Below are 72,089 nucleotides of genomic sequence, written 5' to 3' on the forward strand. Positions count from 1 at the left end.
TTACAAAATCATATCATTTGCCTTAATTATTTCATAATAAAATACACATTGTTTTCTGTATAAAAGTAAAAAATTCTTTCTTTAATAGTTGGCCCACAATGACCTATTTATTTTTCTTGTTTTTCTCTCACTGCTAGAATATAATTTCCATGACTACATGGAATGTTAATTGTTTTGTATCATTACTGCTTATCAAATATCTAGAAATATGTATTGAACCCTAGTTCATATTCAATAAGCATGAGTTAAATAAACACATTGATATAGCAAAAGTTTTCTTTCTGGTTCTTTCTTGTCTATAGAAACCCCCTCACGTTTGCACCCACTTGAACTAACTCCTTCCCTTTCTGAATGCTTTCAGAGATTATATCACAAAACCTTTATAATTTCATGTTAAATTTAAAATACATAAAAGTAATTATTTACTGCTATTAGACAGGTTTTCTTGATAATGTATTAAACTGGTCTGTGAAGGACCTTGCCTTTCCCAACATTTGGCACATACCTGTGCAGATGGTGAATAGTCAGTTTTTAAATTGTAAGATTTTCATGGAGGACATCGGTGAAGATGGTGGTGATTCCTTAGGAAATTTTTAAAAAATTGCTTAAAATGTTCATTTAGAAAACTTTGAAAAAGTAGTGGGTAGAATCATATTAGGTACACATGAATTGGATTAAAAAAACTGTCTTATTTTGGTAATTAATCAAATGAATAATTCATACATGTATAATTGGAAATTGATTTTACTAATATGTATTCTAATTAGTTACACTGAGGAATAAAATCACCTTTAAATGATTTCCTACTATTCATAGACAAAAGAAATACCATAAGTATATTTTGACATACATCCCCAACTTTGTGTATAAAAATACAATAATATATTTTTCATCTATGGAAATGATTTGGTCATAAGAAAAGGCTTCGTGGCTTGAACTTCTGAAAGGAGATGAAAGAACTTGGTATATATGAATCTACTATTTATTTTGTTCATTTGACATTTGTAGTTTGTAGTTTTTCATGCAAAAAATAAATAAATAAATAAATCCAACAGGCTGCATTGTTTTTCAGACTGATTCCTCTGTGAATTAGAATTGTGCTATATAAAAGCACAACATAATACCTATAATTACCATACTTACACTGAATCTTTTCTAGATAAATTAATTTAGATTTTTTTTTTTTGTATGTTTTGTTTTGTTTTGTTTTTGAGATGGAGTCTTGCTCTGTCGCCCAGGACAAGAATGCAATGACGTGATCTTGACTCACTGCAACCTCTGCCTCCTGAGTTCAAGCGATTCTCCTGCTTCAGCCTCCCATGTAGCTGGGACTACAGGTATGCACTACCACGCCTGGCTAATTTTTGTATTTTTAATGGAGATGGGGTTTCACCATGTTGGCCAGGCTGGTCTCGAACCCCTGACCTCAGGTGATCCGCTCCCACTTGGCCTCCAGCAGTGATAGTGATATATTTAAACATAGTAATATGATATTATCATTATCAGACATATTTTGTTAAGTTATTTTACCATAAGTAATACTTTGTGAATCACTTATTAGATATAAAACAGTAAGTAAGTCGGATGACAAAAATAGTGTTAAGCTATCTTATCTGTCAGATATATATTATTGACTATATTTCAATGGGACTATAATAGATGTAAAGCTAAGGGTAACTGAGCTATGTGGGGTTTATGTTTCTATGGGAAATAATGGACAAACCAAAGCACATCAATCTTAGTATCATTGAATAAGTCTTCACTAAAGGGAATAGTGATGAGGCAACAGAGAAGAAAAAAGTCATTGCAAATTCAAATATTAGCCTCTATGTATTAAAAAAGAAGAAGAAAGGCAAAGAAAATGCAAACCTAAAAAATGGCAGAAGTGTTTTAACTTGGAGTTTAAAATCAACCTAAACAATCCAGTATAATATGATATAACCTATGGAAGAGTTAGGAGATAGAGAAAGTGAGGTGGTTCAAGTTGGGGCAGGTGGCATGGGGTTGCTACAGGCATGGAATATTATTTTAGCCTTAGGCATTTTGAATTGACAGCTGGGTAAGGAGAGAAAATCTAAGGTCATTTTGTTATCTTATGAAAGTTATGAGAATCAGCCAGTAAAAGTTTCTATTGACTTGGGTGTCAAGAAACTCTCACTGGCTAATACTTTTATAAAAAGGTTATTGGTATTGTAAAATATAGGCTGTATCTCAATATATGATCACATGCAAAGTTGTTGTCACGAAAGTGAACAATAAGTATATTAAATAAACACTTTTTAACTATATAAACAAATCAAGTAGCTCTACGTCTAGCAGGGAAATGTCATAAATTAACATTATTATGAATATTTGCAAGATTATCTGGTAACTATCTTTGAAGTAAATTGAGGACAAATGAATAATTATGTGATAATTTCCTCAGCACACTTGTTTAAATTATTGATAAATATATCAACGCTCCCTCCCAATCTTCTGCAAAATTTTCACAATAATTTATACACGGGAAATACTATAAAAGTAATTTATGTCAAAAGTATTTAAATATTAATAAATGAAATTTAAAGCAAAATAATTTTGTGAGAATTGTCTTTTTTTAAACCAATGTCAGTTTGTAAAATGCTAATTTTTCTAATAATAACTTTAACAAAAGAAGCTAAACTAAATTTCTACTGGATTTTAGAATAGGTAAGAAATGTAATAGAAAATACAATTATAAAGATTGAACTGAAATTATCTTGTATATTATTAAAACATTCCCAAACTTCTACTTGGGAAATAATCTCCAAATTTAAACTTAAATTTTTAGTCGAGATGATAAGTTTACATGTGGAAATCTCACTCTGTGCCAAAGCGATGACAGAATACATGTACACAGACACGCACACACATGTGCACACACAGAAATGTAATGTTAATAAATAATAGGGAATGATGAAATAAATACAGCCAGGTCTGAATAAAAAACTGTTGTATACGGGAATAGTAAATCTGTGTATGCGTGTGTGTGTGTGTCTGTGTGTCTGTGTCTGTGTGTCTGTGTGTGTGTATAGAAATAGATATAGGTGGATCACTATGTATACATTCAGACATAATTATTTAAAAAATCCTCAAAACTGGGATATACTTTAGGTAAGCCATAGAAGATAAATAAAGGTATATAACAAAAAAGTTCAGAGATATAGAAGTTCAATTATGGAATTCCATCTCCCATCTATCAAGAAAATAGTGAAGGGCAGAATTTATAGGGAATTCCTAATATCCTGGATAGCATGGATTTTTTTTTTCTTTACAAATTGATAAGAAATAAATGATTTTTTTATCTTCCCCAGATGGAGAGCCCACCAAATAACACAGTTATAGTATAGTGAAATTACACAACATCAAGATGAAAATAAAAATTTTAAAAGCTAATAGAAAAAATATTACACAGCAACAACCTTAGAATAATTGAAGACTATTAAACAGCAAGAATAAGATTCAGCTAACAAAATACAGCTAAATATAGATATTTAAGAAAATGTAAAATGTTGAGTATTGCCACCCGTACGGAATATCATAGTTGGCTCTGAGCAGGGAAGAAAATTAGACCTCACAAGAGTAAAAGCAGGACACGTCAGGTTTATCTGTAGTCCTTTTTGTTATTTATTGTGGTAAGAAAATTTAAAATCTACTCTCTTAAACTTTTACTTGCACAATATGCTTTTGTGTGTACTATGGGCACAAAACTGTACAAAAAATCTCTAGAAATTATTCATCTTGGACCACTAAAACTTTATAGCTATTGGATAGCAAACCCTCCATTTCTAACTCTTCCATCCCTTCTAACCACTACTCTACCATTTCTTCCCATGAGTTTGACTATTTTAATGACCTCATATAAGTGAAATTATATAGTATTTGTCTTTCTGTAAGTGGCTGTTTTTCACTTGACATAGTGTGCACAAGATGCATCCGTATTGCTGTACATAACAAAATTTCCTTCTTTTTTTTTTTTTTTTTTTTTTTTTTTGAGATGGAGTCTCGCTCTGTCACCCAGGCTGGAGTGCTGTGGCCGGATCTCAGCTCACTGAAAGCTCCGCCTCCCAGGTTCACGCCATTCTCCTGCCTCAGCCTCCTGAGTAGCTGGGACTACAGGCGCCGCCACCTCGCCCGGCTAGTTTTTTGTAGTTTTTAGTAGAGACGGGGTTTCACCATGTTAGCCAGGATGGTCTCGATCTCCTGACCTCGTGATCCGCCCGTCTCGGCCTCCCAAAGTGCTGGGATTACAGGGTTGAGCCACCGCGCCCGGCCGGTTTTCCTTCATTTTTTTAATAGAGCAATTTTAGGATCACAGTACATTTCAACGAAAAGAACAGATATTTTTCATATATTCCTTGTTCCCACACATGGATATCCTTCCCCATTATCAACATCCCCCACCAGAGTGGTACAACCGTTACAAGTGATGAGCCTACACAGACACACCACAATCAAGCATAGTCCATAGTTTACATTAGGGTTTACTCTTGATACTACACATTCTATGGGTTTGGAAAAATGTATAATGCCATGGATCCATCAGTATAGTATCATACAGAATAGTGTCACGGCCCTAAATATACTCTGTACTCAACCTTTTCATTCCTCTCACCTTCATAACCATTATCAACCACTGATCTTTTCATTGTCTGCATAGTTATACCTTTTTCAGAATACCATACAGTTGGAATCATAGCATATGTAGTCTTTTCAGATTGGCTTGTGTCACTTAAGAGTACACATTTAAGGTTCTTCCATGACTTTTCATGGCTTGCTAGCCCTTTTCTTTTGAGTGAAGAATACTCTTCCATTGTTTGATTGTACTACAGTTTATCCACTCACCTATTATATAACAGCCCCATTGCTTTCAAACATTGGCAATTATAAAGAAAACCGCTCTAAACATTTATGTGCAGGTTTTGTGTGGACATAAGCTTTCAATTCCTTTGAGTAACCACCAAGAAGCTTAACTACCACATTGTATGTAAGATAAGAATACGTTTAGTTCTTTAAGAAACTGCCAAATTGTCTTCCAAAGTGATTGCACTATTTTCCATTCCCATCAGCAATAAATATTTTGCAGGAAGTCAGGGACCCCGAATGGAGGGACTGGCTGGAGCCTTGGCAGAGGAACATGAATTGTGAAGATTTCATGAACATTTATCCATTCCCAAATAATACTTTTATAATTCCTTACACCTGTGTTACTTTATTTTTTATTTTTATTTTTATTTTTTTTTGTTGAGACGGAGTCTCACTCTGTCGCCCAGGCTGGAGTGCAGTGGCCGGATCTCAGCTCACTGCAAGCTCCGCCTCCCGGGTTTATGCCATTCTCCCGCCTCAGCCTCCCGAGTAGCTGGGACTACAGGCACCCGCCATCTCGCCCGGCTAATTTTTTGTATTTTTTTAGTAGAGACGGGGTTTCACCGTGTTAGCCAGGATGGTCTCGATCTCCTGACCTCGTGATCCGCCCGTCTCGGCCTCCCAAAGTGCTAGGATTACAGGCTTGAGCCACCGCGCCCGGCCATTACTTTAATCTCTTAATCCTGTTATCTCCATAAGCTGAGAATGTATGTCACCTCAGGACCACCGTGATAATTGTTTTAACTATACAAATTGATGACAAAACATGTGTGTTTGAACAATATGAAATCAATGCACCTTGAAAAAGAACAGAATAATAGTTATTTTTAGAGAACAAGGGAAGACAACTGTAAGGTTGGACTGCCTGTGGAGTCGGGCAAAAACAGCCATATATTTCTTCTTGCAGAGAGCCTATAAACGGACTTGCAAGTAGGAGAGATATCACAAAATTCTTTTCCTGGCAAAGAATATTAATATTAATACTCTGGGAAAGGAATACATTCCTAGGGGGAGGTCTATAAATGGCCACTCTGGGAGTGTCTGTCTTATGCAGTTGAGATAAAGACTGAGATATGCCCTGGTCTCCTGCAGTACCCTGAGGCTTACTAGGGTGGAGAAAACACTCAGTCCTGGTAAATGTGCAGTCAGACCAGTTCTCTGCTCTTGATCCCTGTTTTCTGTTGTTTAAGATGTTTATCAAGACAATATGTGCACCACTGAACATAGACCCTTATCAGTAGTTCTGTTTTTGCCCTTTGCCTTGTGATCTTTGTTGGACCCTTATAAGTAGTTCTTCTTTTTGCCCCTTGAAGCATGTGATCTACTCCCTGTTCTTACACCCCTTCACCTTCTGAAACCCTTAATAAAAAATTTGCTGGTTTAAGACTCAGGTGGTCATCACAGTCCTACAGATATGTGATGTCACCCTCAGCAGCCCAGCTGTAAAATTCCTCTCTTTGTACTCTTTCCCTTTATTTCTGAGCTGGCCGACAGTTACAGAAAATAGAAGGAACCTATGTTGAAATATTGGGGGTGGGTTCCCCCGATATAAATAAGTTTGTGTTAATCCACATCCTTGCAGGATTTGGTGTTGTCAGTGTTCTGGATTTTGGCTATTTTAATAGGCGTGTAGAGGTTCCTCATTTTTAAGACTAAATAATATTTATTTGTACATATATTCTACATTTTTTCTTTTCATCTGTTGATGTACACTTTGGTTGCTCCCATATCTTTACTCTTGCAAATAATGCTACAGTGACTATGAGAATGCAGGTATCTCTGAGATCCTGATTTCAGCATTTCTGAATAAATACCCAAAAGTGGAATTCCTGTATCACACGGTAGCTTTATTTTTCATCTTTTTGAGAAATCACCATACCATTTCCATAACAGCTGCACCATTTTACATTCCCACCAACAGTGTAAAAAGATTTCTTAGTTTTCACATGCTCACTAGTGCCTGTTTTTTCTCTTCAAATATCCATTCTAACAGATGTAAGGTGATATTGTGGTATTTATTTGCATTTCTCTGCTAATTAATGATGTTAAGCATCTTTTTAATATACCCATTATCAATATGTTTGTCTTCTTTGGGAAAATGTCTATTGAAGTCCTTTGCTTTCCCACCCCATTTTTTCCTAATGAGTTGTAGAAGTGTCTTATATATCTTGGATATTAACCCTTTATCAGATATATGACATCTAAGTGTTTTACTTTCTGATTCTTTAGGTTGTCTTATTACTTATTGATTGTTGCCTTTACTGTGTAAAAGCATTTTAGTTTGATGTAGTCCTATTTGTCTACTTCACTATTATTTTCTATGTTTTTGATGTCATATCTAATACATCATTGCAAAGACCAATGTCATGAAGATTTTTCTATTCTTCTGGGAACTTAACAGTTTCAGGTTTTACATTTAAGCCTTTAATCTACTTTGGGGATCATTTTTGCATATTATATGGGATAAGAATCCAAATTTATTCATTTCCACGCTGATATACAGTTTATCCAACACCATTTATTGAGGAGACTATCTTTATTAGGTGTTCTTGTCATACTGTCAAAAATTAGTTGACTGTATATGTATGAGTTTATTTTTCAGCTCCATATTCTATATCATTGGTCAGTATGTTTATTTTCATGCTAGTGTCATATTGTTTTAATTACTGTAGCTTTGTAATGTATTTTGAAATGAGAAAGTGATATTCCTCCAGCTTTGTTGTTCTCTCTCAAGGCCAGTTTGGATATTGGTGGTCTTTTGTAGCTTCATATGAATTTCAAAATTATTATTTCTAATTCTGTAAAAAATGCCACAGAATTTTTGAATGGGATTTCACTGAATCTGTAGATTACTTTAAGTAGTACAATTATTTGAACAATATTAAACTTTCTAGCTCAGGAGCATAAAATATATTTTAATATATTTGTGTCTTCTTTAATTTCTTCCATTAAAATTTTGTAATTTTCAGTATACAAATGAAGGGTGGACTTGCCAGAATATATAGAGAGCAATAGCTAAAGTTAGAGAAAAGGGTCACTAGAAAGGAGCTGATGCCTTACAACAGAGCCACGAACAATCTGTATAATTGTAGGGAAGGATGTGGGAAATAAATGTCCTTGTCATTTCCTTTATTCAATATCATACAGGTACCTACAATTGGCTGAATCAAATCAGATGATGGAGGGAAAGAGGGTAAGAGGGTTAGTTTGGTATAGACCATAAGACAGACTTCTGACTCAAATAACAGAGAAACAGGAGCAGTCAATAAACCTATGGTGGCTAATTGAGAAGAACCAGCACACTATAGTTCAGCAGTGGAGAAGGAGAATAGTGAACATAGAAATGCTTAGTCCAACAATAAAAATTTATAGGTGAGAGATCATTGATTAATGTGTTCAGAGTCTTCGATGTGTTAAACAGTGGTACAATAATCAAAATTCATAAAAACATAATTGAAAAAAATATTAAAATTAAATATTTCCATGAGAGCCTAAAATATTGTACGCTGTAGGCACTGTGGCAATTGTGTGTGATGAATACGTTAACCTTAGTGGGCAGACTAAATTTCCCATGTAGTACAAAATCCTGAGTTTTCTAATATAAGGCCAGTTTAGTAATATGCACATAGATGCCTCAAAATAGCAAACAAAGAGCTACACAACAAAATGAAATTCACAGAGAAACAAAATTTTACATAACATAAGCTCTCAAACAAAATTAGAGCAATTACAATTTATCAAACAAAAATTACTTTTTTCAACAGAAAATGTGAATTAAGGAGATTACTTATTAACACATAGAGATGTAATGAGAAATTCCAAGAGGACCATGAAAATAGTAGTTATGAATGTGTAAAAATATAAAGAATAGCAACCATGACATGAATAAAAGAATGTATTAAATAATATGCTAAATACATTATAGACAATTCCCAGTCAGTCACACTTTAGTGTACCGCCTTCCTTTTGAGTACAGGTGGAATCTGTGCCTTGCTTCTAATCACTAAAATATGAAAAAATTGTGGAATGTCACTACCATACATGTTTGTTATGTAAGACTGTAATCACTGGAAGAACAGATTCTTCTGCTGGCACTGGAGAAGTAATTTACATGTTGTTAAAGGTCTGTGGGAAGACCACATGGCAGAGAAATGCGGGCAGCCTCTAGAACCTTGGGGCAGCCTCAAGCTAACCATCAGTAAGAATGAGAGGACCTCAGTTATGCAGTCACAAGGAGATGAATTTTGACAACTAGCTAAATTAACTTAGAAGTGTATTCTTTCCCAGTCAATTCCCCAGATTAAAATGTAGTCTGGTAATTATGCTTCTACTCTCAATTATTAGGCATTCATTACATGCCTGTGTCAAGGTTTTTCTTGTACCCTATAAATATATACATATACTATGTACTCCCCAAAATTAGAAATTAAAATAATGACAATGAAATATATATATATATAATAATAATTATTATTATTATTTTTTGAGATGGAGTTTCTCTCTTGTTGCCCAGGCTGGAGTGCAATGGCATGATATTGGTTCACCACAATTTCCGCCTCCCAGGTTCAAGCGATTCTCCTACCTCAGCCTCCCAAGTAGCTGGGATTACAGGCATGCACCACCACACCCAACTAATTTTGTCATTTTAGTAGAGACAGGGTTTCTCCATGTTGGTCAGGCTGGTCTCGAACTCCCGACCTCAGGTGATCTGCCTGCCTCAGTCCCCCAGTGTGCTGGGATTACAGGTGTGAGTCACTGCTCCTGGCCTAAAATATATATATTTTTAATACAGCCTGACCCACACTTTGACTGTAGTATTGTAATATGTCAAGCAGAGTCTAAGTAGGCCTTGCAGGATTCCTGGTACACAGCAACTGTGAGAAAATGAATATGTATTGTTTTAAGCTGGTAAGCTCTGATGATTTATTACAAAGCAGTAGAAAACTAATACAAATAAGAAATTAAAGGTATGAAATAAAACTGATTAGGGGAATGAAAATACTCAGATACTTAAATAAAAGTTCACTCACACACGATCGTACATAGATTAAATATTAGACACATTTCAATCGAAAATAGAATTAGTAAATTGGGGATAAATATAAATAAAGTATCTAGAGATGTAAGTGAAAAACTTTTTAGAGTTCAGAAATAGCATGACTAGAATGAGTAGCTCCATCCTATATTTAATTTTTTTTTTTAGGAAATGAATAAAATTTAACAAGAAAAAAAGGTAACATTTGAAGACTATTTGGGGATGAAGGAATATTGTGGCTGAATATCCTCTCATATCAATTAATATTTTGAGTTTTGGGGCCGGAAGTATTATCAAGTTAAGAGCAGAGCTAAGAAATTTTAGAAAATAATTGCGATTTTACCATTGCTTATTGAAGTTGCAGAACATCACATATAAAGACAAAATCTGAAAATCAATCAAAAAGAAATGACAGATCTCTTTCAAAAGTACAGGAGTCAAATTAATAGAGATGTTTTATGAACAGAAATGAATATGTAAAGTTTGAAGTAATTGCTCTAAAGTGAAGCAGAAAATAACAATAAATTGGAATTAAGTTATTCTCTACTTCTCAAAAGAAAGGGTACACAGTAGTCCCCCAGTATTCACAGTTTCAGCTACCCACAATAAACTGCATCCTAAAATATTAAATGGAAAATTCCAGAAATCTACATTTCTTTAACTGCATGCCATAGTAGGTAGCATAATGAAATATTTTGCTGTCCTATTTCGTCTTGCCAGGAATGTGAATTATCCCTTTGTCAAGTGTATCCACTGTATACGTTGGCCTCCCCATTAGTCACTGAGTTGCTGTCTCAGTTAAATCAACTGTCACGGTATTGCAATATATTCAGGTAGCCCTTATTTTATTTAATAATGGCCCCAAAATACAGTAGTAGTGATATCGGCATGTTGTTATAGTTATTCTATTTTATTATAAGTCATTGTTAATTTCTTCTGTGTCTAAATTTATAAACTAAATTTTATCATGGGTATGTATGTGTGTATACATGTCTATAAAGGAAAACAACATAGGAAATACAGGGTTTGTCACTATATGCAGTTTCAGGCATCCACTGAGGTATTGGAATGTACATCCAGATATAAAGTGAAAAAATTGTGCTATCAACATTTTGGGAAAATGATGCAGAAATGTACTACTTACAGATCTTATGTGAAAGAACTACTAAATTCTATCATTCATTAAAAAGAAAAATTAATTCCATAGAAAAATAATCCAAAATGAAACAAAAAAGTGGAAAAAACTATGGTGATCAAAGAAATTTATAGAATAAATCTAAAGGCATGTATAATAATTTATTGTAAACAATAATAATAAAAATAATACTAAAAATTTGATGTTCAAAGCAAACTGGAATTAAAAGTGCAGATAAAAACACAGAAAAAAGGAAATTCAAAGGAAAATTTAATGACTAATATTCTTTCTCATTCTACAAGAGGTCATAGTTCCTAATAAATTTTGGACTTAGAAAAAAATTTTATACTAAAATTTTGTGTGCCAGTGAAAAAATAAAATTTATAATTTATGAACCATTAAATTTAGAAAGCCTATATGAAAAGGACTTTATCAATCCTATGAAAATCAAGAGGTTGTAGAAAAGTCAAAGAACAAGCATGGTGAATAAAAAGCACAATTTAATATGACAATAATTGCAAAGTACGTTCATAATCACTAATGTTAATCTCATCTGTCGAAAGTGAGAGAGCTTTGTTTGAAACTATGAACTATTTCAAATAATTAAACTAAGGACAAGTTTGCAGAATAAGTGGGAATGAAATGATGGGGGGGCTATACACCTCAAAAAGAGTAACCCCCCTTCTCTAAAATATATTATGCCTCAGTATTTATATTAAAAATGAACCTAAGGCCTACTTATTATGTGAGAACATTCTTACTAATAAAAGTAAATGTATATAAGTAAGATTTTAACAAGTTATACATATATTATTGAAACATAAATTATGTTGAAAAAATACGGATAAGCAAACCCCACATATTTATAAGAAATTCACAACTGCAATAAGACATTATAACATACTTTTCTTAAAAACTGATATTCAAGCAGTCAAAAAATTATTTAATTTATAAAGATTGGCATAATATAATTTAAAGGCTATCATATGCATATAGACCACATTAGTAGATTTAGAAACATAGTGTGCAATAGTACTCTTTATTTTTTTATAGAGTCTTGCTCTGTCGCCCAGGCTTAGAGTGCAGTGCCATGATCTCAGCCACTGCAGCCTCTGCCTCCTAGGTTCAAGCAATTCTCCTGCCTCAGGCTCCCAAGTAGCTGGGATTACAGGTATCTGCCACCATGCTCAGCTAATTTTTATATTTTTAGTAGAGACAAGGTTTCATCATGTTGGCCAGGCCGGTCTTGAACTCCTGACCTCAACTGATCCACCTGCCTCAGCCTCCTAAAGTGCTGAGATTACAAGCAGGAGCCACCGCACCCTGCCTGCAGTAGTACTCTTGAAGCCCAACTTTATTTTCTGATGAGGATGTACCATCTAGAAAGCACTTCTTGCATTTACAGGGTTGACAAGTAAATATATGTTTTACAAATATATTTAGAGCAACAACACTGTTTTAACATTAGCCAATATCAAGCTATCATATACTGTATCTATAATTTAGAAAGAAAAGAATGAGCTTAGTTAAGATAAATCTGAATTTGACTGAATATTTATTACCTAATACCATTCTCAAGATATTCTTAATTAAAATAATTTATTTCTTTATCAACTGCTTTTAAAGGCAAAAATAGTAGTGTTTTAGTCGGCTATAATCCTGCTATTGATTAAGCTTTTAAAGGCAAAAATAGTAGTGTTTTAGTGGGCTATAATCCTGCTATTGATTAAACTCAACTTTTCAATGACTATTTAGAATTTTAGCAAAATGTTAATTTGTAAATAAAGCCCATGTGATAGATTTTGAGGCACAAGTTAAATTTTCTAGTGGGACCACAAAAATACCAACATCTTTATGTTCCATTTGAACAGTCAATACTAGAGACAGAAGAGATCTTTGTGGGTGATACAAATCTCAATAACTAACTGCTTATATATATTTTTAGCAATGTCGAAACAAACAAACAAAAAACTGGTTAGGACTTCCATCACACACAGTGAAATTTATAGATATGCCTCTAAGGTGCAACACTTGAATTCCTACTATTTGATTGATCCAGAAAGCATCTATTTTGAAGCAAACATCCCAGCACCTAGGAAAGACGTGACATCACATAATATCATTGACTAACATATTTCCAATAAACTAGTCACACAATATAGATAGGTACATTTCAAGCAAAGTGGGTATATTCATTTTAATGTGAGAGAGGGGGTAATGAAATTTTCATGTTATATGGATGCAAGCCATAAAAAGATTTGGAAACAATCCATGGTAAGGAGGCTTCTTAATTAAATATTTGACTAAAGCCAAGAAATGACTCATTATTCACTGAAGTAAAAATATTGTTGAAATGAACGTAATAAAAAGAAAGAATGAGAAATCAGTATGCATTATTCTTGAATGTTAACTTCTGTTGGGTGATTAATTTATTTTCTTATTAATAACTGTTACTTAATCTTGCAGTAAGTTATTCTTTACTTCAAATTCTGACTGAAGAAATACAAGCTCACATACTACTGCCAGTGATTATACAGATAGAAATTTAGAAAACAGGTTCTAATCCAGTTAGACTTGAATTAAAAGCCTGAATTGTTTTCATGGATACTTGATGCCTCCTTGAAGAAATAGATATTGAATACAACATAACATACAATCTAGTTCTTATATTTGAAAATAGACTAAGAAGAATTTATTTTCAGGTCTTATGACCTGTGTTAGCTTGGTAAGAAATTGCTGTTTTTCTCATAGGTGGGAACTGAACAATGAGATCACATGGACTCGGAAGGGAAACATTACACACCGGGGCCTATCAAGGGGAGGGGGGAAAGGGGAGGGATTGCATTGGGAGTTATTCCTGATGTAAATGACGAGTTGATGGGTGGTGATGAGTTGATGGGTGCAGCACACCAACATGGCACAAGTATACATATGTAACAAACCTGCACATTATGCACATGTACCCTAGAACTTAAAGTATAATAATAATAATAATAATAATAATAAAAGAAATTGAGTTTTTTTTTTTTTCAAATCCTTCTTGGAAAAAATGTTTTCTAACTGAAGGAATAAGAAAAGAGATAATTAAGATTAAAATTTTTTTCAAAAATTAATTGAAGATGTTTATTTTGTTTTTTATTATTAATTTGCTAAGTATTCTATTTTAAAGGAGAAAAAAGAAAAAATATACAGGTAAGAATACCTTACAGAAACTGTCAATTAGAGCTAAATGATTGATAGATTAGTTGAGTACATTGATTACTATAAATTCAATTTCCTATAGTTATCAGTGAGGGCTAGACTGATCCTTTGTGAGACTCCTAATTTCTAAATGTTCAGTTATTCTTAATTGTACTATTTAATAGGTAGAGAATATTTAACAGGTAGAGAACTTTTTAACAGGTAGAGAATATTTGTTAAAGTGTTGAGTATAGTAGTACGTGTGTGTGTTTCTATATATACAGTTCTTAACATTTCAACAGAAACTGTGTGATGCCCCTACTCAGCAAGAATAACTCACATGTGGAATATGTCTATTTTCTTTGTGTTTGTCCAACTATTCAGTTGATTTGGTGGCACTAATAAGTTAATATGGAAAGGCCCTGGCGTCTCAGTTGCTCCCCTGAGGAAGGAGACTCTTCTAACTTTAAAGGACAATGCATTTGTCTAGAATTATTCTTATTTGTTATTTAAATGCTCCCTGGAACAATTTATATATATATATATATATATATATTTGATAAAATATCAGATTAAAAATAACTAGGAGTAATTTTTTACTTCAGCTTGAATAATTGTGGAAAGACAGTGCGGCAGTAGAAGTTTAAATGATTCATCTAAATTACTATCCTTTAGAGAACTGCAGCAAGGAATTTAAATTACAAAACAGATAACAATCTAAATATTGTCAGCTAAGCAGAAGCCTCACTCCATTCAGTTGATCACCTACTGAGAATTGTCTTGTTATGTGTCTCTTGCTAGTTTTCCAATGACAAACTTCAGATTTTAAACTATATTAGTCATTGTTTATATAATTGCATTACTCTATAGGACTGTTAGAATAATTAAAAGGACAAATGAAGTATGCGCTGTGAAGCAAAAACAAGGTAGTTGAGTTTGTAAAAGGAAAATTCATGATAATGTAGAAATTAGGTATGTATGCAGGTGGAAAAAGCACAGTATTACATATGGTAAATACTGCAAATTTTAAAAAATTAAAACAATCGATTTATATATACAGTGCATTCTTAGTGCAGTAAGGAAACTGTTAAGAAAAGAAAGTAAACCATTGCCACTTCCTCTGGTTCCACATCCTATCATTATCATTATCTTTATTACTCCCTAATTTTTTTCTGTTGCATCCATTCAGATTTACTGAGATTATTTGCAATCTTGGCTCAGGTTCATAGCCTACTTGATTAGAAAATTATTAACAAACTGCCAGAAAACCATAGAGTTCCCAAATAACAAATCAAATGTCTTTATCTTGTACCATGTAATCTAATTTACTTTAATGCCTTTTAATGTCTTCATTTTGTTCCATGTAATTTAATTTACTTTAATGTCTTTTCTCCACTTATACTCCACCTCCTCATTCTCCTTTTCCTCCTCCTTCTACACCTCCCTTTTCTTTCTGGTTTGTTTGTGTATGATGTAATAGAATTAATCAACATCGAATAGAAGGGAATACAAATGTGTAGTTAATGCTGTTTCAACAGAGTTATAGAAAGAAAATAGGCATTGGTAAACAAACATACAGTCAATACTTTTCTTGGACACAGTCTATAATTTACATATAAACGAAGCTGCTAAACAAACGTACCACCAAACACAGTCATTATCAGAAGTGGTACCCAATTACCTACACTTTATAATCTTTATGACATCTGTAGTGTGAGCTTCAACTTCTATCCTGGCCAAGGACTATTATTTAAGTCTCAGACTTGTCTACTTTCCTAAGGTAATTTTTCTCTTGGTTCATGGCAATAAACGAATGCCTACATATTCTGTCACCAAGCCGTAGAATAAATGTAGTTCCTAGGAAAGGAGACCCTAGACAGAGGGCAAGCACTGGAATCAATAGAAGTCAGGTGACAGGTGCTGGATACTAAAGGAAGGTAAATCGTGGTTGTAGATCCCCCCTACGTTTGGAGGGGAGAAAACATCTTAAACATCAAACCTAGAAAAGGGTATACAATTGCTACTAACAATATCAATAATTTTCAAGGCTAAAAGGTATACATTTGCTATTAACAATATCAATATTGGCCGGGCGCGGTGGCTCAAGCCTGTAATCCCAGCACTTTGGGAGGCCGAGACGGGCAGATCACGAGGTCAGGAGATCAAGACCATCCTGCCTAACACGGTGAAACCCCGTCTCTACTAAAAATACAAAAACTAGCCGGGCAAGGTGGCGGGCGCCTGTAGTCCCAGCTACTAGGGAGGCTGAGGCAGAAGAATGGCGTAAACCCAGGAGGCGGAGCTTGCAGTGAGCTGAGATCCGGCCACTGCACTCCAGTCCAGGCGACAGAGCGAGACTCTGCCTCAAAAAAAACAAAAACAAAAACAAACAAACAAACAAACAAAAAAACAATATCAATATTTTTTCTTTTTTTCTGTTCTTTTTTTTTTTTTTTTTTTTTTTGAGACGAAGTCTTGCACTATCGTGCAATGGGGCAATCTCAGCTCACTGCAACTTCCTCTCCCCAGGTTCATGTGATTCTCTTGCCTCAGCCTCCTGAGTAGCTGGGATTACAGGCACACGCCACTACACCCCGCTAATTTTTTGTATATTTAGTAGAGTCCGGGTTTCACTGTGTTGGACAGACTAGTATAGAACTCCTTACCTTGTGATCCGCCTGCCTCGGCCTCCCAAAGTGCTGGGATTACAGGCGTGAGGCACTGTGCCCGGATGAATTTTCCTTTTTATAAGACTTAATACGTGTAGTGGTCAATAGCAAAAGTATTCAGCTGATTTACCTTTTCTACTTGAAGCAATCATGCTTATTCAGTTATAAACCAAATTTTACAGCATCCTTGCTTTTCTTTTACTTTTTTAAGGTTACATTTTATGGAAAAAAAATATTTTTCCACACTTTGTCTTCATAACCTTGTTTCATTGCATTCATTCTTAAAGCTAACCACTTTTATGAATTTGGATGTGTATGGCCCTTTAAAGTACTTTAATACATATATTTCTATATAATGTACAATATTTTAATTATTTAATTAAATTTTCAAAAATGGCATATTAGAAAAACTTGTTGGTTATGAAATACTATTCATTTTGAGAACTATCTAGAAAGAATTTAGATTCAGTTCTTATATTTTAACCACTAGAGAATAGTCTTCTAAATGAATATCCAAAATGTATTTATTCCCATAATAATGGATACTTAAATTATTATCAAATGTATAAAATTACCACAAAAAGCTATGACAAATATTCCTGTAAATGTACTTAATTTAACCCACTAATGTCTCCAACAACTATTTGTCATTGGAATTAGTGTGCATGGGTTTTCACAGTGTAAATTAGAACTCCAATGTGAATTCACCAACAACTACTCTCTCAAGCAAAGTTCAAAAGTTTTTATTTTTGGAAGGTTTTCAGAAAATAACTATAGATCTTCTACATTTTCCTTTGCCTATTTTTTTTATTGTGCTATTGATTTTTCCTTAGATATTTTATTGATTATTTTTGTAATTGTGGATGTTAATCCTTTGGCTAATATGTGAAAATATTGCTTGAGATGTTAAATATTTTTGTTTTCTGAATTTAATTTTGAACAATGTTGCTGTATTTTTACATTATTTGTTGTATCCTAAAATAATTTTTTGATATTTGGATTCCTATTTTATTCCATTTTAATAGTTTTTATTACTTTTATAAGGTTAATAGTGCTATTATTTTATAGCTTCTGATTTAAACATTGAGCTTATTTTAAATATTATTGATTATTTTCCATAAATGGATTTAAAATTTTAATTTAAAATTTCTTTTAAGTTTCACTTATATTGTAATACAAGTTTATATGTAGTGCTTCCTTTGTCAATCATTGCTAAGTGCTTCAAACAAGTTAGTATGATTTTCTATTAATCAATGAGTTATTTAGGCTTTGTTTAATAGTTAGTTTTCAATTATATTGCATTTTTAGTCAGGCTCATATATCTTAAAGATAATGTATCTTATTTTATGGCCTATTTTATGGCTTGATTTTATCGATGTTGAATTTGTAGTATGTTGCAAGTGAAAGTTTCTAAAATATAGTTTAGATAAATTTTATTCATTGCATTGCTTAAAGTCCTATGAATTCTTAAAAATACTGTGTCAGTTTTATCTTTCAGTTTCTAATTGAGAACTTTAAAAATCTGTTACTGCCTACTGCAGTTCTTTTAGTTTGTGGGATGTGGCTTACATATTCCGAGTCGTTGTTTAAGTGAATAGAAGTTTGTAACAGTTATACTTTTTTTATTGGCTGTATTATTTTGTAGTACTCCTATGCAGCCCCATTAATTATTTGCCACTTAAGTGGCAATTACCTTTTGATTATTTTGACATGATTTTTTAAATATAGACTTTTTTATAAGTAGAGCAGAGTCATAAGATTTTTCACGTTAATTATGTTTCAGAAGATATTTGTATTCAAAAAGTACTTACAAAATTATGTCTTTAGGAGAACAATATAATATCGTTCTCCCTCAATTCCACCTCTCTCTCCTCTAATCTTATTTATTTGCAACACTAGAAGTTTTGTGATTTAGTTATCAATGTAGACAAATCACTTTTAATCATAATACTGTCTATGAAGGCAAAGGGCGCTCCTACAGCCTTGGGGAAACTCTGCCCTTGTGGCTTTGCAGGCTACAGCTCCCTTCTGACTGCTTTCACGGACAAGTGTTGAGTGTCTGTGGCTTTTCCAGGCACACAGTGCAAGCTGTTGGTGGAGCTACCATTCCTAGTTCTGGAGGACAGTGGCCGTCCTCTCACTAGGCAATGCCTTAGTGTAGGCTCTGTGGAGGGGCTCCGATCCCACATTTCTCTTTCACACTGTCGTGGCAGAGGTTGTCCAGGAGTACTCCACCCCTGCTTCAAACTTCCTGGACATCTAGGCATTACCTTACATCCTCTAAAATCTAGGCGGAGGTTTCTAAACTTTGGTTCTTGACTTCTGTGCACCCACAGGCTCAACACCACACCATGGAAATCAAGGCTTAGGGCTTACACCCTCTGAAGTGATAGTCTGAGCTATACCTTGGCCCCTTTTTGCCACAGGTGGAGTGAAACAGCTGGGACACAGAAAACCATATCCCTAGGCTGCACAGAGCAAGGAAGTTTTGGGCCCGGCCCACAAAACCATAATTCCCCCGTAGGCCTCTGGTACTGCGATGGGAGGAACTGTTGTGAACATACCTGACATGCCCAGGAGACATGTTCCCCATTGTCTTGGCTAGTTTCTTGTTACTTATGCAAATTTCTGCCTGTGGCCTCCACAATTTCTGGTGAGAAATTGGCTCTGGTTAAGGATCTTTTGTGCATGATGAGTCACTTCCTTCTCATTGTTTTCAAGATTCTTTGTCTTTGGCTTCTAACATTGTGAATATAGTGTATCTTGGGATGGATCTTTGAGTTTATCCTTCCTATAGTTTATTGAGTTTATTGGGTATGTAGATACATGTTATCAAAATTGGAAGATTTTAACCATTTTCTCTTTGTCCTTCTATTTCTGACTTTTTTCTGTGTGGGTAGGGGGATTCCCACATTGCATGTATTGGTATGCTTAATGTGTCTGGTAGTTTCCTTAGGCTCTCTTTATTTATTCATTTTATCTTTTTTTTTTTTTTTTCTTTTTGAGACAGAGTCTCGCTCTGTAGCCCAGGCTGGAATCAGAGGCATGATCTCGGCTCACTGCAACCTCTGCCGCCCGGGTTCAAGCAATTCTCCTGTCTCAGCCTCCCGAGTAGCTGGGATTACAGGCATGAACCACCACGCCTGGCTAATTTTTGTAGTTTTAGTAGAGACAGGGTTACTCCATGTTGGTCAGGCTGGTCTCAAACTCCTGACCTTGTGATCTACCCGCCTAAGCCTCCCAAAGTGCTGGGATTTACAGGCATGAGCCACCACGTCTAGCCCATTTTTCTTTTTTCTTTCTCCTTTCTCCTCCTCATACTAGGTAATTTTAACTATTCTGTCAGGAAGCTCACTGATTCTTCTGCCTGTTCAAACCTGCTGTCAAATTCATTTGATTTTTTTTTTTAAGCTATTATGTGTTTTAGCATCAGAATTACATTACAATAAATACATTTTCTACTTTCTATCTCTTTGTTGATATTCTCTACTTGTTCTTACATCATTCTCCTGATTTTCTTTAGTTCTTTGTCCACGATTTATTTTAGTTTTTTGAGCACTTTAAAGACAGTTGAAATCTTTGTCTATGAAGACCCATGTCTAGTCTTTCTCCTGGTATTTGTACATTTATTTTCTTTCCCCTACAAATAAGCTTTACTTTATTGTTTCTTTGTATGCTTTGTAAGTGTTTTGTTTATTAAGTGACCTTCTAAACATGGTAATGTAATTCTGAAAAGAATTGCTATTGTTATTTGTTGAAGACTCCAGTGGTCCATTAATTTACGGACTTTTCTACACTATTTTATTTCAAGAACTACATTTCTTGTCATATTTTGTCACTGAGGTCACTGTACCATTATCTCCATGGTCAGCCAGTGATCTGACAGAGATTTAACTTTAATGCCTGTATCCATTAAAAAAAAAAAAAAAAAGAAAAATGTTTGTTCTGTGTCTTTAAATTCCTTAGACTGATGCCTCTGAGGAAGCTGATTCAGTTCATAGAGGTGTAAACAACAGTGCTGGCTTCTCAGTGATCAAAAACAGAGAATAAAATAAGAAACTCTTATTTTTGGAAGGACAAAATGCCTGTTGTGCACCCTGGCATCAAGCAGCCATGTGATGAACATGGGGCACCATCTTCATGATTGACTGGCCCGTGGGGATGTCAGCAACTACACAAAAAGCCAAAGTTCACTCAAATTTACTAGCCTCTTTCTTCATCAGGTAGACCCCTAAATGGTACAATGTTTGCCTAGGCTCAAGATTTCTTAAATAGTTGATCCAACAGTTCTTGGCAGCTCAATCGTTGTTTTGTGGAGGGACTGATTCCTGGAGCTTCCTCTTCTACTATCTTTCATGATGTCATCTCATGCTCTTTTTCCTTTGTTAACAAAAAACTTATTTTAAATATTCAATGTCATTCTCATTTATTTATCTGTTTTATTAGCTCTTTTTAATTGTATGAAGTTTGAAAGAAAAAAGACATTTTGCTATTTGTTCAATATTCAATTATTTTATAGAAGCACTTGCTATCTTAATTGCAAAATGCTCTATTTTACTTTTATTTACCACTGTTTTGAGTGTCTCTCAAAAACCTGTGAAAAAAACAGTTAATTATGCATTATCATGACCAGAAAAACCTCTAGGTCTTAGCTGTAAAAAAAAAAAATAAAAAAAGAACAAATTTTATTTTTAAAACTACTCCTGGTCAGAAGTCTTAAATGGATTATACTTCTTGATGATTCAAACAAGCTCTCTAGCTATTCTTGTATTTCTATTCCTAATTTCAAAACCTTCTCCTAACCAACATGGAGAGATTTACATATATAAAATTTCTACTGATGGGCATTGGCCTCTGTTTTGTTCTTCAAATCTTTTATTTTCAATCATTCGGGTTATATAAATATTGTGTATGTCTACATCTATGCTCTTCATATCATATAAACTGAACACAGAAAACATTTTAGATCTTAAGAAGTCAACGTTTTTTACATTATTTTAAAGCAGTGAAAACTTTTCTACTCCATAAAATTTATCTATATATATTCATATTTGAATAGTGTCTGTGTGTGTGTGTGTGTGTGTGTGTGTGTGTGTAAATGCAAGGATGTCTGATTGCAAAAGCACCTCACCAGTTTACTCCCTCTTACCCCACTTAGCCTCTTCAGGCAATATATAAGAAACCACTATGTGCCTTTATGACAAGGCTAAACAAAATTCAAATAACTTATATGACTTAATATCTACATGAACAGTTTAGAAACCTAGAAAACGAACATACAAAAAGTGGTATGGGACTTATTCACTATCTCAAATGCATTAACGAATGAATGATGAATATATTCTCTGAATGTTGACCATTCTGGTTTTGTTGGCTGTTGTCTTTATTATACTTTTACTTTGGACTGATTAACTAAAGTCTACTTTGGGGCACAATGGTAAGTTAGCTGAAATGATGGGAGCAGTATATATATGAACAGACATATGCTAAATAATGACGCTTTAATGATGGATAATATAAACCATGGTGGTCCCATAATTATACTACTATATATTATTGTACATTATAATGGTTAGATAGACAAATACCATTGAGTTACAATTACCTACAGTATTTGGTGCAGTAGCATACTATACATATTAGTAGCCTAAGAGGAACAGTCTATACTATATAGCCTAGTTGCGTAGTAGGCTATACCATCTAGGTGTGTGGATGTAATCTCCAGGATGTTCATACAATGACAAAATTTTGTAAAGCTACATTTCTCAGAATGTATTCTCTTCCATAAGTGATGCATGACTGTGTGTGTATGTGTATGTATGTGTGCGTGTATGTACAGCTAATCAAAATGTTAGCTTCAGTGAAAGTTTTATAGAATAAAAATAAGAGAACCAAAGCTAATGTAAGGGAGGAAAACCTATGCTTAAATATCTCATCTAATTGAAATACAGCAGAGTCTCACAAATGAAAAAAAAAACTAGAAAATCATCAGAAACCCAGAGCCCGGGCTATTTTTTTTTTCTTATGTATTTCATTTTCCCTGTCTGCTTTATTTCTCCCATTATCTATATTTTTTTTCTTGCACAAAAGAAAAACATAAATGGGTCAGATGTAGTGTCTGGTAACTACCCCACTAGGTTTTATCCTCTGCTCCTGCAATGTGTCCCAACCCAATTCCAGATCCCCTCCCACTACTCCCCCCAAAAAAACTCTGATTGAACTTATTCGGATGATGTAACTTCCCCTAGCCAAACAAGTATACCCAGGGAATTTGCTAAATAAGATAGCTAGTTGAAAATTCCTAATTCAACGTTTGTTGAAACATAATGCATCTTTGTTATTATCTTTATTGCCACCATGATGTGCACACTTATGGTAAAGGACAACCACTCTAACTTTCATGTTTATTACAATGTACATGTGCAATCTCAGTATTTTAAATGCTCTGTTATAGGAAAATACAAAAGGTATTAGTCCAATACTCCAAAAATCAAGCATGAAAATGTGTTCAGAGGAAAATAATTTCAATAATGATAATACATAGATCATTTCAGTTCATCAAATGCATGTCAATTAGAGATAGGATAATATGTAATAAATAATATCCATATTCCCTGCAAAATTACATATAGGATTTCAGTCTTGCCTTTATTTTTATTTTCTTATTTCTTGGATTTGGGATTCTGGCTCATTATAATCTTTTGAAGAGCTTCAGCAGAAGTGTTCATATGTGACCCCAAATGAGATCTGCATATGTTATGTGTCATAGGCAACATGCTGTTTAAAAGTTTAGAAATTTCTCATTATTGGAGATGCTCAAATGGTTGAGCCTGAAAAGGAGAGCCAATGCTGCTGCTCAACAAAGCATTGAGGCAGTTTGAACAATTTTGAAGGATAAAATTGAAGGACTCAGAGTATTCTGAGCCTAAGGCTATAGCACAGAGCACCCACAATATTACCTTGCCTAGAAGCCATAAAACAGTTTAAAGTATCGTTGTGGGAACAGAAGAAAAAAGTGCTTAGAAGTGTTTGATTTTCAATATTTCTGAGTACACAAAAGATAAAAAGTATTGAAATGCAGCATTACCATATCTGAACCAATTTAATGTCTGTATTACAAAATCTCTTTGGGATTTTCTAAGAAAAACAGTGGTGGAAACATCAAGGGAAAAGAGTACCTCTTTCCCCACATTAGAATATTCTGAGACTTTATAATTGAATATTTTTTTTTTATTTTCATTTAGAGACACGTAGATATAGGGAGAAAGACTAGCCAATGGTTTGCTTTCAAATTTAATGACATAGTTAATAGACTCACACATAGTAAAACAAGCTGTGAAGTTTTGTACTTCTGAATTGCATTTGTGTATCTCATTAATCCATAGGGCTCAGTTGCACTTTCTTTGTATTTGTGGCTTTAGTTTTTTCAATGAGTTTCTGTCACCACAGGCTCTGTCACCCGGGAAGCTTTCTTAAAATGATTGTTGCCTAATAGTCATTATGTTAAAGTTGTTTACTGCCAATGGTTGAAATTAACTGTAGTGCCTGTTTGCCCAAGAGAAACAAAAATTTGAAATGAGAGCCTCAGCACTTTTGATTTCTCATGGAGTCCTTACATCAAACATATTCACATATAGCTAGTAGAAAGCATTAAACAATTCAATAACAATCGAGTTTTAATATGATATATTGCTGCATCCTTTCTGTAAGTCTAACTTAAATAAAAACAGCAACAACCTCAAAACCCAACCCTCTTTGTGTTAATATTCAGTCTGGTAGGTAATATTGAGCCTGACAAGGCAGAATAGCTGTTTTAACTTATTTTTTAACTAAGAAAACAATGCTGGCATTATTTTTGCATACAGTGAGAAAACTATTATAAAAGATAGGAGAAGGGTATTAGATCTATCTCCACGTTTATTAGAGGGAAAAATAAAACAAACATTGATGTGGGTTCAAAAATCCAGTTTTATTTTCCTAGCTGCCAAAATATTTCTGACAGATCTGAAACTGTTTACTGAATCCTTACTATTTCCCACAAAAGATGTGATATGTTTTACCTATCTTATCTTCTTTGGCTTATTTCAACAATGTGAGATGGGAATATTATTTTCATTTTATAGATGAAGAAACTAGGATGCAGAGAATTTAAATAAATTGTTGAAGTTTATATAACCAATAGATAGTGAAGCAGTGCTTTCAACCTAAAACCATAAACCAAGTATTCCCTTTTTATATCACATTATTTCACATCAAATTTCTTTAGCAAAATAACCATGCTTAGAAAATGCAAAAACTATGATTAGATGTATTATTTTATAGAATTATTTTGAATTATGTTATATATAGATCTTAGAAATAAATTCACTTAAAGTTTATTATATTTTTATTACTTTAGAGTTTCCAATGTCTTATTGTTTTTAATTGTATTCTAGACAGACTCTCTATCCAGTCTACTATCAAAGATTTATAATTAAACTTCCCTAAATAATTTCAGTAACTTTACTGAGATACACTGTGTATCTCACACAATTTATTAATCCATTTTAAATGTACAACTCAATAAATTCAGTATATTCATAGAATTCTATAGCACATCATCACACAACACCTGAATCTAATTTTAGAACATCCCAATCACCTTAAAAAGAAACCTTGTGCCCATTTATCGTGACTCTGTATTTCTCATCCCTCTTCTTAGGTGACCACTAATCTACTTTCTGCCTCTTCAGATTTGCTTTTTCTTGTCAGTTCATACAAGTGAAATTATGTATGTATTCTTTTGTGTCTGGCTTCTTTTACTGAGCATAGTGATCTAAGAATAATTGAAGGTTAATTTATTATTAATGTTATTACTGCTCAAATATCTCAAAGAGACATACTCAATAGTGAGTTCAAAGAACATTAGAGCCAAAATTCCTTCATATATACATTATATAAATTATATATCTATATAGATATACAGATCTATAGATAGATTTATAGATATATAATTTAGTCTATGTGGGAATATAAAATAATGTGTACCATTACAATTTAAAGATAGAGTTTACTTATTTCTTCTCAAATTACAAGCCTATACTCATATTTAGTGGGTAATAGTTTTGAGTGAAGTGTATTAAACACAAATGAATCCTAAAAAAATTAGAATAGGCTAGAATGAGCAGAAATTACATAAGACAATACTTTGAATATTCCCATTACTATAATACAAATGAAGGTACTTTCAATTTCTAAAATTCTACATTTTTCCAAAAGGCATTTCTGTTGTTATCAATTTTGCAACTTAGAAAATTTAGAAACATATACTTGAATAATGACAGCTTATAATCAAAATTACCTGAATTTATTTGAAATGTACGTGCATGGGATTGAAAATATGTAGGGGGTGGTATTGAAAATTGACCTTTATAATCATGGAATCTGAAAAAAAGGGCACTTTTTTTTAGGTAAAAATATTGGTTAGTTGTTTTTCATAAAAAATAATGTGCATGAATTTCAGTTGCTTCTAATTCTCAATTTAGAACACTTTAAGTATATGGAGGTTGTATTTCTGATAATTACTGACAAAAGTAATCATTATTAAATATACAAAGATAAAAATTACTGACAAGAAAAAAAACAATGGAAAAAATATAAGATTTTAAAAAACTGTATTCATTTTTAAAATAAAAAAATCTGCCAAATTCAGAAAGAAACACAAAATAATAAACAGAAAAGTCTAGAAGTGTTATGCTTCCGGTCTTAGTCCATGCTGCTGTAACAGAGTACCACACACTGGGTCATTTATAATGAACAGATACATATTGGCTCACAGTTCTGGAGGCTGGGAAGTCTAATATCAAGGTGCCAGCATCTAGCAAGTGCCTTCTTACCATGTTTTAACATGGCAGGAAGCATTACATGACAGAGGGCAAAAAGAGTGTCAGAGAGATAGCAAGAGGAGGTGAACCAGCACTCACAAAAAGGAAGCCACTCCCTTCATAGTGTTATTAGCCTATTCATGTGGGCAAAGTTCTCATACCTAAACACATTTTAAAGGTCCTGTCTCTCAATACAATTACAATGGCAATTAAACTTCAGCGTGAATTTTGGCCAGGACAAGCAGTCAAACCATAGAAAGGTTCTAAAGCGAACAGAGGTAGCCAAAAGCTAGATTCCTTTTTTTTTTTTTTTTTTAAATATGCCCCCAGCTAACAGAAAAAAAAAAAAAAAAAAAGGACTGCCCATGGCTTACTTACGTGCTCATTAATGTAACAGGATCCTTAGGGTGTTGCTTCACCAGCTGGAAACCTCTTAGGCTTGCAGTGCCTCTGCATGAGTTTTGTTCCTGCCCATTGGGCTTGTTCCACCCACTCGGCCTAGCAGGCTGTGCTCAGCTCATGCTACCAGCCTGGATCCTACACCTGCCAATGGCGAGTCAAGCACTGAATAGCGAGAGGTGTATGAGCGAGCAAGCATGGGGTCCGGCCAATGCACACAGCCAGGCACACTGGCTGCTGTGGTGGGGAGGCAGCTCCAGCCACTAGCACAGGCATTGACTCCATGTGAGGCTGCAGCTGGATGAGATGGGCTGCAAGCAGCTTCCACTATGGACATTGGTGTCTGGATGAGGGGAATGTGGTGGCGCCAGAAAGCTTAGAGATGCCAGGAACTGCAGAGACCCAAAGAGGGCGTTATAGTGTGTCATAGCCCTGCCTCGGGGAGCCCGGAGGTCTGAGTTCCCAGAAGGTGGCCACAGCTCTTCTCCCCTTCTCGTCACCTGCAGCATGATGAGCAGGGAGGAAGGTGAGTTTCAGAGGGGACATGTTTCAACCCATTTGTGTTACAGCTCTTTCAGTTCCACCATCCTGTTCTGGCTCATGGCTCCTCGGCTGGCCTAGCCTCGCTGCTGCTTTCTACTGCGTACGGCAGCTACCCCATGCTGGCAGAGGGCGGGAGGGCTATAGTGTTACAGCAGCTGTGGCTTGGGGAAATCTCGAAGTCTGGGACCCCAGAAGGGTTGCTGCTCTTCACTCTTGCAGTCCAGGAACGTGTCATCACCCGAAGCTTGCTGAGCTGGCCAGGAACGTGTAACAGTTCCTTTAGTTCCGGCCGTTTGGCAGGTCCCAAGTTCTTGTCCGGAGTCCAGGAAGAATGAGCTTACATAGACAACTGGAGGCTGAGCAAAGCAGAAAGGAACTTTATTGACTGACAGAATAGCTCCCAGCAGAGACCAGACCTGCAGTTGGTAGTTCATATCCACAGGCAGGTCGCTCCAAGGAGAGTCTGAGTGTGGTTAAGTCTGAGGTTTTTGTGGGCTCAGAAAGGAGGAAGTGCATGCTGATTGGTCCATGGGTGGCCCTGGGCGGGTCTGATGAAAGCACCACTCAATTGGCCGAAAGGTATGCAGAAAGTTCGCACTCTGGGTAATGGACTTCACCCTGAATTGTCAGCCCAGCCTCCAGGCTTCAGGCCTCCCTGGCTTGAAGGTGTGGTTTCACCACGGACCTGCTCCTTCCCACCTAGGAACCTGTCTGCCCCCCCACAGTCATTAACATGCTGTCCACAGTGCCCAGGTTGTCAGCACCAATGAGGCATCTTCAGGCCCACACTGCGCTGCCTTCAGCCCCCTGGACTCCCTCCTGTGGTCAATGACGCCCAAAATCTGAAGGGGGTCAAGGCAGCATGGGGCTGGCGTGTCAGCACCACGCCAAGTATGCACACACCTGACAAGGTTGCGACAGCACCTGGGCTTTGTCACGACTTTGCTCTGCCTTGGAGCAGGTACAGGGAGTGAGAAGAGGTCAGGGAGCAGGAGCAGACACTTCTGAGCATGTGAGGGCAGGGGGCTTCTTGGGCCCCCAAGAGTAAAGGGATGCTTGGGTCCGGAGCCACCGCTGGGTGGTTGCAGCTGTGCCCAGGAGCATGGGTTCCTACAGTGCCAGATTGGTAGGCATGATGTTCCTGCTTGGGTCACCTATTCCCTGTCCCCGCTGGCTCCATGGGGCTTGAAGCCCTGCCATGTCTCCCCCACTGAAGCCGGCAGACGCCCCAGATGGGTTGATACTGCCATCTAGGCATTAAAACAGAACCAGGCAGCCACAGCTGAATAAGAGAGTGAGCGTATATTCTGTATTCTCAGAAAAATGTAGAGGTGTCACAGGACCTCCCTTGGGACAAGCCAAACTAGTTCTTGTTTTCTGTGTCGAGATAGACTGCAGCTGGAAATTCCCCAAATGACCACCAACAGACGACCTGAAGCCAGCCAGTAAATATAATTGTGATGTCCTGTTTAAAGGCCTCCAATCTAGACCTAGCAACTGATTCCCTCATTCTACGGTTTTTGCATTTATAATCTACTTTCCTACTCCTGCTCAGAGCACACTTGAAAAGACTGCATCCTCCCAATCTGTACATTGCTTTTAGAAAACAAAATTTCCCTTTTGTCTGTGCACATCTCAGGTATTTTATTAACATTTCATAGTGACAAGGATTGGATTTGAAGCAGCGCCAAGCTCATTCCCAATGCCAACCAGACCAATACATTGACCCCTACATGAGCTCTTTATGTTCAGTTGTTTCCCTACTGCACAGGGGAGGAATCAGATAGACCCTCTCAGATCCAGGATCTCCTGTTTTAAGCTGAGGTCTCAGCAACTTAATTTTCTTCAGAGAGCCTTCCCATCTGGCTCCACAGGGTACCCATTTGTGGATTACACTTGCACTTGGCAGATTTTGTTCACCCTTTTGGGGGTACACTCAGGCTTTGTGGGGTAAGCTAGTCAAAATTTCAGTTTTGAGAGGATGCTCACACTTTGTTTGGACTTGAAGGGACACCTACATAAGTTGATTGCTATGGGTAACCTAGGTTCTAAGGGAATGGTCTCTAACCAACTGCCATTTCAGTGGTTCAGTTACTGACCAACCACCATCAGGTACTCTGGCGGTTTTTAAAATGTAAAACTTTAAAATCAAACTAAAACAAAGAGGAGTCTGCACGTCTCAAAGATAATAAGGGGATTTCAGCACTTCTGAAAGCTCCAATTACAAGTGGGAATATATCCAAGTTTTCAAAGTAGACTAATCTGAAGACAAGTGATATCTCCAAATACTTGAAAGGCTCCCAGACACTAAGGTGGAGAGCCCTATGCCTCCCTGCCCCTCCCACGCCCTGCATTCCACCTCCACTTTTTCCTTCTCACCACCACCTTCATCATGTGGAACACTGTGAGAACTCAATGCCCCAGTTGCAGCACAGGCCCTTTGAGCCCTTCTGACTCTTCCATGGTTGCAAAGAACTGGGTGAGTCTCTTCTCCATTTCAGACCTCCCACTTCTTTAATGATCCAGAGTTTTATTCAGCAAGTTGCTCTCCTTGGCAAAAGGGTAAGTTTTCCTTGAGATGTTTTGTTTTCTAAGAAGGGGATAATTCTCTGTGGTTCTCCCCCATACGGACATTAATACATTTATATGCTATTTCCCCTATAAATCTTCTTTGTGGGTTGAATTTTTCATTGAATCTTCAGAGAGCAAGGGGGAAGCTTTCCCTTGGCCTTCACAGTTTTGTCACTGTCATCAGGATGAACAAAGCCACTCTGTTTTTTCTTAAAGTCACAGTGAAGGGAACTCGGGGCCTGACAAGCCAGCAGAAGATTAAGATTTTCTTACTAGTCAGACTCCCAGTCTCTAATACTCTGGACTCTAGCCAAGCAGAAGGCAAAAATCGGTTTGTCTTCTCTACAGTATCTTAATTAGTGGGAAAAAAAGGATTGGTGTGAATAATCGTGGGTATAGCAGCACTTCTGTTTTTTAGTAATTTTTGATATGAATATTCATATTGTTTGATTCCTTTGAATCTCAGACATAGTCTATCCAATTGTCTGTCTTCCTGTTTTGTTCTGTCATAATGAGGTATACCACAGCATGGAACATGAAAGTATAATTATTATAAGACTATTGTTCAAGCCAACTCTGCAGAATGATCAGTTTGCAGACTTGATCAGACTGGTATATAAACTTTGCTTTGGGTCCTCAAAAAAAAAAAAAAAAAATTAGATGAGGTGCTTTTCTGTTCTTGATTTATGTCCTTGAGAGCTTGACTTGTGGCCAAGTAGGAGCACTTTCTTTCAGTGTCTGCCATCAGGGGGAGGGCATTATTTTCAGGTTATGTCAGGTGACCAGTCTGAAAATGGCTGGGAAGCCAGGGCATATAAGATTTTAAGCAGCACGCTTTTTGTTCTGAATGTGTCATACTTTGGGGGCAACCTGTTCTAAGAAACACCATCCCTGAGGGCTTTTGTCATCTCAACATTTTTTGCCCAGTTAGTCCTGGGAAAGTCTAATCCCAAAAGTACCTACCAGGTGTCACAGATTAGTGGATCTGTGACTGTTAGCCCACCTCCCCTTCTGGGTTGCAAGAGGTAATATAGTTTGGACATTATCTCCCCACCCACCTACTGAACACTCTCTTGTTTCTGCTTTCATGAAGTGATGTGCCTGCTCCTGTTTTGTCTTCCAACATGATTATAAGCCTCCTGAGATCTCGCCAGAAGTAGATGCCAATGCTTCCTGTATAGCCTGCAGAACCATGAGCCAATTCAACCTCTTTTCTTATAAATTGCTCAGCCTTAGGCATTTCCTTATAGCAATGCGAGAATGGACTAGCACAAGAGATAATGTATGCATAAATGCCATTTTTAACCATGTGTGTCAACAGGAGTCTTTTGCCATTTTAGCTATTTTGGGGAGTAAGTTTTCATGGGGGAGATCTTTGGAATTGCCATTTCTATGCCCTCTCAAGGAAATAGCTTTATCTCGACTGGCAAGAACTTATTCTAAAACTGGAAAATTACATCCTGGGCTTTTCATGAAGAAAGTATTGGAGTCTTCATTTAAATAAATATACCATGGAAAATTCCATTGTCAATGGCTAGAAGATTCTTTAAAGTAGACTCTTAATACAAAGATTTTTAGAGATCTGTCATAGTAAACAGTTCCTTCATTTGTATTTATAGAAAGTTTAAGTTGAATAAGAGGCACATAAATGTCATAGCCTGCCTTAGAAATTGTCTTGACAAAATTAAAGAGCAAAAATTTGACCTAAAACAAAGTTAAAATCTTTTGTATGCTTAAACTCCTTGCCTTGTATTCTCTGCAGGATTTATTAGAAAGCACTCCATCCTATAGTCTAGTCACTAAGATTCTCTACTCTCATTGCTGTGGTCTTAGTTTGATTCCCCAACAGGGTACTGATCCCATTTATTTTTAAATTATCTGCATGACCCTTAAACTTTTGGGGTATCCATTTGTTATTGATTATTTTCCCTTCAGTGGACAGCATTTGATTTCTTATCTTTTACTATCTGTAAGGCATGTGGGGACTTGGGGGCTTTATGATTAGACCAGCTGAAAAGCTGAGATGCTAGAAAATATGGTTGGACAGAAATGTGGGTTAGAAACCGTTTGTAGAAGAAGAATTTTCTTTCTTTGAACTACCTTTAGAGTGTTTCTGGATCTTGTGAGGACTGTTTTGCACATCTTTAGAGGCGACTAGTTTTTCATAACCTTAGTTGAGGCTTATTAATTTTCATGAATCACTTGAAAAGGTATTTTTGGTTTAAAAGAAAAAAGCCAGAGAAAGTGTTTATAAAAGTTAGGCCCTAAGGTAAAGTAGGAGTGCTCAGTTTTCAGAGCTATTCATGCTAAGTTGAGGCATGAAAAATGCCTTTTCTACAGTCAAGTAAAACCAGTGAACCAGTTCCTGCTGTCCATGCTGAGATAGACTGTAGCTGGAAATTTTCCAAATGAACACCAACAGATCACCTGAGGCCAGCCAATAAAAAGAGACTTTTAATGTCTCTCATAAAAACCATCCAATCCAGTCCCAGTACCTGATTCCCCTCCTCACACCCATCCATCTGCTGTTTTTGCCTGTATAATAATCTACTTTCCAACCCCTCCTCAGAGCACACTCTTTTTGCACCGAAGGCCGTGACTTATTCCCAATCTGTAGATTGCTTTTGAAAAATGAAATTTTCCTTTTGTCTCCCTTGTCTTTTTTTTAACACCTTTATGATAAAAACAACAAGAAATGCTTACTTTGTTGTAGAGGCTTAGTGCAAGAAATTGTGATAGGACTTCTTATCAATGAAAGGAGGCTGAACAAAGCTGTGATCATTGCCCAGGATTATGGGGTATATAATACTATCATTAGAGAGAGTGAAATAAACCAGATTGAATGTCAAAAGCAGGAACTCAAATATTCCTAATACTTTTCAGGTGTTCTGGATCTCTCTGCAAGACATTGGACATGTTGCGGTGATGCGTAGATCCAACGGTCGAACAACTTGATTGGATGGAAATGCCTTGCCTATTCTGTAGCAGTGTGAATGTAAAATATGACAAAATAGTTTGGGACTTAGCACCAAGAAGGTACTCAATATCTGTGTGATTATTATCAGGAGTCACCTGAGCTGGGAGAGAGCTGAGCTGCCAAGTATTAGAATAGCCAATCAAAGCAACATGTCAATTAATGACTTACTGCAATGTCACAGGCGGGAATTTAAAACTGAAAAATGACTTACTGTAATGTCACAGACAAGAATTTAAAACTGAAAAATGACTTCCTGCAATGTTACAGAAAAGAATTTAAAACTGAAAAAATGCCAACTCCCGTGTCCCATTTCCTTCATGGAATGTGAGGCTGGTTCAGAATCAAATGGATCAGCACAGACATGGAGGCTGCCTCACTTTTGAGGAAGTCTCAACAAAAGACTCCAGCAGTTCTGTGGAATCTGAGTTGAGGGTAGGGTAAAAGGGAGATATAGGAGTAGAAAAGTACTAAGTGCTGGGGAAAGTGTCCTCAAGGTTTTCTCCCTCCTCCTCCTATTAGCAAACCTTGGGAGATACCTGAAAATAATTTTGTGCAAGGCCTCAGATAAAGAGACCTAGAAATGAAAGAGGCATGTGAATATGTGAAAGAACGTTACCTACCAGGGAGTTCAGAGTCCTTGAACGCAACTCCTTTCAGAAATGATAGTGCACTGGCTGTTTACCCCAACTGGTGAGGTAGGGCAGAGTTTCCTGAGGAGAGGCCCTGCAGTAAAGCCTTCATCATTGCCTAATGTCAGGCCTGAAAAATCACACCTAGGTTTTTGTTGTTGACGTTGTTGTTGTTTTCCTTAACTTTTATTTTAGGTTCAGAGATACATTTGCAGGTTTGTTATATAAATAAACTCACAATGAGATACCATCTCATACCAGTCAGAATGTCTATTATTAAAAAGTCAAAAAATAATAGATACTGGAGAGGTTGTGGAGAAAAGGGAGGAAAAAGGACACTTATACACAGTTGGTGGGAATGTAAATTAGTTCAACCTTTGTGGAAAGGGTGTAGTGATTCCTCAAAAACCTAAAAACAGAACTACCATTCAACCCAGCAATCCCATTACTGGGTATATACCCAAAGGAATATACATTGTTCCACCTTAAACACAAATGCACTTGTATGTTCACTGCAGCACTATTCACAATAGCAAAGACATGGAATAAACCTAAATGCCCATCAGTGGTAGACTGGATGAAGAAAATATGGCACATACACACACCAAGGTTTTTAACCAGGAGTCAAGTTGCTCAACTATATAAGGAGGATGTGAAAATCTTAATAATGCTAGATTTTATCTTTACTTGTAGAATACAGTAGTTACTCTTGTAGATAATAGGAGAACTCAAGGTGTGCTCTTGAAAGGTAGGATAACAAAATAATCCATTGGATTAAGTTTTTAAGAGACTCATAATGCCATCTCATTATATATAAATTAGGTAGTTATATCATGAGAAGGGAACATCAAAATGTGGAGGCAGGACATATATTTTAAACCTCAAAATCAAGAAGACTGTGAATATGTAAGTAAAAAAATGATATGGTGGCAGGAATAATAGGAAGATACGAGGTAACCTATTTATTATTATTAGGTTACTAATGTGTTGTAGGTTTGTGGGAGAGATACATATGTAGAATAAGTCATACACAGAGAATATAGTACACCGAATGAATTTGCAGAGAAAGTAAATAAATAGAACAAGCTCATTAGAGAAGTGAGTCTAAAGGAGAGAAACAATACTTTTTTGTCTGAGATGGAAGAGATGAAGAGGGAGAAAGAGGAAATTGAGTGAAAGATGTATCCAGTGGCCTCATATTTTTGAAATAATAAATTCTATTTGCAAAAATAAAGGAGATGCAAGTGGGAGATGCAAGGCTAAAGAGATTTAACAACAAAGTTGAGAGGATTGCTTCAGAAAATGGGATTGACAATCAATTGTAGACAAATAGGATTATTGATAATCAACTGGGAAAAATTGAGACTCACATATACTGTTAATGCATAGCATATAGAAATTATAAAAGCGGAATTTTTATTAAAAGATGGGGCAGAGGCCAGGCGCAGTGGCTCACGCCTGTAATCCTAGAACTTTAGAAGGCCCAGGTGGGCAGATCACGAGGTCAGGAGATCGAGACCATCCTGGCTAATATGGTGAAACCCCGTCTCTACTAAAAATACAAAAACAATTAGCCAGGCATGGTGGCGGGCACCTGTAGTCCCAGCTACTCGGGAAACTGAGGTGGGAGAATGGCGTGAACCAGGGAGGCAGAGGTTTCAGTGAGCCCAGATCGCGCAACTGCACTCCAGCCTGGGCGACAGAGCGAGACTTCCATAGGGGGGGAAAAAAAAGACTGGGGTAGAGAGTAGGGTTACAGTTTTGAGACTTTCCCAAAATAACATTGAAATTGAATTTTTTTTCATTTTTGTAATATTAATGAGAAAGTATGCATATTTGAAATAAAAGAATAAAGTCAAACAATTTTTGGATTTATTTTGCATACAAGGAAATTTTTCTTTAAGTTTAGGGTTTCTTCGGAAAAGTTTTATTTTCCTTGTATATATAGAAATGTGCAATCATTTAGAACAAAAATAAACCTATTTTTTAATGTAGATTCAGTCATCTATTGAATATCTGTGTATTTGTGTATGTATTTTATCCACTTTGAACATGTATTTCTCTGAGAATGTTACAAGGATGGTTTGTTAAAAATGTGAATTTCTGAATGCTAATAATAGCAAATATTTATTGTGGTTACAATGTGGCTTATGATGCAGTTACTTTTTAAATTCCCATTATAAATCTGAAGACACTGAGGTTTAGAGTATGTTTATGCCATATGCTAGTAATTACAATTCTGACTGCATCAGGAGTTTTGTTTTTATTAGTCATCTCACAAATGTTTGAGAAGAAATATGTAGTTTACTTTTTAATCTCTTTTTATTTTTCAGTGTAACAAAACTGAAATGGTACACTTGAGACTCAAATTAAGAGCCATCTTCCTCTCTTTGTGTTTGTAACAAACATAACAGTTTCCTCCTATGTGGCAATAGTCTGTGTACTACATCGTAGCGTTTTGCATAATTGCTGATTGTCTTCCTTCCCCCCCCCCCCCCCCCACAGGACATTTCACCCACAACTATAAACTGGGCAGAGAATGGGAGAAGAGCATGAGGAATCATGTAACAGCAATGGATAGCAGAGAAAAAAAAATCCTCTGGGGAGATTCATGGTTGGCACCAAAACCAGTAAAATGGGGGAACTAGTTTTTTCATTTACTCCTTCTTGATTACTCCTTGGATATCTACTGAGCCTCATTCTGAAGGTCAGAAAAGTGTAAAAAGTGACTAAGATTGAATTTATTCCAGATACGTCTCAAAATATTTAAAGCAGTACATGCCTATCCAATTGCTTTCTTCTAATGTTCAAGGAATTGTTCTATATAGTCAACCTTTAAAGAAAAAATATATATATATTTGAAACTGAAGAGAAGACAGTGTTACAAGAGGTGCATGTCTAGATAAACACAGTTTGCTACTGTTTTGGTAAAAATAAAGATCATTAAAAGAGAAAATAATTTGCTGCAGAACACTGAGTGTTGCACTTCTATTAAACAAGGTTTCCCCTGTTTCCTTAAAGTGTCATAACATAATTTGGATGTTTTCAATCTTAAAAGATTTGTATGCTGTGTCATAAGAATCATGTGCAGTTTCTTTAAAAGATATATGTTGTATCTTCGTCCTGTATTTGTAGAGAAAAATGTTTATAGTTAACACAGTGTTTTATAATTTACATAGAGAAGATAAAGTCCAGTGAAATTCAAATTAACAAGTGCAAAACAAAGAAAATGCTCAAACATCTCTTACATAATTATTTGTAGGTTTTATTTATTTGTATTGACAAATAATATTTGTATATATTTATGAGATACAATGTGATGTTTTATTATATGTATATGCTGTAGAATGATTAAATCAAGCTAATTAACATATTCATCACCTGACCAACTATTTTTGTAGCAAGAACTGTTAACATTCATTATTTCAGCAATTGTGAAACACAATCTCACTTATGTCTGGGATCTGGAAATGTCCATTTCATCTAAACAGAGAGTAGAAAAGTGATTACCAGAGGCTGAGAGGTGAATGTAAAAATAGGGGAAGGGTAGAGTTTGATCAAATGGTACATATTTCAGTGACATGAAAGGAATCAATTTTTTTGTTTTGTTTTATTTGTAGGGAGAACAGGGTCTCACTGAGTCACTCTGTCACCCAGATTGGAGTGCACTGGAGCAATCATAGCTTACTGCAGCCTCAAACTCCTGGGCTCAAGTGATCCTTTCACCTCACCCTCTGGAGTAGTTGGGACTACAGGCATGCACCACCACCATGCCTGCTAACGTTTGTATTTTTTGCAGATGAGGTTTCACCATGTTGCCTAGGATGGTCTCAAACTCCTGGGCTCAAGAGGTCTACCCATCTCCCTCTTTCAAAGTTCTGCTATTATAGATGTGAGCCACAGCACCCGACCAATTTTAATGATCTATTACACTGCATGGAGAACACAATTAATATTTGCAGAGTTTATATAGTTCACATCACGTTTGAGAAATCTGGCTCCTGGTTAAATAATCTATGGGTGATTTTTCAGGTCTGGCCATAGACGATTACAAAGGCTTTATTTAAATGACATGCTTGATGGGGAAAACCTGCCGTCACATCTCTATACCAGACGTAGTGCACAGATCATGACTTACAATGTCAAAGGGGAGCTGCAGTCAAACACTCAAGCCCCTTTGTGTGTCTGCCTATACACATATTTGCACTTTCAGCCCAGACAATTTCATCCCTGAGGTATCTTTATTTGGGGTCTCCAGAGACCTTTTCATAAAATTCGAGTAAGGAATGGGAAAAGTTGAAGATACTTTTCCTCACTCGAACTCAGTACTTTTCCACTCTTTGCCCTTTGCTTTTCTCTCATCCCATCCCAGAGTCCATAAAACTGCAGGAGTCTTTTTTGGGGGAGCTCCCTGGGCATTGAGAGGACCTCCGTGTCTGTGCTGAGCCCCCTTCAACTGATGTCCCTGGGGAGAAAATGGAATAGAGGTGGGACTGGGGATTCAGCATAATCTCTGGTATTAGCATCTTGCTTATACTATCTCAATCAGAAATTAAAGGTTTGATTGTTACTTTTATTTTGGGTTTGTTGCTTTGATTGGCTACTTGAGCATTGGAGATTTCAGCTGTCCTCAGCTCAGCTGAGCTCCTGACACAGTTACATAAGTTTTCTTCAGAGTTTTCAAAAAATAATTCTTAGTGTGTTAGTCACTCATTTAGATTCTGTCTCTTAACAGATATTTAAGGAGCAAACCCACCACCCTGCACTGAGCTAAGGTGCTAAGTGGTGTGCTACAAAATGGGAGAAACCAGCATTTTTACCCTTGAGGAAGTGTAGAAAGTGGAGAAAAGACTTCATAAAGGAGGAGATGCTTACTAACCCTGTAGAATTTTACAATAAATTATAATGGAGAAGTCAAGTCAGAAACGTAATGAAGGGGAATGCAGTGTTATCCTATAATCAGGATTGGGATACTTAGCCCAGAGAATGTGTTACTTGTACATAAAATAGGTGATGGCTTACCAGGCTAAAAAAGTCACATCACACTATCTCCATGTTCTGTCATGGAGAGAAGAGTATCTGGGAAAAGAGTGAACTGATTGTAGAAGGCTTGCTTGGAGAGAGAAGTCTTGGGAAAAAAACAAAAATGGGCAAGGGAGCTGGCACTAGACCCCAGTATTTTGACAGCAGTCAGCATGCAACAGGAGAAACAAGTGAGGGAAGCATCCATGAAGAGGAGACGGAAACCAAAGGAAATTAAATGCCCTACCATTGTAGCAGGTCTTGTGTTGTTTGCAGCAAAGAAAATGCATGAAAAATGTCAGTTATTACAGAGCTGAAATCTGAAAAGCTGCATTATTCTCATAGCAGTTAAATATTCAGCTTGAAGTTTGCTTATATGCTACACACAAATGTGTATTATATACTCATCTATATGTGTATATACATATTTAATATGTGTATATGCATAAATATTTAATCATGTACATTTGATTTATGCATATACATATACATAAATATTTAATTATGAGTAACCATAGGCATACAATGAGATCCATGAGATCCACTCAAAATAGCAGTGTCATACTGGTGCCTTGTTTTCCAAATCTCTAATTGATGAGTCATAACTGACTGAAATTCTCAGGCTATTGTGATCCAAGGAAATTCTCTGGTGTTATGTGCTTGGAGGCCTATGTTGCCAATATTTATAACTCCTGCAACATCTGCTGTATTTCAGCTCTCCCAGACAAACTGTCAAAATAATGAGATGCTGAAATGTGAATACATCTCAGTGTTCAAGATCCAAATCTGGCAATTCAGCTTTGTACATGTCAAAGGGAAGATAGCTCTATGGGATGATTTTGATTTGACAGAAATCTCCTACCTGCTTATCTATCACAATTGAAAAAATACGAGTCCACTCTATGATATTTAAAACTTCTAGGTCATAGAACACAATTTGAGCATATTCCAATGTGGACTCTAAATAAAGATCTACAATTTTAATTAATTGTCAATGAAATTAATTTAACTTCTTAAATTTACTTTTATTTATTTACTTTTTTATTATACATTAAGTTCTGGGATACATGTGCAGAACATGAAGGTTTGTTACATAGGTATACAAGGGCAATGGTGGCTTCCTGCACTCATCAACCTGTCACCTACAATAGGTATTTCTCCTAATGCTGTCTCTCCCCTAGTTCCCCTCCTTTGACAGACACCAGTATGTGATGTTCCTCTCCCTGTGTCCATGTGTTCTCATTGTTCAACTCCCACTTATGAGTGAGAACATGCAATGTTTGGTTTTCTGTTCCTGTGTTAGCTTGCTGAGAATGATGGTTTCCAGCTTCATCCACATCCCTGCAAATGACATGAACTCATCCTTTTTTATGCCACATTTTCTTTATCCAGCCAATCATTGATAGGCATTTGGGTTGGTTCCAAGTTTTTGCTATTGTGAATAGTGCTACAATAAACATATGGGTGCATGTGACTTTGTGGTAGAATGATGTATAATCTCTTGGGTATATACCCAGTAATGGGATTGCTGGGTCAAGTGGTATTTCTAGTTCTAGATTCTTAAGGAATTGCCACGCTGTCTTCCACAATGGTTGAACTAATTTATCCTCCAACCAACAGTGTAAAAGTGTTCCTATTTCTCCAGGTCCTCTCCAGCATCTGTTGTTTCCTCAGTTTTAATGAGCGCCATTCTAACTGGTGTTAGATGGTATCTCATTGTGGTTTTGATTTGCATTTCTCTAATAACCAGTGATAACCAGTGTTTATTGGCTGTATAAATGTCTTCTTTTGGGAAGTGTCTGTTCATATCCTTCACCCACTTTTTGATGGGGTTTTTTCTTGTAAATTTGTTTAATTTCCTTGTAGATTCTGGATATCAGCCCTTTGTCAGATGGACAGATTGCAACAATTTTCTCCCATTCTGTAGGTTGCCTGTTCACTCCAATGATAATTTATTTTGCTGTGCAGAAAGCACAACAATTAAATCTAAAATTTAGTTTAATTAGATCCCATTTGTCAATTTGACTTTTGTTGCCATTACTTTTGGTGTTTTAGTCATGAAGTCTTTGCCCATGCCTAAGTCATGAATGGTATTGCCTAAGTTTTTTTTCTAGGGTTTTTGTGGTTTTAAGTCTTACGTTTAAGTCTTTACTCCATCTTGAGTTAATTTTTGTATAAGTGTAAGCAAGGGATCCAGTTTCAGTTTTCTGCATATGGCTACCCAGTTTTCCCAACACCATTAAATAGAGAATCCTTTTCCTATTGCTTGCTTTTTGTCAGGTTTGTCAAAGATCAGATGGTGTGACATTACATCTGAGGCCTCTGTTCTGTTCCATTGGTCCATATATCTGTTTTGGTACCAGTACCATGATGTTTTGGTTATTGTAGCCTTGTAGTATAGTTTGAAGTCAGGTAGCATGATGCCTCCAGCATTGTTCTTTTTGCTTAGGATTGTTTGGTTATACGGGCTCTTTTATGGTTCCATATGAAATTTAAAGTAGGTTTTTCTAATTCTGTGAAGAAAGTCAATGATATCTTGATGGGGATAGCACAGAAACTATAAATTACTTTGGGCCATATGGCCATTTTCATGATATTGATTCTTTCTATCCATGAGCATGGAAAGTTTTTCCATTTGTTTGTGTCCTCTCTCATTTCCTTGAGCAGTGGTTTGTCATTGTCCTTGAAGAGGTCCTTCCCATTCCTTATAAGTTGTATTCCTAGGGATTTTATTCTCTTTGTAGCAATTGTGAATGGGAGTTCACTCATGATTTGGCTCTCTGTTTGTCTATTATTTGTGTAATGGAACGTTTGTGGTTTTTGCACATTGTTTTTTTTGTTTGTTGGTTTTTGTTTTCTTTTTTTATCCTGAGACTTTGCTGTAGTTGCTTATCAGCTTAAGGAGATTTGGGGCTGAGAGAATGGGATTTTCTGAATATACCATCATGTCATCTGCAAAGAGAGACAATTTGACTTCATCTCTTCCTGTTTCAATGCCTTTATTTCTTTCTCTCTCCTGATTGCCCTGGCCAGAATTCCCAATACTATGTTGAATAGGATTGGCGAGAGAGGGCATACTTGTCTTGTGTTGGTTTTCAAAGGGAATGCTTCCAGTTTTTGCCCATTCAGTATGATATTGGCTATGAGTTTTTCATAAATAGCTGTTCTTATTTTGTATCTCTGGCAGCATTCAACTGTGAATCGATCTGGTCCTGGGCTTTTTTTTTGCTTGGTAGGCTATTAATTGCCTAGTTTTAGAACTTGTTATTGGTCTAATCAGGGATTCAACTTCTTGCTGGTTTAGTCTTGAAGGAGTCTATGTGTCCAGGAATTTATCCATTTCTTCTAGATTTTCTAATTTATTTGTGTAGAGGTGTTTGTAGTATTCTCTGATGATAGTTTGTATTTCTGTGGGATCAGTGGTGATCTCCCATTTATCATATTTTATTGTGTCTGTTTGATTCTTATCTCTTTTCTTCTTTATTAGTCTGGCTAGTGATCTATCTACTTTGTTAATCTTTTCAAAAAACAAAAACAAAAAAACAAAAAACCAGCTCCAGGGATTCATTGATTTTTTGAAGGATTTTTTGTGTCTCTATCTTCTTTGGTTCTGTTCTGAATTGTTTCTTTTCTTCTGCTAGCTTTTGAATTTGTTTGCTCTTACCTTTCTAGTTCTTTAATTGTGATGTTAGGGTGTCAATTTTAGATTTTTCCCACTTTCTCCCGTGGACATTTAGTACTATACATTTCCCTCTAAACACTGCTTTAGCTTTGTCCCAGAGATTCTGGTACCTTGTGTCTTTGTTCTCATTGGTTTCAAATAAAATTTTTATTTCTGCCTTCATTTGGTTATTTACCCCGTAGTCATTCAGGAGCAGGTTGTTCAGTTTCCATGTAGTTGTGCAGTTTTGAGTGAGTTTCTTAACCCTGAGTTCTAATTTGATTGCAGTGTGGTCTGAGAGCCTGTTTGTTACGATTTCCATTCTTTTGCATTTGCTCAGGAGTGTTTTACTTCCAATAATGTGGTCAATTTTAGGATAAGTGTGATGTTGTGCTGGGAAGAATGTATATTCTGTTGATTTTGGGTGGAGAGTTCTGTCGATGTCTATTAGGTTCACTTGGTCCAGAGCTGAGTTCAAGTCCTGAATATCCTTGTTATTTTTCTGTCTTGTTGATCTGTCTGATATTGACAGTGGGGTGTTAAAGTCTCCCATTATTATTGTATGGGAGTCTAAGTCTCTTTGTAAGTCTCTAAGGACTTGCTTTATGAATCTGGGTGCTCCTGCATTGGGTGCATATATATTTAGGGTAGTTAGCTCTTCTTGTTGCATTATCCCTTTACCATTATTTAATGCCCTTCTTTGTCTCTTTGAATCTTTGTTGGTTTGAAGTCTGTTTTATCAGAGACCAGGATTGCAATTGCTGCTTTGTTTGCTTTCCATTTGCTTGGAAATATTTTTCCACCCCTTTATTTTGAGCCTATGTGTGTCTTTGCATGTGAGATGAGTCTCCTGAATACAGCACACTGATGGGTCTTGACTCTATCCAATTTGCCAGTCTGTGTCTTTTAATTGGGGTATTTAGCCCATTTACATTTAAGGTTAATTTTGTTATGTGTGAATTTGATCCTGTCATTTTGGTGCTAGCTGGTAATTTTGCTTGTTAGTTGATGCAGTTTCTTCATAGTGTCGATGGTCTTTACAATTTGGCATGTTTTTGCAGTGGCTGGTACTGGTTGTTCCTTTCCATATTCAGTGCTTCCTTTGGCAGCTTTTGTAAGGCAGGCCTGGTGGTGACAAAATTTCTCAATATTTGCTTCTCTGTACCGGATTTTATTTCTCCTTCACTTTTGAAGCTTAGTTTGGCTGGATATGAAATTCTGGGTTGAAAATCCTTTTATTCAAGAATATTCAATCTGGGTTCCCACTCTCTTCTGGCTTGTATGGTTTCTGCAGAGAGATCTGCTGTTAGTCTGATGGGCTTCCCTTTGTGGTTAACCAGACCTTTCTCTTTGGCTGCCCTTAACACTTTTTCCTTCATTTTCACCTTGGTGAATCTGACAATTATGTGTCTTTGGGTTGCTCTTCTCGAGGAGTATCTTTGTGGTGTTCTCTGTATTTCCTGAATTTGAATGTTGGTCTCTCTTTCTATATTGGGGAAGTTCTCCTGGTTAATATCCTGAAAAGTGTTTTCCCACTTGGTTCCTTTGTCCCCGCCACTTTTAGGTACACCAATCAAAAGTAAGTTTGGTCTTTTCACATAGTCCCATATTTTTTGAAGGCTTTGTTCATTCCTTTTCATTCTTTTTTTCTCTAATCTTGTCTTCATGGCTTATTTCGGTTATGTAAGTTGATCTGCCTCCTCAAGTGGGTCCCTGACCCCCATGCCTCCTGACTGGGAGACACCTCCCAGCAAGGGTGGACAGATACCTCAAACAGGAGAGCGCCGGCTGGCATCTGGAGGGTCCCCCTCTGGGATGAAGCTCCCAGAGGATAGAACAGGAAGCAATCTTTGCTGTTCTGCAGCCTCCACTGGTGATAGTCAAACAGTGTCTGGAGTGGAACTCCAGCAAACTCCAGCAGATCTGCAGCAGAGGAGCCTGACTGTTAGAAGAAAAACTAACAAACAGAAAGGGATAGCATCAACATCAACAAAAAGGACGTCCACACAATAATTCCATCCGTAGGTCACCAACATCAAAGACCAAAGGTAGATAAATCCACGAAGATGAGCAAAAACCAGTGCAAAAGGCTGAAAATTACAAAAACCAGAACACCTCTTCTCCTCCAAATGATCACAACTCCTCGCCAGCAAGGCAATAAAACTGGACAGAGAATGAGTTTGACGAACTGACAGAAGTAGACTTCAGAAGGTGGGTGATAACAAACTCCTCAGAGCTAAAGGAGCATGTTCTAACCCAATGCAAGGAAGCTATGAACCTTGAAAAACGGTTAGAGAAACTGTTAATTAGAATAACCAGTTTAGAGAAGAACATAAATGACCTGATGGAGCTGGAAAACAAACAAACAAACAAACAAACAAAAGCAGCATAAGAACTTCGTGAAAAATACATAAGTATCAATAGCAGAATTGATCAAGTGGAAGAAAGGATGTCAATGCACCTTTAAATAACAGTAACACATAGAAGAAAATTTTCAGCAATTATTGTACAATTTGGAAGGTATTGTAAACCATAATACTGCAGGCCAAATTATTTTTAATGCCTCAGATTCTTACTTTCAAGAAATACATTTTCATATACATAAAAATATTTAGGTTTATACAGAGGTAGTCATTTTTATATTGAAGATCAGTGCATAACATTCCTTTTAATAAGTATTGTCCTTATTTCTTACTTTTCTAAGCAATTTTGACAAAGCATAGTAGCTTGCACTGCTTTTCCTTTATTTTCTTTTATAAAAACTAAAACTGTCCCTCATCTTCATCTTACTTGTTCCTGCACCTGTGTTCTCATTTTAAATGCCCCCATTTTTCATTATTTTCTTTCATAATATCATTTCACATTCATGTCTTTATAAGTTACAGTAATACATAAAAACACAAAACCTTCTCTAGTACTGCCTTCAAAATTGCCTTGTATCTTTCCATATTCTTTGAGATTGGAATCTATTTACTCTTGGTCTACATTTGCTCTTGGATTCTTTCCAGATTTTTCCTTTAAAATTTGAATTTTATTCATAGTACTTTGACTTCTTTCTTGATAGTTACCCTGCCATATCCACTTAAAGACAAATTTCTCACCCTTTTTAGCTTTTCTATGATATATCATAACATTGTAGTACATCCTATTCCTTTGAAAATAAGATTTATTTTTTACCATCTCTTCTTTATCACATTACGCTGCTTCTCCAATCTTTTAGGTAAACTGTCCCTTATTTCTAATTAGCACAGGGTTAGTTCTTGTTACTCTAACTCTGACTGTTAAAGTGAATCTGTTTTTCTATACATTATACTTCAGTGAAGCACACACACTGTGGCCCTTCAGAGGTTGGAGCATGTGAGGAGGGAGAGGATCAGGAAAAATAACTAATGGGTACTAGGCTTAATACCTGGGTGATGAAATAATCTGCAGAACAAACACCCATGACAAATTTATCTATGTCACAAAACTGGATTTGTATCCCTGAACTTAAAAGTTAAAAGAAACAAACAAAAAACATTTTAAAAATTAAATATATAATATATATTTTTATATTTATATATACAATTATATATATATAAAAATATAATATATAATATATATTATATAAAATATATTATATATTAGTATATAACTATATTTTTATAAATAATATATGTAAATAATATATGATATAAATAGTATATAATATACATTATATAATATAAATTATATATATATTTATATATTTTATACACACACACACTCTCACTCTGAAAGTTAAAAATACCATAATGAAAATAAAAATAATTCACTCTACTGGCTAAATAGCAAACTTAAGCTAGCAGAAGAAAAAATCAGCACATTTAAAGACACATCAAAAGAGACTTTCAATCTGAAGAACAGGAAAAACAATGGAAATAAACAATGACTCAGAGACATGTTGTGCACTATTAAGCATTGCAACATATGACTATGTCAGAAAGAGGAAAGACAAAGAGAGGAGCAAAAGAACATTTGAAAATATAATGACTAAAAACTAAATTTGAGGAAAACATTAATTCACATATCTAAAAAGGCCAAGAAACACCACAGAGAATAAACATGAGATCCACAACTAGAGATCACAGTCAAACAGTTGAATGCCAAACCTAAAGAGAAGAATCATTACTGTTGTTATTGTACTTTTATATCCAGAATTTTCATTTGGATCTTTTTCATGTAATTTTTACATCTTACTGATATTCTATATTTCCAAGAGTTCTGTTATATCAAAATAACTTTTAACTTTTAAACGTGCCTTTCTTAGTACTTTGAACTTTTAAAAGAATAGCTGCTTGAGTCTTTTTGTGTGTTCATTTGTTTATTTGTTTTTGAGACAGGGTCTGGCTTTGTTGCCCAGGTTGATGGGGCAATCTTGGCCACTGCAACCTCTACCTTCCAGGTTCACGTGATTCTCCTACCTCAGCCTCAAGAGTAGCTAGGATTACAAGCATGCACCACGATGCCTGAGTAATTTTGGTATTTTTATTAGATACAGGGTTTTGCCATATTGGCCAAACTGGTTTCAAAGTCCTAGTCTCAAGTTATCTGCCCATCTAGGACTCCCAAAGTACTGGGATTATAGGCATGAGCCATTTTGTCCAGCCACTGTTCTGAATCTTTTTTGCTAAGTTAAATATCTGGGTTTACTCTGGGCAGCTTCTGAAGTACAAAAAAACTATCTCAAAAAGTCATCTTAGAGATAACTAAATGAACATAAAGGCATCTATGCTAAAGTTAAAGATAATAGGAGTAGTACATTTGTGGGACAATATTTTAAAAACAATTTTAGGGATTCTGTCTCAGGATAGTTTATGTATAGAGTCTCTCTTTTCTCCTACCAATAAACAAAAGAAATAGAAAATATCTTCTGTAATCTTCAATCTCCTTCTCAAAACTTTTCTCAATGACTCCCTCTACTCTTTTGCAATCTTATTTTGCAAATGATTCTATGATCAAATATTACACTGAATTGTATATGTCAACAGTTTCTAGACATTTTACTTTGGATCAAATTTATAATTGAAAACAAGACACAATTTCTCAAAGTACAAGATGTATAATGTCTAAATATGGGAATGCTTTGTGTATTTCAGATAATTAAGCATAAGCCATGCAACATTCTTGACTGCAGTTCAGGGAACCAACAGTATTCAATTTTGCTTCATTATGAACTACTGGATACCACTACATTCTACCCTCTAGTCCTAGACACACCTTCAAGTATAAAAGTTACAGTCTGTTTTCAGAATTATTTTCCCTAGTAGGTCCAGAATTTCTGTTTGTGCCTTAGTTCATCTATGATAAGTACATTATTATAAGTACTCTTGTATGGATTTTATCATAAATTCATTTCTGACAAATAAGCCCTTCCATTGTTTTTTCTAAAGAACTGCATCCAAGGAGTGGATCTATCTTCAAATTGCAATTTTGCACCGTGTAAGTCTTACTATTGTGTTTTCCTGTTTTACTTTTTTTCCCCTCACTCTCGAGATTGATAGTATGATTTTATACTTCTTAAATGTAATACTGTGAACGTTTTTGATGCATCCTTTATTTTGCTATCCTTTAGATATTTGCAGTATCTTTAAATTCTTAAAGAATTTAAGAGTATTTTAAATTATAGGAGTATATGGAGTGCGTTAATTTTTGAACATTGTGGATTTATTCACTAGCTAAATTGAGTACTTAACATATTTGTATTTTAAAAATTAATCTAAAAAACTACCTTGACACTATAATGAACATTTGTATACATATTGCCATGTCATGTGTTTTTATACATATATGCGTGCACATATGTGTATATGTTTATACTTATATACAACTATAGATTTAAATTTATGGAATTGAGAATAAACTGACATATACAGTTTTGTTTCTCTGCATTTTCATATGATTTGTATCTTCAACAATTTATCATAAATTATTATCCATACTTGATTTCTACTTAATATAATACCTATATAATCATTTGAATATGTGTATTTTAGTCAAACATTTCCTTAGCGTTCACTATTAGTGTCTTTCCTCCAGAATTTGCATTCACAAATTACACTCAGATAAACAGCCTTGAACACAACCCTTACCTTGTATCTCTGATTATTTTTAGCAGTAGTTCTAGGAAAAAAAGTTGATTAGTTGTTAAAATAAATTATTATACATAATTTGAATTTTAGTCAGGTAGTATTTTGTACTCCTAGTGGAAGATTATGTGAGAACTCTTTTCCCCTCCTGGTTTTCCAAGATGTTTGGGTTTTACATAATACAAAAATAAAACAGTAGAACAGACCTACTTGTTAATATTTTACACTACAATTAACTCTGCTTTCTCAAAAGATCTCCATATTCTCAAAGAAATGCATTTAAGTCCAACAGGTGAAAAGTAAGGAATGAAAGCTCAAATTACTAATATTTCTTTTCCAAAAGGCATGTAAAATTCTCTGCTATTGTAAATGATGTAATTTCATCTACTGTAATCAGCAGCAGTTTATTAACTACACCAGGGATGCTGTCAAAGGGATAGCAGAACAATTGAGGCCCACTGGCCAGATGGCCTGAGAAAACAGAATGGCCCTACATATGATGTTAGCTGAAAAAGGTGGTGTTTGTGTTATGATTAAAATTCAGTGTTGTACCTTTATCCCAAACAACACTACCCACACTGAGGGCATAACAAGGGCCTTACAAAGACTTACCACCTTATCCAATGAGTTAGCTAAAAATTCTGAAGTCGATAACCCTTTCTCAGGGTGCCTAAAAAGGTGGTAGTTCAGTAAATGGAAAGAAATCATAGCCTCAATTCTTACTTCTCTTGCAGCCATAATAGGTGTACTCATTCTTCTTGGGTGTGTTGTGTCATACCATGCATCCGTGGGACAGTACAAAGACTTACAAGCAGCACTTACTAAAACCTCCCTTAGCTCTCTTCCACCTTATTCAGATTTATTTTTATTTTTATTTTAGAGAATTAAGTCAAGCAGCAAAGCCAAGGTATGTTAGAAAAGTTTGAAGAGGAAGTACTATGAAAATTGAAAGGGGGAAAATTATAGGATATAATAAATTCCTCTTGAAAGGTTTTAGCCTGTGAATTGTTCTGTACAATTTACAGAATTCTGTGCAATTTACAGAATTCTGTACAATTCTGTAAATTGTTCAGTACAATGAGTTCTGTGATCCTCCCAAAGAACCAATGTATCAGTATGTTCAGCTCCCTTGTTATTTGTTGCTCATTTTAAAGTTTAAATTCCTCATTCCTCACATCTCCTTGCCCCTAGTTTCAGTAAACAACTCCATCCTAGCCTCTATCACTTGCTCTGACCTTAGTCACTCTTGGTCACCTGCTTTGACCTTAGTTATCCTCGGTCACCTGCTCTGTTCTTAGTCATCCTATTCACCTGTTCTGTAACCATCCTTCCTGCCAAATTACTCACCCTGTCACTCCTGCTCATACCTTTGTTCTCTTTAAAATACCCAATCGGAATTAGTTTAGACTGCACAGTCCAACGCTAGCCAGTAGGGGCATGACACAGCACTAGAAGCTACCTGAGTCAGATATAGAACCTCTTCGCCTCCCTGGTTCAGGTATGCTCTTGCCATTGCTCCATCCACGAGACACGTCCTACTATAGAAGTAAAATTGCCTTGCTAAGAAAAAACAAATTCTCTGCTATTTGTGTTTAGATTAGAAAACATCCATCTTAAATGTCAATGAGTATATCTGTCAATTGCATTTACTTAAGCATTCTTATTAATATTTCTAGTCTTAGTTTACTAAAGCATACTTAATCAATGTATTTTATATTTAACGTAAGTATTCTAGACAAATCAGAATATACTGTCATGTACAAGCTTTCAGAAAATTAGAAATTATAGAGGTACATAACTATTAATTTATTGAGTTATATCACCCAGTAAAATAAGCAAATAATGAGATCACATAAAATAATTACTCTAGGTAAATTTTAATTCTATTTTAAAAATTATTGTGTAGAAAAGTAAACATACACAACTGTGACAAACTAATCTCTTTAGAGCAGTCTCAGATGTATTTAAATTATTTACATTTTGCTTAAAATCATATTTACACTTCTTTACAAAAAGCAAATTTTAAAATACATTTTGGTTCCGTTGTCAAAGGAAAATAACCATCAAGTCAGATTATTTATTTATCATTCTATGTTTCTGTTAAAATGGCAGAGACACATTGAGTCTAACAAATACTGTAAAAGAGTTCATCCTTTTTCATTAACTAAAGATATTTTTGAGTTCTATTTTTTTTTCCCTTGGGTGGTAGTGAGATGTCACTTTTGGGAAGCAATTTCTAACTACATAGAAATATTTATTATGATTTAATATTTATTAATAATTTACATTATACATTCATGTATTAATATATTATTTCTATATAATAAATATCTATATTACTAAACTCTTGTATATAATGAAATTATATATATTTTATTTGCATAGAATTGTTTTAACCTCATTGAAATATAACTCCCTCTGCCATTTATTGAACTGAAGTAGTAAAAATATTGAAAACATTGACTGAAGGCAAATTATCTTTCATTCTATAGCAGAATCTAATACCTCTACTTTATGACCTGAATTAATATTTTAAGTTTTAATTAAATTGATACTAAATCATGTGTTCTTTACCATATTGAGCTGGGCATACTCAAACTTAATATATTGCCTAGAAAACACACATTATTCGCCCTTAAAAATCTGATTGTGGAAAAACGAGAAAATAGGTGTGATCATTTAGATATAAAACCAAAATAAATATGACTCATTCATTTGTTGATTGTAGATTTACTATGTGAGGTGATGAAGGCTAGAATTATAAAAGACATAATCCATATTTTCTTTTGCAAAATATTATCTAACCTAGAAGATGGGGTAAAGAGAACAAGAACATTTGCATAAAGATTATAAAATGATTTCAACTAATGTTATTGCATATATATGTAGATATATATATATAATGTAGCTATAATATGTATGTTTTATATAATTTGTTTTCTGGTGATATAAGGGTGAATATAAAATAAGTAAGAGAAAGAATGATTTCAGAAATGTACATTAAGAATTATAAATTGCTCATTCATAAAATTCTCACATTTTACCTCTTCTCAATTCCATCTATTCCCCCTGCCAATATGATTAATTGTGCAGACACACTAGATTGACAATGAATTAGCTACATTCTTAGGTTTGTCAGTTGCACAGACAAGAAATTAGACATTGCTTAAGCAACATTCCAACAATGCACCAGACCAAACAATAAAACAAAAGTATGTATCAACTGTTTTGGTATTAAGTTGACCAAATAAAACTGTTAATTACTTGAGTTTTTCACTTATGTGTTAATTGTTTGCTCCTTTGTTTATTTATTACAAAATTATAATTTTATAATATAATTATATAATCAAATAACGTGAATCTTTTGAGTATTCACAATAACTAAATAAACCCTAAAAGCATGTTGAGTGTGTGTAGCAATTTCAAGTTTTAAACATTTTCATGCATTTTATATATTTCACAGTTTCTCAAAATCTTGCAAAATTATCTTAAAATTTTCAAAAATATGAGATGCAAAGATGTTTATTTTATTAGATACAGTCAAACTAACATACATTATGATGGACCCAGAATATCTCTAAGACATGACACTGGACAATGCCTTTCATAAGTGTACAGTTAATTCTGAAGACACCAATTTCTAAAATATATCATTTTCTTGCCAGGTGGTAGGCACTCTTATGTACACTTTGTATAATATATATGGGAGAAAAAAACTATGAAGTATTTGAACCTTTTTGAAATTATATGCTAAATTGAGTGATAAAAACGACAAACGGTGTTTTGAAGAAATGGATAACTTGGGTTGAAGCCAGTAGGGAAGTCCCGGTGGAAGGGGGAAGCACCCAATTCTAGAAGAATGCCTGGTGACGCACAAAAGTAAACATCAGTGAAGGTATCAAACCTCTGTACTCATAAATGTAAAAAGTACCATTGAGCATATGAGGAAGTCAGGAGAAAGAACTAGATTGGAACATTGGCTGTGGAGTAGGGAGAGAAAATATACGTTAATAAACTCACAACTGGGTTGAAATGTACTCATGACACAAATAAAATGTATCTGCAAATGAAAGGTATTATTATTTTATTTTGATCTCAAGATCAGCCTACACATGATGGATAGAGTAAAAGGGAGCATTAGAAACACCTAATTTCAGTCTAATCTATTAAGCATATCGAGTCTAAAGGTTGATCTAAGCGATGTTTATTCTCTCAGAATTATGACTGAATCTTTGTTCCTCTCCACAGTAGTGTTTTTGTGTATGGAATGCTGACTTCTATGTTCTGTTAGCAGCAGAAAAAAAAAGGAGAATCTCAAACTCACACACAGTCCTCATGTTGCCTGTTCTTTGCTGTGGCGTCACTAATCTAACATGGTCTGTAAATTGGTAACCCCTGAGATGAAAGTATTCTTGACCACAAGTCTTTTGCATGGGTTTTGCTATTGAAATGGTAAAATCTGTGTCTCATACGTTTATCCAGGACTAATGCAATCCCTAGCTGATTTGGCCTCACCTTAGCTATTGCTGGTGCTCTGGAGTTGACTATCTTTAACTGGTTTTTGTTGTTGTTGTTTTTTTTTTTTTTGGCAATGACTTCTTTCTGTCTTCTGGCAAAGGCAGTCTAATTTAATCCTTGTCTTAGCCAGCCTCATCTCATGCACTTCTGGTGGTTTGCATTTCTGCTAATTTCTGTGTGGTCAAGTGGAAAGATTTGGAAAATTTTTGGTCTGATTCATGCCACAAGAGGATTTGAGGGTAATGTCAGAAAATTATTTAAATGGTTGCCTTCATTTCACAAAATTAAACTATACTGCCAAATTTACACTGAAGTAACTCTGAGGAAAATTATCCTTGGTTCCTACTAAGACTGAAGTGCTGTTTCTTCTTGAACCTAAATTATGAAACGGTGCAAACATTCGCTGTTCTATATGTTCCCTTCAATTCAAAGTTAATCACAAAAAAATTAAGAATGTAGAGAAGGAAAACACACTTATGCATCTGTCTTCCCTATTTCTGTCTGTATTTTTTTTTAGTTTGTCAGTTCAGTAAAAGAAAATATCTATCTTCCACTTCCTGTACAACTTTCTTATGTAAATCTCAATATTAGGTCTTTAGATTTCATCTTTATATATTAGTAATAATTAGTAAATGGTGTAAATATGTTTTCTTAGGTAAAAATATTTGATTATACCTTGTTTCAAAGTTCTATTTCTTTTTTTTTTCTTATTTTGAGACAGGGTCCCACTTTGTCACCCAGACTGGAGTGCAGTGGCACATTCACAGCTCATTGCAGCCTAAACCTTAGAGGCTCAAGCCGTTCTCTCAACTCTGTCTTCATAGTAGCTGAACAAAGTTCTGGTTTTAATATTAATATCAAATTAATAACTATTAATTTTCATTTGCATTTCTACGTAACAATTCTAGTGGCTCCTATACCTCTCTTCATTTCTTTTTCCTTGATTCCAAAGCACATAGACATCTTAAATGCACAGCAAAAATGTGTACACAAAATGGAAAGATTAAACACATAATATTAGATTTTAAAATGTTTTTCCAAATACAATATGTTGTCATTGGGGTAAACTGGGTGAGTGGTAGACAGAATATCTCTGTATTATTTCTTACAACTGTATGTAAATTTGTGATGATCCCAATATAGAAAGTTAAAAATATTAAAAAAGGGAAGAGACTAAACAAAAAAATACAGAGCAATGAGAGAAACTTTGTATCTGTATATTTAAAAGTAAACAGTGGTTGGAGAATACATGGAAGTAGAATATGTGATCCAACTTTTAACTACTAAATGTGCAATTAAAAATGTTCCCCACAAGAAAACTGTATGCTGCAATGAAATTAACAGTAAATACAACCATGAAACTTTTAAGGAAAAAGTAACACTATCTTACACAAAGTTATTCCTAAAACAATAAGTGAATAAATACTACTAAACTTGCTTGATGACGTCAGTGTCATCTGGATAAAAAACAATCTGGAAATAAACATCGTAAGAAAAGAAAGTAATAAGCTAGTTTTACATGTAAAAAATCCTTCAAAAATTCACAATTGGAACTTTCAAAATGTACGAAAAGCATAATAGACCAAAGCCAAATTATATATATTTTAGGAATGAAAAGTAATTTTCCTATATCAATGGAGTAAGGTAGAAGCACATTTCTAATGGATACATGCTGTATGTAGTCTGAATATTTAAGTCCCTCAACATGAATATGTTGAAATTGTAATCCCAAAGGTTATGGTATTAAGGAATAGATACTTTTGGGAGGTGATAAGATCTAGAGGAGAGAGCCCTCATGAGGGATAGTGTTTATAAAATAAACCTAAAGGAGCACCTTCTCTTTCTACCATTTGGGGACACAGCTAGAAGATGCATCTATGAGACAGAAAACAGGCCCTCACCAGATACCAAATGGGCTGGTACAGCCATTTGGATTTCTCAGCCTTCAGAACTGTGAGAAATACATTTCTGTTGTTTAAAATTCACTCAGTTTATGGCAGTTTGTATAGTAGACTGAATGGACTAAGACTGTAAAGTATTTTATAAAATATAACATCCTTTATGCTTAAACATCACTAAAAAATCAAAATATAATTAGACTTCTTTTATATGACTATTGTGACCTATAAAAACCTTACAGCAAGCCTCACGTGTTATGGTAAAAGTTGAAAGTTTTACTGGTGATGTGAAAAATCATACAAGGAGGTTTATTATCATTATTTCTCTTTAAAACTTTAAAAGAAGGTCTATTCAATAGTGTTCAAAAAAAAGATAGCCTGAACAACATAGTGAGACCACATCTCTACAGAAAGTAAGCACAGTTTAAAAAATTAGCCTGGCCTGATGGTGTGACTCTAGTCACACTATAGTCACACTGCTGCGTGGGAAGTTGAGGCAAGAGGATTGCTTGAGCCCAGGAGTTTGAGGCTGCAGTAAGCTATGATCACATGACTGCATTCCAGCCTGAGTGAGCAAAACCTTTTCTCAAAAAGAAAAAGAAAAACATAAATAAAAAGAAGCCTACGTCAGCAATAACAATTAAAAACACCTATCGCTTACAGACGTTATGATTCTTTAATCAGAAATAGCCAATCACAAAAACCTGTAAATTATTATAATTAATAATTAAGTATAGCAATGTTGTAAGGCACATTTTAAGTAAAATATTTGCATTTATACATGGTAGCAACAGACAGGGTAAAATAAATTTTAAAAACATTATTTTCACCAGTTTCTTAAAATATCAAATATATAGAAACATACAAAAATCATATTTTAAATATACTTAAGCAAAAAAAAAAAAAAATACAGATGCTGATGTAAGCAAGAGGGTAAATTTGAAAGCTCCAGATCTTTTTTTTTCATAATGGAAACCTCAAATAAACAATAATTTATGGACCAAAATTCCTTTCTGTGAACTCTAGAAATCAGTTAAGAAGGTAAAGAAAACAAACACTTAACTTAAAAAAAAAGCTATACCGAAACAGGTAGGAAATTTGTGACTTTTTTCTCGTCTGTTTCCCATTCACATTCTAGTGCAGTGCTCCTGGTCAGGAAGAAACAGCGCAACTCCCAGCTCTTCTCTCCAGACAGGAGGAAAACATGGACATGTGCTTGCAATATTCTGACTTGTCTGGGAACTGCTTAAGAGACTGGTTTTGGAGTCCCTTGTCTCCAAAAACTGGTGGCAACATTGATACAATTCCAAATTGGTTCTGACACCAAGGGTGTCAAGGGTGACAAGCTCTAAGAATCCTAAGCCAAGATACAGTAGAATCAAGCTGTCAAAACTTAAAAGACAAAGGGTCTTGAAAGAAGAAGAGAAAAGCAACTTATTACATAAAAGAGATAGTCTATCAGAGTATTAGCATATTTTTCACCTGAAACCTTGCATGCCAGAAGGTAGCACAGTAATGTATTTAATGTGATGAAAGAAAAACAAACTGAGTAGCGAATACTATATCTGGCAAAACTGTCATTCACATAAGGTAAAATTAAGATTTTCCAGAAAAACAAAAGCTGATGAAGATTATTATCATTAGACCTGTACTATTAAGGAAAATGCTAAAGGGGCTTCTTCTAGTTGAAACAAAAGAATATTAGAGAGTAGCTCGAAGTTGTATGAAAATGTAAAGTTCACTGGTAAATGTAAATAAATGAAAAATATATAAACCTAAATTATTTTAATTTTGGTTTGTAACTCCAATTAAATTCTTTTATGTGGGCTAGGCACAGTGGCTGACGTCTGTAATCACAGAGGGAGGCCGAGGAAGGTGGATCACCTGAGGTCAGGAGTTCGAGACCAACCTGGCCAAGATGGCAAAACCCTGACTCTACTAAAAATGCAAAAATTAACCAGGGATTTTGGTGGGTGCCTGTAATCACAGCTACTCTGTGAGGCTGAGACAGGGAGAATGGCTTGAACTCGGGAGGCATAGGTTGAAGTGAGCTGAGATCATGCCACTGCACTCCAGTCTGTGTGAGAGAGTGAGACTCCATCTCATAAACAAAAACAAAAACAAAACAAAACAAAAATATTTTATGTGATTTAAAACACAAAGTATAAAAATAACTATAATCTATGTTAATGAGTTCATGATATATCAAGATGTAATTTATGGCATAAATAACATAAAGGGTAGAAAAAACTGTAAAGAAACAGAGTTTTTGTTTACAGTGGATCAGTTTAAAACAGATTGTTATAATTTAATATATTTTATGCAATCCCCACCGAAAGGAAATGTGCAGAGAATCAAACATGTCACTATAAAAAAATTAAGCACCAAAAAAGGATATAAAGGAGAAAATTGACAAAAATGTTATAACATCCAGAAAGCAATGAACAAATTGGCAGTAGTAAATCATTCCCTATCTCTGATTACTTCAAATATAAATGGAATAAACTCCTTGCTATGATCTAAATGTTTGTATTTCCCCAAAATTTATATGTTGAAACTAAATAATCATTGCAATTGTATTTGGAGGCAGGGCCTTTGAGAGGTCATTAGATAATTAGGGAAGAGCTCTCAGGAATATAATACGTTTACAAAATAGGCTCTAGAGAGCTTCTTTTATTTCCATCATGTGAGGACACAATGTAGTGTCTTAGTCCATTTTGTGTTGCTATAAAAGAATACCTGAGACTGAATACTTAATCTTAAAAAGAGGTTTATATGACTCATTATTCTGGAGACTGGGAAGTTTAACAGCATGACACTGGCATTTGCTCAGATTTTGGAGAAGGCCTTTGCTACATCATAACTTGGCAGGGAAATGGAAGGGGAACCAGGTACATGAAAATGAGACCAGAAACAAGGAGAAATATCTCTTTATAAAAATGGGCTCTCACAATAACTATTCCAGTACTTTGAAAGTAACAACTCACTCCAACAAGATGGCATTAATCTATGGTGATCTGCCTCCATGACCCAAAGGCTTCCCACTAGGCCTTGCCTTCCAACACCAGTACATTAGCAATTAAATTTCAAGATAAATTTTGTTGGGACAAACCATATCTAAACCATAGCATATTGCCTCTGCCCCATAAAACACATGTTCTTCTTACATACAGAACACAATTATTACATCCTTACAGTCCCAAAAGTCTTAACTAGATCCAGCATCAACTCAGTAATCCAAAGTTCAAAGTGTCATCTGAGACGCAAGGCAAAACTCCTAGCACTAACTGTGTGAAATCAAAAAACAACTTGTCTACTTCCAAAATATGATGGTTGAGCAGGGATCAGGTTAAAATTTCTATTCCAAAAGGGATAAATAGGTCAAAAGGAGAACATAATTTGCCCAAAGCAAGTTCAAAACCCAGTAGGGCAGACATTGAATTCTAAGGCTGAAGAATAATTGTTTACCTGTGTGCTGCTTCCTGGACACACTGGAGTGGAAGGAGGAACCCTAAGGCCTCTGAGTTCCTCTCCTCCTGGCTTAGTCCACAGAGAGGGGCTCAGCCCACATGGCTGCTCTCATAGGTTTAAGGGTTCAAGTCAGGTGCTTGCAGCTTTCCCAGGCAAGCATTGCATGTTGCTGCTGGCTCTACAGTTCTGGAATTTGGAGGGCAGTGTCCTGTTTCCATGGCTCCACTAGGCATTCCAGTACAGATTTCCTGTGGCAGTCCTGTTCCTGCAGCCAGTTTCTATATGGGCCCACAGCTGTTTAATATATCCTTTGAAATCTAGGTGGAAGTCACCATAACCCCACAGCCTATACATTGTGTAAGTCTGCAGACTTAGCACTAGGTAGAAGTTGCCAAGACTTACCACTTTTACCCTTCAGAGAAATGGCAGGAGGCATACCTGGAGTCTGTTAAGCCATGGTTAGAGAAATCAGAGAAGCTTTTTAATTTGATGTTGTCTCACTTGTCTATTGTTTCTTTTGCTTTTGGTGTCAAATCCCTGAAATCATTGCCAAAACCAATGTCGTGAACCTATCTCCATGTTTTTACCTAGGCATTTTACAATTTGGGGTCTTAAGAGTTTAATACATTTTGAATTTAATTTTAGGTATGGTGTAAGATAAGGGTCTAATTTCATTCATTTCCATGAAGATGCACACTTTTCCCAATATAATTTGCTGAAGAGACTATACTTTCTCATTTCATATTCTTGACATGCTTGTTGAAGATTAGTTGACTACATATACATAGATTTATTTTTGGCTTTCCATTCTGTTTTGTTTCTCTCTCTCTCTCCATATATATATCCATATATGTATAACTCATACACATATATGTATATACCATATATTATATAGTATATATACTATATGTATATATGTATAAATGTATATAACTAATACATTTGTATATATATTTTTATATACAAATGTGTGAAAGTTATATACATATACATATATAACCCTTATATACATATATGTGTATATATGTATAACATATATATAGAGAGAAAGAGACAGAACAGAATGGAAAGCCAAAAATAAATCGATACATAGGTAGTCAACTAATCTTATATAACTCAAATAAATATATATGTGTGTATATATATGTATATATAGAGAGAGGGAGAGCATCACTAGTTATTAGTGGAACAACAATCATTAAAACAATGATTAAATTAATTAAAAATAACCACTGATTACTGACCATTAATCAAAATAATGAAACATCACCTGATATTAAAATGGCTGCTATTTATAAAATCCTGGAAATAACAAGAATTGGTGAGTATGTGAAGATATTGGAAGCTTGTTAACTGTTGGTTGGAATGTAAATGCTGCAGTAGCTATAAAAAACAACATGATTGTTTCTCAAAAATCTAAAACTAGACTTACCATGCAATACAGCAACTCTACTTCTGGGTATATATCCAAAAGAATTGAAAGCCAGGTCCCAAAATGATATTTGTATACACAAGTTTATATAAGCATTATCCACAATGCCAAAAGGTGAAAACAGCCCAACTGTCCATGGACCAATTAATGGATAAAGAAAACATGATATATACATACAATAGAATATTACTCAGGCTTAAAAAGAAAGGAAATTCTGACACATGCTACAACATGCATGAACACTGAGGACATTCTAAGTAAAATAAGAAGTCACAAAAATATAAATACTACATTATTCCACTTATATGAGGTATCTAGAGAAGTTAAATTGATAGAAACAAAAAGAGAATGGTGATTGTCAGATGCTGATGGGAGTGAGAATGAAGAATTGTTTTATGGGTATAGAGTTTCAGATTTGCAAGACGAAAAATGTTCTGCAGTGGCTATACAACTATGTGAACAGTATTAATAATTATTAAACCATAAGCTTCAAACAGTCAAAATAATAGATCATATATTCTATTTATTTTACCACTAATTAATTAAAGTACAAAATACTTTTGAAACAAATTTAAAAAGCTGAACATAAATGGAGGAACACACCGTGTTTATGGATTTGGAAGCCCCTATCTTATAATTATGTCAATTCTTCATAAATAAATTTAAATACAAGTCAATCTCAACCTTAGTCTCACTAATGCCCTTGTGAGTGCATAACAAACTTTTGCAAATTTGCACAAAACCTGAGGAGCTATGAATAGTCAATATATATATATGAAAATGAACAAAAAGATAATGATAATACTGTACTATTGCCACAGCATAAGTAAATGGTACAGTGGAATAAAGAGATGAAAAAGACAGCCACATGTGTATGAACAAAAAAGAAGGTAATATATTACTTTGTTGCAAAAGTAATTGAGGTTTACTTTTATGGCAAAAACCACAATTATTATGCACCAATCTAACAGATTAGTGATAAACAATTATTTAAGCATTTGTTTTTGTTGAAACAAAAAATAACAATTCACAACTTATAGAAACATGTATATGAAATGAACCATACACATGCAGTTAGCTCCTAGTTGATTATATGATAAATTGCTTCTCAGTTTCCAATCTAAGAGTTAAAAAAAAATTGAAAAATAGGGTTTAAAAAGAACGAAGTATAATACAAAATGAATAAAGCAAAGTACACTAAAATTAAGTTTCTCTTCATAAGAGAAAGAAAGAAAGAATAAAAACACCATTGAGAGGAAAAATCCAAGCCACCGAGTCAAAAAGGATTTGTATAACAGAAATAATCACAAAAGCTTTTATCTATAATAATAATAATAATATAAGTCAAGAAGAAATAATAGAGCCTGTAAAATAAGAATGGGATGCTAGAAAATGTACTACACAAAAGACTATATTCATATGGGCAATAAACATATGAAAATGTGGTAAATTCTATTATCATTAGAATTACGGACTTTCACTATAGCACACCTTTATTATCCAGCAGAAAGGCTAAAGTTAAAACAATGAAAATAGAAATTGTTGACAAAGTTGTTGTTGTAGTCCATTTGGGCTGTTATACAGAATACTAAAGACTGGGTGATTTATAATAAACAGAAATTTATTGGTTGGCAGTTCTGGAGTCTGGGAAGTCCAATATCAAGGTGCTTGCATCTGTTGAGGGTCTTCTTGCTTCACCTTGTGGCAGAATGAAAAAGAAGTAAAAGGAGGCTGAACTTGTTCTTTTATAATGGCATTAATCCTATCAAATAGGGCAGAACCATCATGGTTTAATCACCTTTCAAAGGCCCCACCTCCTAATAATGATACAATGGCAATAAATGTTTAATATGAGTTGGAAGGAACAAACATTCTAACCACAGCAGTTGTTGAGCTACCAAATCTTGAATCATTACTGGTCATCATGTACATTGGTATCACAATTTTGAATAATGTTTTGGCATTAACTATTATAGATGAACTCAACCATAGAGTCTATATCATAGAACAGGGTTTAGCAAACTGTCACCCACAGCCTTTATTTGAAAATAAATGTTTTTTGGCACACAAATTTACTCATTTGTTTATGTATTGCCTGTGGCTACTATGACACTCAACAGGAAGTTTGTGTAGTTGCTACAGAGACTATGCCATGTATCATGTAAAGGTTAAAGCATTTACTATCGTATACTTTACAGAAAGTTTAATAACCTCTATCATAGCTATAAATCAGAAAATAAAATATTGGATAAACATCAAAACAATAATACAAAAAATTTTGTATTATTTTCTGTGTGTTTGTTTATCTTGAATGGTCTGTTGGCAATTCACCATCACTTTGATCCCTTCTAAATTTTGTCAAAGAGAAGTAGTCATAAAACTTGGAAGATGAGAGAGAAATAAGAAGTGGCTATTGAAGCAATAACAGATGTGAAACTCACAGTTGGGTACCAAAACAAAAGCACACTTTTGTGTCCAAACTAAAAAAATGATGAAGATTGGCCAGAGATTCTTGTAAACGGCAGCGACTTTCTAGAGAATTATTGACAACCATCTGCTTTCATACTGCAGGGTGAAATTTTTGTTGGTGGCTCCTCTGATCTTTATTCCTGCAGTCATTTGATTGATTACACAAAATTCTATTAAAATATTTATACTAGGAATATACAGAGTGGCTTCTGTATTCTTAAAGAAATCTGGACTGGTTATTTCTATATCTACATATATCAGATATTGATATGGTTTTGCTGTGTCCCCACCCAAATCTCATCTTGAATTGTAACTCCTATAATCCCCACCAGTCATGGGAAGGACACAGAGGGAGGTAATTGAATCATGAGGGTGAGTTTTTCCCATGCTATTCTCATGATAGTGAATACGTCCCAAAAGACCTGATGGTTTTATAAAGGGCAGTTCCCCTCACACAGTCTCTTGTATGCTGTCATGTGAGATGTGACTGTGCTCCTCCTTCACCTTCCACCATGATTGCGAGGCCTCCGTAGCCATGTGGAACTGTGAGTCCATTAAACCTCTTTTCCTTTCTAAATTATCCAGTCCTAGCTATGTTTTCATAAGCAGTGTGAGAACAGACTAATACAGTAAATTGGTACTGGTAGAGTAAGGTACTACTATTAAGATACCCCAAATTTGGAAGAGACTTTGGAACTGGATAACAGGGAGAGATTGGAACGGTTTAAAGGGCTCATGAGAAGACAGGAAGATGTGGGAAAATTATGGAGCTTTGTAGACACTTATTGAATGGATTTTACTAAAATGCTGATAGTGGTATGGACAGTGAAGTCCAGGCTGAGGTGGTGGTCTCAGATGGAGATGAGGAACTTATTGAGAACTGAAGCAAAGGTGATTCTTACTACGACTTAACAAAGAGAATGGAGGCATTTTGCCCCTGTCTTAGATATCTGTGAAATTTTGAGCTTGAGGGATATGATTTAGGGTGTCTGGTGGAATAAATTTCTAAGCAACAAAGCATTCAAGAGGTGAATTGGATGCTCTTGAAATAATTCAGTTTTATTAATTAATAAAGATATGGTTTGGAATTGGAACTTATGTTTAAAAGGGAAGCAGAGCAAAAAACGTTTGGAAAATTTATAGCCTGATAATGTGATAGAAAAGAAAAACCCATTTTCTGAAAAGAATTCAAACCAGCTGCAGAAATTTGCATAAGTAAGAAGGAGGCAAATGTTAATCACCAAGACAATGAGGAAAATGCCTCCAGGGCATGTCAAAGGTCTTCACACTAGACCCCTCCATCACAGGCCTGGAGGCCAAGAAGGAAAAATACAGTTTCAGAGGCCAGGCCCAGAGAGCTACTGCTTTGAGCAGTCTCAGGACTTGGTGCCCTGTGCCCCAAACCAGGACTCAAAGGGACCAACATATAGCTCAGGCCATTGCTTCAGAGGGTGCAAGCCCTAAGCCTTGATGGCTTACATGTGATGCTATGTCTGCAGGTGCAAAGAGGTCAAGAACTGAGGTTTGAGAACCTCTGCCTAGATTTCAGAGGATGTCTGGAAATGCCTGGATGTCTAGACAGAGGTGTGCTGCATGGGCAGAGCCCTCATGGTGAGCCTCTGCTAGGACAGTGCAGAAAGGAAATGTGGAATTGGAACCCCCACTCAGAGTCTCCACTGGGCCACTGCCTAGTGGAGCTGTGAGAAGACGGCCACTGTCTTCTAGATCCCAGAATGGAAGATCCACTGGCAGCTTGCACTGTGTATCTGGAAAAGCCATAGATACCTAATGCCAGGCCATGAAAGCAGCCAGTAGCGGGGCTGTACCCTTTAAGGCCACATGGTGAACTGCCCAAGTCCTTGGGAGCCCACCTCATGAATATGAGACATGGAGTAAATGGAGATCATTTGGGAGTTTTAAGATTTGACTACCACACTGGATTTTTGACTTGCATGGGGCCTATAGTCCCTTTGATTTGGCCAATTTCTCCCAGTTGGAATGGATGTATTTACCCAATGCCTGTACACCCATTGTATCTAGGAAGTAACTAACTTGCTTTGGATTTCACAGGCTTGTAGGCAGAAGGGATTTGCCTTGTTTCAGATGAGACTTTGGACTGCAGACTTCTCAGTTAATTCTGAACTGTGTTAAGACTTTGGATGACTGTAGGGGAGACATGATTGGTTTTGAAATGTGAGGACATGAGATTTGGGAGGAAGCAGGGATAGAGTAATATGGTTTAACTGTGTCCCCACCCAAATCTCACTTTGAATTGTAGCTCCCCAAATCCCCGTGTGTCATGGGAGGGACTCAGGGGGAGGTAATTGAATCATGGGTGTGAGTTTTTCCCATGTTGTTCTCATAATAGTGAATAAGTCTCACGAGAGCTGATGGTTTTGTAAAAGGCAGTTCACCTACACACACTCTTGCCTGCAGCCATGTAAAATATGCCTTTGCCCCTCCTTCACCTTACACCATGATTGTGAGGTCTCCCCAGCCATGTAGATCTGTGAGTTCATTAAACCACTTCTTCTTTATAAGTTACCCAGTCTTGGGTATTTCTTCATAGCAGTATGAAAATGGACTAATACAAATATATACTTATTTCTCTACATATATAATATACAGTCTATTGAGTCCCTCTAAATTCATGTTCAAATCTAATCTCCATTGTGGTGGTAATAAGAGGTGAGATCTTCAAGAATTTAGTAAATCATGAGAGCATCACCTTTACAAATGGGATTAATGCCCTTGTAAACGAGGTTGAAGAAACTTATCTTGCCGTTCCATTATAGGGGAACACAACATTCACCGTTCTGCTATGTGAGGAAACAGTGAATGAGTTCTTGCCAGGCAATGAATCTGCCAGCACCTTGTATTAGTCAGGGTTCTCTAAAGGGCCAGAATGAATATGATAGATGTATACATAAAGGTGAATTTATTAAGGAGTATTAACTCACATGATTACAAGGTGAGGTCCCACAATAGGCCATCTGCAAGCTGAGGAGCAAGGAAGTCAGTTCAGATCCAAAAGCTGAATAACTTGGAGTCTGATGTTAGAGGGCAGGAAGCAACCAGCATGGGAGAAATAGGTAGGCCTGGAGACTACGTCAGTCTAATCTTTCCAGTTCTTCTGCTTGCTTTTATTCCTGTCACACTTGCAGGTGATTAGATTGTGCCTACCCAGATGCAGGATAAGTCTGCCTTTCCCAGCCCACTGAATCGAATGTAAATCTCCTTTGACAACATCAAAGACACGCCAGGAACAATAATTTACATCCTTCAATCCAATCAAGTTGACATTCAATATTAAGCATTACACACCTTGAGGTTGGACTTCTCAGTCTCCAGGCCTATGAGATATGAATTCATGTTGTTTACATAGTACTCAGTCTAAGATATTTTGTTATAGCAGCAGGAATGGACTAAGACAATCAGGATTATATATGAGTTATAAATGAGTATAAAATGTGAAAATATTTGTAGCATGTTGTTTATTTGGAAATCATGGAAATTACTGAGAAAGTAAAAAAGGGAAAGTAATTCACAAACATGGTTCTTTATAAAGGCTTTCCTGTTATATTGCATTATTTTCTCATGTGGTAAGAAAAATATATGCATATAGGCAGTATAGTCTATTTATTTATTTAAATAATAAATACACATCTAAAATACATGTGTATTTTAAAACAATTTTAAGCCCACAGAAAAATCGGGTGGGATATACATGGAGTTACCATGTACCCCCTACCCCCATGTATCCCCTATCCCCATGTATACTCTTCCTCCATTATCAACATCTTTCACCAGATTGGCACATTTCCTACAACTGATAAACCTGCATTGACAAATCATTATCATTTAAAGTACATATTTTACATTAGGCTTCACTTTTGGTGTTTTATATTCCTTGATTTTTTTAAACCACTGTATTCTGTATTCTAGTTAATTATGAAATCTTTGCTAGTTGTTTCAAACACTGGTGAAAAAGTGAGTTCTTTCTGAATTGTCAAAACCAGAGAATATAAATTGGTAATCTGTGATATTTATTTAGTTGTCTCATGGCTCTGCATGTCTTACATATCATTAAAAAAACTATTATAAAGTGAGCTCTTGTATGAGAATTTAAGAATTTATTGATTATACATACCAATCCAGAGACTGTTTCTCTGAGGGGAAAAAAAAGAGATAAAGAAGAAAAGTCTGTAAGCACTGTGCCTACATTGCCACAGGTTAGTAATGTATTGGAGCTGAATGTTTACAGTTTAAATGGCACCTGTATTCTTTAATTCACTGTGGTCTGCACCATTTGCTATTGTCTCTCTGTTATTTTCTCCATTAATATTTATTTGATCCTATTGGTATTTAAAAAATGAAACATTACCATGATTTTTCTAGTACCCAAATATCTTAAGTCATTTTGATCACCTTCCTGTACATGGTGGATACCTGTTATATAATGTCACTTCTAGAAATAAATAAAAAAAAAAGTAGTTTGAAACTTGCTAATTTAAACAGAAGAGGTATATAGTCTTGTTCTATTAAAAGAGCCCATGAAATAGAGCATGTACTCTACTTTTAAAAAAGTTATTTCTGTTTTGAGAATATGTTACTTAAAGATATTCACCTCGGAAGTCTTTTTTTTACACATTAATAGTGGCAAGGACTCTTATTATAGCACAACTGAATTGAAACCACAGAAATAAAGTCTTTTAGTCAGTATTTGGTATACAAGCCAAGTACATAGTGCAAGATTATGTGGGTGTCCTTACTGACTTCTGAGAACTCTTTCAAAGGCTATTTTTGGTTTCTGGTATGTTACAGCTGAGAATCTGCTGTCCTAATGTTTTCGACCCTGAACTAAAGACCAATATTACAAGAAATTGAACCCATCTTTGATCAATGTTAGCATTAGTTTAAATGAAAATTCACCAGGTATTTGCTGTAAATATATAAAAGGTTACAGTTGAAAATATGATAATTATCTTCTCTTTTACTCATTTGAGACTTCCACACTATAATTAATTAATAAAGACAGTTGTAATATTCTATTACAGTGATTAGAAAACCAAAAAGTCCAGGAAGCTAAGAGAACTATGTTATTTACTGAATGAAAATCTACAATGGGAGTTGACATAAAACTTTAATTCAGAAAATATAATGTTGGGTTAATATTTTCAGTTTTATAAAATGAATTGATCAAGTTGATGCTCATTTTAATGTGGTAGAACTAATTTTTCTGTTTTATTACAATCCTGGGAATAAGACCCTAAATGTATTCATTACTTTCTAAAAGAAAATTCAATTAACCGAAATGTGTATTTCCAGGTGATATATATAGTGACATTTTATAAAAGTAATAGACTAATAAACAAAATTTTATAAGGTAGAGATATACATCTATATTTTATTTATCTTATATATTTTCTCTAGATGCATGCATATCAAAAACCTTTATTCTAGGTTAGGAAGATTGATAAAATGTAGAAAAATATTTTAATTTTGAATGTAAGAAATATTTTCTGGTAATCATTTCTTATTTCTGTTTTAGTAAGGCAAAGACATTTGTTATAGAGCCTTATGGGTTATATTTGAACATTCTAATTCTGTTTACTTTTGGTTATAGAGCCCCTTGAATTATAATTAAAACTATTACTCCATTTCAATTCAGGCTCTCTTCATGACTTTCTCACCTGAGGAAACAACAAAAACAACAGAACCAACTGGTATATACTTATGAGATAACCTCAGTTTTTCTCTCTTTTGAAATTTTTTTTCACAAGTTTTACAAAATCTTGTAAAGTAGCTGTCATATGGAAAAAAAAAAAAATTAATCCTTTAGTATTGGCACCTGGAGGAAAAGCTTCAAAACCTCATAAAAACATGAAAGATCTTCCAAAGATTTGATATTTTTAAATAGTTCCAGTTCTTTTGTCTACAAATCTAATTCCAAGATGCAACCATTGCCTTCTAGTCTATAATTATTCTCAAGCATTGAGATATTGAATGCAAATAGAAAGTTCCCAGTTGTGTCTTAATTTTTTTCTCAATTAATTTGTATAGACTATGACTTAGTTTGCATATGTAGTAGCTACCTACATTTTAGACCTTATAAATTAAATGTTGAAATTATATTTATTTAGTGAAATAGATGTGTTTGGTAGTTCAATGGTGCTTATAAACAACTTGCTATGTTAAAGTGAGAGAATAATGATTAATGTATTGTAATGTTTTACTATGTCTTCATCCTGAAATTGATAAATTTAATTAAAGCAATGGATCACTTGCAAAATAACAATCTTAATCATATACAAATAATCATTTAAATATGTTTAATCTAGCCTGAGCAATTAGGCAAGAAAGAAATAAAAAACATCCAAATTGGAATGGAAGATGTCAAGTTGTCGCTGTTTGCGGACATCATCTTACATATAGAAAAATCTGAAGACTCTACCACAACAAATTCAATGTTGCAGAATACAAAATCACATGCAAAAATTCTAGAATTTCTATACAAGAAAAACAAAATATCTAAAAAAAAAAAATCAAGAAGGCAATCCCATATACAATATCTATAAAAGAAAAATATCACCCAAGAGCAAATATAACCAAGGGGATAAAAGACTTCTATAAGCAGAGCTACAAAATGCTATTGTTCATGAAAGAAATTTAAAAGGATACAAACAAATGGAATGGCATCCCATGCTCATGCATCAGAAGAGTTAATATTATTAAAAAGACAATATTACACAAAGCAATATACAGATTCAATGAAATCCCTATCAAAATATCAGTGACATTATTCACAGAAATAGAAAAAAAATACTTAAAATTTTTATAGAACCACCAAAGACTCTAAACGGCCAAATAAATATTGGCCAAAAGGAATAAAGCTGGAGGCATCACACTATCAGATTTCAAACTATAGTACCAAGCCATGCTAAACAATACAGCATGGTACTCACATAGAAATAGACAGATCAACCAAAGGAACTGGATAGAGAGCCCAGAAATTAATCTATATATCTATAGCTAACTGATTCCTGACAAAGTCGCCAAGAACATCCACTGCGGAAAGGATAGTCTCTCCAATAAAGGGTGTTGGGAAAGCTAGATATCTACATGCAGAAGAATTAAGCTAGACCTGTGTCTCTCATCTTATAGAAAAATCAACTTAAAATGGATCAAAGACCTACATATAAGAGCTAAAACAATATAACTCTTACAAGAAAACACAGGGAAAACATTTCAGAACACTGGTCTGGGCAAATATTTTGGGGGTAAGACTTTACAATTATAGGCAATGAAAGCAAAAACAAACAAATGTGATTATATCAAACTAGAAAGCTCTTCAAGGCAAAGGAAACAATCGAGTGGGGCAAAAAAAAAAAAAAAAAAAAACCCTACAGAATAGGAGAAAATCTTTGCTGACTATTCATTTGACAGGGGATTCATGCCCAGAATATACAAGGGAACAAAACATTGCAATAGCCATAAAAAATGGCAAATAATCTGAATAGACATTTCTCAAAAGAGATATACATGATCATCAAATACATGAAAAAAATGTTCAACATCACGAATCATCAGGGAAATGCAAATCAAAACAACAATGAGGTATCTTCTCTCCCCAGTTAGAATGGCTATGATCAAAGAAACAAAAATAACAAATGCTGGTGAGCATGAGGTGAAAAACAACTCTTATACACTGTTGGTGGGAAGGTAAACTAGTATAGCTACTCTGGAGAACAATAGGGAGGTTCTTCCGAGAGCTACAAATGGAACTGCCATATGATCTAGTAATCTCACTACTGAACATTTATCCACAGGGAAAGAAATCTGTATATCAAAGAGACATCTGCCCTCACCCCATGTCTGGTGCAGCACTATTCATACTAGCCAAGATATGGAATCAATTTGGATGTCCAATGAAAGACAAATGGATAAAGAAAATACGGTATATATGCAAAATGAAATACTCTTCAGTCATTAAACAAATGAAATCCTGTCATTTGCAGCAATATGGATGAAACTAGACATTATTTTAAGTGAAATAAGCCAGGAACAGAAAGTTAAACACTGCATGTTCTCACATAGGTGGAAGTTTAAAAATGTTGATCTCATAGAAGTAAAAAGCAGAACAGAGGATACTACAGGCTGGGAACATAGGGGGAAGGAAAGAATATAGAGATATCTGTAAGACGATACAAAATTACACATAGGAGGAATAAATTCTAGTTTTCTATACAACTGTAAGTATAGAACTATGACCATAGTTATCATGATACATAGTTCTAAATACCTATAAGGAGAATATTGAATGTTCCTAACATAAAGAAATAGTAACTGTTTGAGATGATGGATAGGTCAGATGGATCTGACCTAGTCACTATGCCTTATATGTATAAAAACATCACTATATACCCATATATATGTAGAATTATTATATGTCAATCTAAAAAAAATATGTTAAATCGTTTTCATTAACTTAAACATCTTCAGGATTCAGGTAGGTAAAAACTAGGTAATTATTTATTATAAAAGCAGTGATATTTAATAGTGTCACTCGTTGAGGGTGTCACATTAGCAGTGAGTCCAGTGACATAGGGGAGTCTAAGGTTTCATATGACCAACAGCAGTGGTGTTGTCTAAACTGGCTTGTGGTATAACGTTTCTTTGTTTTCAGCAACTTAAAAAAAAATATTGGTTTCTCTTTATTCTCTGAGCTTCTCTAACTTTTCACTTATTCTGAAAACTAACTCTGAAATAAGATCCTTTTATCCAGAATTATTAATTTTCTTATTGACTGCCAAAGACAATGCCAAAAAAGAAGCATTCCATCAGATAATCAAATCTTTATCTTCTTCCATTTATAATACTGATCTCATTATGTAAAAAATACATATCAGTGCAAATATTATGAAGATTATGCAAATAATTCCTTAAGGTGGCAAATGAGAGTCAAAGAAAAAGAGAATACTGATAAATCTGGATGGATATTCCAAGTTACTTTTAATAGAGTACATATTAACATAATTTTTTTTGGAAGTCTGCAGTGTTTAAGTTTGCACTACTGCATTCTTCTTTGAATTAATCAACTACAGGTATGAGAATTAGCAGAAAGCTTTATTATCTTTACTGTGATACTGGAAAGAGAGTGGGAAGAGACTTATGTATGCTGTTAAAGGTAGGAGTGGAGACAGCCAGCACACTGAGCAAATAAAAGATTTACAACGTCTTTGTTTAGTTTTGTTTTGTCAGTCAATGTAAAATTCACATAACATAAAATTAACTATTTTAAAGTGAATACTTCAATGTAAATTAATCCATTCAAAATGTTTTATCATCATGACCTGCATCTAATTCCAAAATATTTTTATCACCCAAAAGGAAATAGATCCATGAAGCAGTTGCTCCCCAGTCTTCCTTTTTCCACTGGGTGGCAACCACCAGTCTACATTAATTCTTTATGCTTATACCTATTCTGGTTATTTCATATAAATGAAATCATACAATATGTGACCCTGTGTGTCTGCCTTCTTTCACTTAGCTTGATGTTCTCTGGGTTCATCTATACTGTAGCAGGTAGTAACGTAAAATAGTTCAATTAGTACTGAAAAACAGTT

At 35.1% G+C, this 72,089-nt stretch overlaps 2 long non-coding RNA genes across 2 annotated transcripts; one reads left to right on the forward strand and one right to left on the reverse strand.

Moving 5' to 3' along the window:
* Positions 1 to 15,570: 15,570 nt before the first annotated feature.
* Positions 15,571 to 58,733, reverse strand: LOC117074818. Its single transcript, XR_004433717.1, has 4 exons — positions 58,560 to 58,733; positions 53,191 to 53,366; positions 24,222 to 24,448; positions 15,571 to 15,760 (listed from the first exon to the last, which is right to left on the reverse strand). It is a non-coding gene; the product is annotated as an uncharacterized LOC117074818 (long non-coding RNA).
* LOC117074819 lies at positions 29,813 to 36,769 on the forward strand. The gene is made up of 3 exons (XR_004433718.1): positions 29,813 to 30,270; positions 33,163 to 33,315; positions 36,391 to 36,769. It is a non-coding gene; the product is annotated as an uncharacterized LOC117074819 (long non-coding RNA).
* Positions 58,734 to 72,089: the final 13,356 nt, after the last annotated feature.

This window comes from Trachypithecus francoisi, unplaced genomic scaffold (genome assembly GCF_009764315.1).
Source record: "Trachypithecus francoisi isolate TF-2019V2 unplaced genomic scaffold, Tfra_2.0 Lachesis_group5, whole genome shotgun sequence".
Classification (NCBI taxonomy): Eukaryota; Metazoa; Chordata; class Mammalia; order Primates; family Cercopithecidae; genus Trachypithecus; species Trachypithecus francoisi.